The sequence below is a fragment of the Macrobrachium rosenbergii genome, chromosome 2 (genome assembly GCF_040412425.1).
Source record: "Macrobrachium rosenbergii isolate ZJJX-2024 chromosome 2, ASM4041242v1, whole genome shotgun sequence".
In the NCBI taxonomy this organism is placed as follows: Eukaryota; Metazoa; Arthropoda; class Malacostraca; order Decapoda; family Palaemonidae; genus Macrobrachium; species Macrobrachium rosenbergii.
In genome coordinates this window covers 40,422,519-40,494,607 of record NC_089742.1, presented here as the reverse complement: position 1 = coordinate 40,494,607, position 72,089 = coordinate 40,422,519, and the positions used below count along the sequence as shown (strand labels likewise).

At 37.7% G+C, this 72,089-nt stretch overlaps 2 protein-coding genes across 2 annotated transcripts; one reads left to right on the top strand and one right to left on the bottom strand.

Moving 5' to 3' along the window:
• Positions 1-13,807: 13,807 nt before the first annotated feature.
• LOC136842861 (transcription initiation factor TFIID subunit 6-like) lies at positions 13,808-55,299 on the bottom strand. Its single transcript, XM_067110745.1, has 11 exons — positions 55,037-55,299; positions 50,142-50,228; positions 48,650-48,803; positions 45,330-45,526; positions 42,866-43,003; positions 21,162-21,396; positions 20,856-20,998; positions 20,140-20,338; positions 17,826-17,959; positions 15,794-15,851; positions 13,808-15,762 (listed from the first exon to the last, which is right to left on the bottom strand). Exons 1-11 carry the CDS (start codon positions 55,184-55,186, stop codon positions 15,566-15,568), a joined length of 1,692 nt encoding a protein of 563 aa, XP_066966846.1. The 5' UTR covers positions 55,187-55,299; the 3' UTR covers positions 13,808-15,565.
• A 228-nt stretch (positions 55,300-55,527) lies between these two features.
• RpL35A (ribosomal protein L35A) lies at positions 55,528-67,100 on the top strand. Its single transcript, XM_067115963.1, has 5 exons — positions 55,528-55,625; positions 55,847-55,893; positions 60,982-61,126; positions 66,569-66,721; positions 67,040-67,100. The coding sequence occupies exons 2-5, from the start codon at positions 55,850-55,852 to the stop codon at positions 67,061-67,063; spliced, it is 366 nt and encodes a 121-aa protein (XP_066972064.1). The 5' UTR covers positions 55,528-55,625; positions 55,847-55,849; the 3' UTR covers positions 67,064-67,100.
• The last annotated feature ends 4,989 nt before the right edge of the window (positions 67,101-72,089 follow it).

The following is a 72,089-nucleotide window of genomic DNA, read 5'->3' as shown; positions in this document are numbered from 1 at the left end:
CCAAGGGAATTATAAACGATAATTGCATCTGCTCTGGCCAGGGTTCAAATCTATGTCTTTTGGGTTTGATACAGAGGAAATCCCAATTTCCTTTGTTTCAAACAAAAGAACCATATACTTGTGTCTGGTAATACGAATCCGATATTAAGGAGTATGTATGTGTGAGTGTGTGTGTGTGTATAAGCATGAACGCCTGTGTATGTACATGCAGACAACAGAGAGAGAGAGAGAGAGAGAGAGAGAGAGAGAGAGAGAGAGAGAGAGAGAGCACTTCATTAAATAAGATTAGTCAAACTTAAACCATCGTGGTGATTGCTGAAAGTCTGTTTTCCAGACAAGATGGTGAATGTTGGCGAGCTTCCTCGTAGGTGACCTCATAAGGACATGCTCGTAGAATAGTAAAAAAAAAAATCCATACTTTTTACAGCATCATTATAACTCAAATATCGGAAAATAATCCATGAAGCGATTGCATTCCACATTCATGACAGTAGTATAATATGTGTAAGTTTGAAAAAAAAGAAAAACATCGGTGACCTGGCAACCTATGTTATTGAGTTTGCAATATGTGTCAGTTTCGTCACTCTCTGTATTTTGCTAATATGTATATGACTGATTGTTGTATTCATCATACATGCTAAAATATTATTCGGCTTATTGTAATAAATTATGCTTGCTAAGATAGGCTTCTTATTATGCTTGCCCTATGAGAATGAAATTAATATAATAAAGAATATACATTATTTTCATGTTTCTTATCTAGCCCAGGCCCGATATAAAATATTAAAAATGCAAGTAAAAAAAAGGGGGGGTTTAATCCCAAAGGAAGCAACAGACCGCCTTTTGAAGGATGGTAGGTTATGAGACACCGGGAAAACAAAATTGATGAAAAGTTCCAAAGCGTCCTGGGAGTAAGGGAAAGGAATTACTTATGACATCACCAGACGTCCTGACATACTCTAAGTTACACTATTTACTTCTATAATATAGTTATTGCTATAATTAGGGTGACCAGACGTCCCCCTTTGGGGGGGACAGTCCCCCAGTTCGAATCTCTGTCCCCCTAAAAATCCCTACCTTCGGGGGACGTACTAATATCCCCCTTTACGGAATGTGCCCGCCTTCTGTCGCCCATTGCATACACAAATAGTAATAAACTGCTAATTGTTCAAAGACAAGAGTTAAGATATTTTTTTTGAAATCTCTAAGACTCTTGCTGCAGCATAGCTACAGTAGGTCTTAAAATTTATGAATTGTGCTCCATACCTCTCTTGCACTCGTCCATGTACGGCTAAGTCCAACTGCTACGTGTTGGTAGTCGATTAATAATCAAGTAGCACTCCAAAGAGGACGGCATCGTGGCATCCAGAAGGTATCTTTCAAAAAAGTGAAGTGTAAAAACTTTCAAAAGTGATGATATCCTTTCTTTAACGTGCTTTTATTAAAAACAAAAACTTTTTGATTTGGCTTTAGGGTAGAGTGATGACATCAAGCGTTTAAACGCCCTTTCTTCGTAAGTTATTCGGATGACAAATGTTTGTTATGTTTTGGAAGGTGTTGTAAAATTTAGTCTGATCCATTTGCTTTTTAAGCAAAACGTGATTTAATCCGGGGAGACGGATATTAGTAGGCTTTGCAAGGCTGCGGGTTTGATGCCTCCTCCGGGAAGCTGCTTACTGAGCAAGCCACTTTCTGATGACAAACGGTGGAAAATATGATATTGAAACGTCATTTAAAGACTAGAAGCGAGAGGATGTCTCCTCCTCTTTGGCCAATGAAAAGAAAGGAATTTGGCAGCAGCAGAAGGAACTTGGGCTTATCATGCAATGCGACAGAGTTTTCATTCCGTTCTGTAGATTGCACCTCCAGACTTATTAAAAAGTGTTTTGACAATTCTTGCATGCGCTCGCACCAAAACGGAGGCAATTTTGAACAATGTTTTTTCTGCCTGACGCCTTAGAATCCTTAAAAGAGGATTTGTCTCAGAAAAAATTGTGTGACTTTATATTGTAACTGCTCTAATCACGCTAATATTAAATTGTGTCCCTTATTGGTTGGATACTTTTGCCCTGCCATAGTGTCAAGGTCGAAATTTTGGAAGTTAAAAATCTAGTGGAGAAACGAGTGAAATAATTTCAGACTATGTACAAGAAACTCTCAGCTATAATGAATTGTCTTCTAAATTGTTGGCATTGTGTGCTGACAACACAAATTGCAACTTTGTGGATCATCAAGGGGAACCAAAAAATAATGTTTTACCGGGTGCAATAATAAATTTAGGAAGAATCTTAATTGGTGTTAAGTGCACCGCTCATATATATACTGAATAACTGTATGAAAGCTGCATCGGAGCATATATTTTACTATTGAAAGTAACACTTGCTCTGAATAAATGCTGTCTGAATCATACTCTTTCGTTTATTCAAATGTTTGCATGTTATCTAAATATATAATTTTTTGAAGAATAAATCTTATATGCCAGAATGAAAAGACCAAGCAGCTGCAATTCTCTCTCTCTCTCTCTCTCTCTCTCTCTCTCTCTCTCTCTCTCTCTCTCTCTCTCTCTCTCTCTATATATATATATATATATATATATATATATATATATATATATATATATATATATATATATTAGGGCTATACTTACGCATGGCATATACATACTTGTTACTTTATAAGGGTGTCCCCCTTTCACACCTCAGATAAATGGTCACCCTAGCTATAATCCACTGACTACCGACCAACCTGCAATGATGGATAATGTATAGAGGAGAGACTGAGTCAACAGAATACGCAAAATATAAACAAACTTTGTTCTTAATGCTTGTTGTATCCCGCTTGCCTTATGGAAAAGAGGAGGGTGGTAGGAGTGGGGATGGCGCAACTATGCACAACACACACACACACACACACACACACACACCAGTTCAGAGATGTATTGGATTTAATTGCCGTTGACTGTGAGAGATTCTAGGGATACACAAGCATCACAGTGACGAAAGTGCAGACTCTGAGCAGGGCAAATTATTACTCCATCTATACCCGTTTAAGCTGAAAATGATTCCGTTGGACAGACTATCTCAACGAGATGAAAGACGAATTGCAAAGAAAATACTGTGGAAAAACACAAACGGGAGAAGCGAAAATCTAGCAGTGTTATTTTCTGTGACTCCGACACTGTGGCGTGCAATCTGCATTGATGCAAGATAAATAATTTGGAAGAAAATGCCCGGGGACGAAGTCTAGAGACTGAGGATAAGAGAGGGCTGTGGTGTGGTGAGGAGACGTGGGGAGGGGGTACAAGGATGATGAGTGTTAGGCAGATCTGATAAAACATATATATATATATATATATATATATATATATATATATATATATATATATATATATATATATATATATATATATTATATTATATTTATATATAATACATATATATATATATATATGTACGTATGTATATATACTGTATACACACACACACACACACATGTACACATACACACACACATATATATATATATATATATATATATATATATATATATATATATATATATATATACATATACATAAGTGTAAGTGTGTATGCGTGTTTCCCTGAGTAAAATATAACAAGTTACGGCAGTACAGCTAGCGTGTCCCGGCAAAGACCTGGAAACAAACAAACGCGAAAACCAGGTAGTTGTCTCTCCTTTTTCTTCTGTATGGAGTGTGGAGATCTATAGATGGTCATGGCTGCCCAAAACAAGGCCGGTCTACCAAGAGCAGCTTGTATGAAGTTCCTGCTGCTGTTATGACCGACATTCCAGCTACGCTAATCTTACAACACGTCCAGTCAGCAACAATTAAATCAAATAAAATAAAAAATAAATAAGGAGTTATATCGATTAATAATGAAAACCATGAGATTATTTCTGTTACAAAATAACTATAAAACAAACGCACGATATACTGTAGATGTGAACAGTCTTTCTAGACCGACCGACCACCCTGACCAGTCTGATGCAGCTGTTGATAAAATGCGCTTCTTTAAGGCATTCTGTATAAAATAATACCACACCAGATATAATGGGCTAATTGAAATATAAATGTCTTCAACACACTTTCAACCGGAATCACCGTCAGCCTCGGGACTCTCTCTTGATAGACATACTTATTTTGTTTAGCTTGTGAAACCTAATTGTTGACTGATTATGAAATTTAGGTCTTGAAGACCAAGCGCTGGAACCTAATGCGAAGCCCAGATTGAAAACTCAAGTTATAAATACGAAGTACTTTCGCTTACTAATAAATAACAACAATAATGATATACTTTTAATAACTTACATTCAAAGCTTTGAAATGACTTTCATTGGCACATTTTTTACAAATTAAAGTAATAACGAAAATTTGTACCAAGTTTGTATATTTCAGTCGAATTAACCGCCTAATAACCAAGTCCTTTAGTAATAATAGTTAAATACATAAAAGAATAAACAAATAAATTAATAAAAATCGAGAGCACATTAGCGAGCATTATGAATCTTCAAGAAGTAAATTTCTGTTTATGGAAGACGTTTCATTCTCATACATGCCTAAGGATTTCTTTTAATACCGCGGGGGTGGCGGGTGGTGTATATAGTAAAGAAAATCACTCCAGTTACAATACCATGGACACGATAATTGTTCGATTCACGACGTTTCGGTTACCGTTAATTTATAATCTAATTTATAATCTTGAGTACGCATGAAAGAATTATGGTTTATTTTAAGTTGAGTACGCATGAAAGAATTATGGTTTATTTTAAATTGAGTACGCATGAAAGAAATATGGTTTATTCTATGAGAGTAATAGAGTAGTTTTAGTGGTTTTAATCATTGTTGTGATTCGTTAAAGCGTGCACAATCCACTATTCATCATAAAAAATAGTTACGAAATTAAATGCTTTTGATCTAGAAACAAAATCTTGAAACAAAATAAACAAACCATTGTAAATACAACCTCTTAACTGAATAAATTATAACTAATTAAAATAATGATGTAAATAACAAGCATAGCTTTATCGTGGTGTATATGTCACTTTTTTTATACGGAGAGAATTGCTAACATATAAGACGATCATTAATTCGTCTTTCCCCCACACACACACACACACACACAGAGAGAGAGAGAGAGAGAGAGAGAGAGAGAGAGAGAGAGAGAGAGAGAGAGCGAAAGTATAAATTAAATGCTGACTATTGTTAGGCCTATATCACAAAAGAATAAAGGGGAGAGGGGTGGGGAGATTGGTATTCAGTTTCATAATTTTGGTTTGCACATCTTATGCATTTTTATTCGGTATTGCTATGTATTATTTTAAGAACTTTATAATTATGCGTTTATTGCATGATTAATGACGTCAATTTTAAACTGTGAAATGTCTGGTAACAACCCAATTACTTTTACTGGAAACCACGAAACGTTGTGGCTCTCGTCTTCACAGCCCGAAAACACGTTACGACCACTCGTTTCAATTTCAAATTTCGATATGAATAAAACCAGTCTCCCATGCTATTTTCATTGTTTGGCCTGATTATCTGGCAACCTTTAATCTTAACAAGCGCTTCAGTGCCGACATGGTAAACCGAAAAGAATCTCCAAAAGATAGACTCAACGGTGATGTGTTGTTACGTATAACACAACTAGGCTATATGTTGGAATTAGGTACATCTCCATATAGCCTATGTGACGCACCGTAATGATGAAATACCAACGATACTCGTAGTCTACAATGTTACAATGTAACTACGATAGACGTGCTAGGAATGAATCAAGAGTAGTGCGAGGAGAATTTCTTAAGTATTTCGTTACTCTCTGGACCATCCAGTGGCTAAACGATGCGATATGATTACTTCCTCTTGTTTACAATTTCCATTTACTGTAAGTTTCATTTTATTATAATTATTAGCTATTACTTTTTTCATCCATACTACACTAACATCATGGGAGTATATATATATATATATATACTATATATATATATATATATATATATATATATATAATATATATATATATATATATATATATATATATATATATAAATAAAATCAATGTGCCTGAAGCCTTAGGCCAAATATTCTATTATTACCGCACGTATAATGTTCGGGCCAATCTCTTTAGGCCTAGTGTAATTATGGTTACCTATGTTCTTCGAAATAAGGATGCAACTTCAAACAATTGCAAAGTAGCACCGGATATGTCTCACTCACCTCATCTAGGCCTACGTAAGAGTAAGATTGCCTGGTCAGTTCTTGGTCACCTATATAATGCTTCAAATTGTAATACATGTACCAAAGTATGGTTCATTCCACCATGTGTTCATATCCTAGGATGTAGCTCCTGATTTCTTAAAAATGCTCCGAGTTTTTCACGTTCTTTGCAGTATGCTGTTCTGACATTGTCGGTCTTTTCTTCAACGTTATCTCTTGTAGCTGACTGAACGTTACCTTAAACTTTTCAAGTAGTATCGTATGCATCACTTCCCTTTACTTTGTCACTATATTCATTAGACAACTTTCCAAAGGAATGGGTGCTCTTTGTACAATTCTACCATCTCCCCCTAAAATTCATTATCACTCTACAAGTCTTACGTCCTCTACAGGATTTGCTCAACTAACGTAGTGTTGTTATCTAAACCCACACATACGACGGCCTTACAAGTTGAAAGTATCTTGTAAGCCAGAACCTGAAGTTCGCAGGTTCGTCCGATCACTAGACTCCGCCCACTTTTAGCAGGACGATGCCTTTAGACGTACTCGAAATTACTTGCGGTTTCCGACGGTCATTCACTAAAATGGTAACGCGAATAGGGAGCCTTACATATATATAAAAAATGTCTTCCACGAGTACTGTTGTAGATTACGATCACTTTAATATAAACGGCAGTTTATTGCCCCATTGGCCATTATACAGTGCTGATGGTAACAGCAAAACCGAGGCCATCGTTATTATTCCCTCCCGCAGTTCAGAGCTGTTCAAACATTAAAAACGCGAGATGGTATTAATAATAGGTCAAAACAACTGAATATGACTTCAGGAATCAGAAACCTCTTACGAAGTCTTATACATAAACCGATATCAATCCCGCAAGAAATATTGTAAAACTAATTAATAATTGTCACAGGTTACGTCGATGCTCATTAACAACTGAGTATAACTTCAACCAGTCTTGACAAAAACTCTGGCTAGAGTTTTTATTAAAACAAGAAGAGAATTATAGATTTTAAAACGTTTAGATTTTAGGATGTCACAATTCTTACTTCGTGGACTGCAGTTCTTAGAATGTCTGAGTCTGAAATGTGTACACACTACTCGTATTTTCAGACGTCATATTCAATATATATATATATATGTGTGTGTGTGTGTGTGTGTATGTGGGGCATTGCATGTGTATATATATATATATATATATATATATATATATATATGTATATATATATATATATATATATATATATATATATATATATATATATATATATATATATATATATATATATATATATATATATATATATATATATATATATATATATATATATATATATATATATATATATATATAGAAGTACTAAAGGCTCTTTGCATGATCACTTTGGGTGTACCTGCATGACTCTTTTGCCTTTCATTACGATCCATTCTTTTCAGTCTCTTCGTGCGTAGCTGTCCAACTTAAAATTTTAGCTTGCTCTGATTTTTACCTTGTAAGAACTAATCCTTCAGGAGAGCCTTATGAAGAATTGGAAATTTGATTTGATGGCCTGAAAACTAATTTATTTTAATAATAATATTGCCTTAGATATCCTGTTTCTTTTGCCACTTTCTAACTCTTCATCCCCTTCCCAGTGTAGCCTACTCCAGCTAAGAGTCTAAAAATATATATATATATATATATATATATATATATATATATATATATATATATATATATATATATACAGTGATGCCACAAACCCCCTTCGGGTTTGAACAAGAGAGAGTAAGACAAAGTTGTATGATTTGAACAGGAAGGTGAGTGAAGAGATCAATGAGAACTGATGAAAAATTAATTGATGAAAGGAATGAGGCTTGGGCCCAAAGGAGCCCTACAAAGAACCATCAGTGCCACCTACTATATACCGGGCAAGACACATTATAGACAGTATCCTCCCACATGGATCTGGGTTGAATGATGGAATTATTTTTGAAATTCAGGTTATGAAGCAAGCACCAGAGAACTCTCGCCCAATTAGTACTTAAGTTAGTCAAAAGAATAGGCTAGCTGGAGTTGTTGGACACCAAGATAATGAAATCCGGAAAATAAATGATGAAGCACAAGGATCCAAAGAGGAAACTAAGAACTGCACTAAGAAGCAATAGGTGTTCCCTTTGGGCGAACTATGCCCGAGAGACCATGAGACATACCACTTGGTCACAATGACATTCTGAGACGCCTCACTAACACCCCTCGCTATCACTCCTTCACGCAGATGTTCATAGAAAATCGCCTGGATAATTTGAAAACCATTGTTAGGCGAACACTGTCCAGTCTGTTCACCCGACTGAGAAAGAGCAGCAATTCGCTCATACAAAGCATCCGGAGCAGTGAAGCATGATCTAAATTGTGGTAAAGATGGGGGTAATGGGCAACTGTTCCTTAAATGGCTTATTCTCTATTATATATATATTCTATTTTTGCCATAATGAAGTGTCTTCAGAATCTGTCATTATTATTATCATTATGATGTTTCTACGTTTCTTGTTATTATTGGTATTTCCCTTTTTTATTATTACTGATTAATGTCATTGTAGTTTTGCTATTTTCAGTTTTAGAATTTAGCCTTCTGTGCCCGACTTCTGTAACCACCTAAGGTCTCTAGCTGGAAAATTAATCGTCTGGAATCTGTATTTTTAATTGTTATAATTTTTAATAATTTTTCTACTATTCTTCTCCATATAATTACTGTCATTACCATTATTATGAATTCTATTTTTTCTGCCTCTTCAGCAACTGTGTGGATACTGCCGATTATTATTTTTATCGTGTTATCTTATGTATCTAGATTGTGTATTGTATTTATGTATTCCATGTATATGGCCATGAGCTGAAATAAAGGATATTATTATTATTATCATTATAGTTTCAGATGCTGGATAATGAGATGGAAGAGAGAAAGCAGGAATGGAGGTAAAGTAAAAGGGTAAAAAGCAGCTGCAGCTGGGAGCCGAAGGTATGTTATAAATGACTTTAATAATGCCCACAGTGTACCATGTGAGGTGCACTGACGGCAATACCTTCTATGAAGACATGGAATTTGGACAAAAGCACTTGACATTTTAGTTTGGTGAGAACTTTTATGTCTAGCTCTGTAAAGAAACAATGATATGATGATATCTAATTTGAAATCTGTTGTACCGTATGTCATTATTACTGAATCACAGGTATCAAGTATAACAGCTTAACAAGAATACCTGTAGAGAGTTGCACTCCAAGACTTGCAGGGCCTGCCAAAACTGTTTGTTCTTACATGAGAAGTAGAAACTGAAGGTGAAGCTAAAAAGTTAGAGAACTACATCGGGAGAACAGATCATCAAGAACAGGTAAAGTATGAACAGTACAGTATATTTAAAGGAAGTGTCATAGATAATGTATTAATTCTTAAGTCCTGGCACTTTCAGCCATTCAGCACTTAAGAAGGCAAAAAGGGAGTTGGAGTGGTTGACAGCATGATAAAGAGATAGAAAATGAATGAGTTGAAGTACAAGGTTTTAAAGTGAAACTAAGAGAAAATGCCACGGTTCCACTTACAATAGTTCGACAGGCTGGACAGCAACATGGAAGAAAGTGCTGAATGGCTGAAAAATACAAGGCTAAGAAGTGGGTGCAGCTCAGGCCAAAGAGACGCTCTAAACTCCCTCTGGTAATCCAAACGTGGAAGAAAGAATTGGGAATGGGGGTAGAATACAAGGCTAAAAAGTGGGTGCAGCTTAGGCTGAAGGAACACTCCAAAATGACAAATTTTTAGAGCAATTTGTATTTTTCCTAACATACAAACCTGAGGTCTTTACACATGGGATTAAATTTCAGCAAGCTGGAAATCCGGCTGTTAAACTTTTGCAAGAAGGTTCTGGTAACAGTTACCGATAGTACGGGTGGAAGCACCGCCCACCAAGTCGGTATTACATTTAGTATTCCCTACAGTAAACCATGTAAAGTGCACTGGTGGTTGTAACCCAATACAGTGGTACCTTGACATACGAGTTTAATTCATTCCGAGACCGCTCAGAATTCAATCTCGCATCGCAGATCAATCTTAAAAACCAATTTTTTGGTTGTGTTTTTAAATAAGAAAAATGTACTTTATAAATAACAAATAACGTATAAAAAAATAATACATAATAAGAGTGAATGTAAAGACATAGACTGGTTTTACAGGCCTCATCGACTCACGCTGGGGGATCCGTTCCAGCGCCGCACCGTAAGTTGATTTCCGCCGTAAGTCAATTTTCTTCCGTTACCGGCACTAACAGCGCCGTAACTTGAGTTATGGTGCCATAACTTGATGTTGCATCAAGTTACAGTGCTGTAAGCGCCGTTAACTTGATGCCTATTCTTGCTGTTAGCGCGTTATGTCGCAGTCAGTTGAGGATGCACTGTATTAAGTGTACTTTACCTTGAAGATCACATGAAGACGCTGGTGGTGAAGAAGCGAGATGAGCAGACTAGCGAGTGTCTCGGTGGGTGTGAAGGGTGGTGGTGGGAGGCAGGAGATTAGCAGACGAAGTTTTTCAACGTCGTGTCATCGCCAATTTAACTTACTCGCCACACACCCTGATGCTACTGCTAAATTTAATCTTAAAAATAATTATGCTGCTACCTTATTAAGCAAACTTCTATTCTCTTCACTGACCCTTTGCTTTTTCATTACTTTTTCTCGCTTTCATGTGCAAGGCATTCCGCTGTCCAAAGAGGTTTGTTGCTTACTGTCTTTCAAAATTTTTTGAAAATGAGCTAGGCCAAGTGTTGTTAAATAGCTCCGATGCACAACTTGTTGCAACTTTTTCAGTGTTTCTTTTCAATAAGTAATACAATTTTCTCCCACATTCCCAACACTTCCTTAATCTTACTTGTAGCAACCTATTCTGACACTTGCCCTCCTCCTCCTCCAAAACCTGCAAAGACTCTGTAAACTGCTGCTGCTATAGCTCCTTTCATTCCTCCATTGTCAGTTCCTCGTTGTGCTCCTTGACGAGGTCGTCAACTTCGTCTCCATCCACTTCCAGGCCCAAGGACTTTCCAAAGGACAATATTCTCCACCACTAGCTCTTCAGGTTCAAATCCTTTGAAGTCCTGTTTGGACACAACCTCAGGGTATAGCTTCTTTCATGCAGGGTTTAAGGTCCTCCTTGTAACACCCTACCCGCCCATGTCAATAATTTTGAGGCAGGTCACGATATTGTAGTGATCCTTCTGGAATCCTCCAAAGAGTGAGGTTTGCGGCCTCTAGAACTCAAACAGTGCTTTAACAGAATGCTTTCAGAAGAGCTTATTGAATTTGAACCACCTGCTGGTCCATGGCTGTGTGCGGATGAGATGTTATTGAAGGAAGAGGACCTTGACAAACTTGAATTCTTCATAGATGAGGGTTGGTGGGTGCGCAGGAACATTGTCAAGGATGAGGTAATTCTTGATGGTAGGACCAACAACCACGTTTACATACTGGACGAAGATATCCCTGGTGACCCATGCCTTTGAGTTTGCCCTCCACATAACCTGCAGATTTTCTTTGATTATCTTATGAGACTTATAGGCTCGGGTTTTCCAAGTGATATAAGAGTAGCAGCTTAACTATGCAGTCACCACTCGCATTCACGCACAGGGCAGAGGGTTAGCCTATCCTTCTTAGGTTTGTGGCCTGGCAAGTTCTTCTCCTCTGCCATTACGTAAGTCCTCATCAGCATCTTTTTCCAGAAGAGCCCTGTCTCGTCACAGTGGAAGACTTGCTGGGCGATGTATCCTTTGGCTTTTACCAGTTCAGCAAACTTTAAACAAACTCCTCAGCTGCCTTCACATTGGAGCTTGCTGCCTCACCATGCCTGACGACGGAGTGAATGCCGGTCCCCTTTTAAAAATTATCAAGCCAGCCCAACTGGCTTTGAATGACTCTTCTGATGCCTCGTCTGTCAAAGTTCCTGGCAGTGTTGCTGAAATGTGGAAATCTAGACTCCGGTGTGGAAATTTTGATGCACAAGATGATCGTGTGCAGAAGTGGGGTCTTCATTTTACAGTCTGCCACACCAAGTGTGGAAAAAATGTTCAAACTCATTTTAGGGGTTTATTGTGGTCAGATATTTTATTTTCTTGTATTTTATGCTTCTCAGTCATCTGCATATTTATATATGTTTATATAATAATGACTGAATAAAGAGCCATCACAGAATGGTTGTTCACATCGAATCATGAAGCAGCAGAAGCTGATCGAGCGATGTCTTGATTGACACGTTAAATGCAGATGGTATCAGAGTGACAGCTGTAGGTTTCCATCTAATTAAGGTAACTTAAATCTATTTAAAATTGTTTTAATAAATGTAAAAAGTGATTGCAATTAACTTGATAAGGGAAGTTTATGGGAAATGATCTTTAGACGCATGTTAGATTTTACCGATGGTTGAATAAATCTAAAATTTAGGTGATCGTGGAAGTCAGTGGTGTGGAAATGTGGCAACACTGGTTCCTGGCATCTTCCGCACCAAATCATGTAGATGTCTTGTGCCTTCTCACAGATGGTGCTCCCTGTCATGGTATCTCCTACGAGCTGCTTCTCATTCAACCATGCCAACAACAACTTCTCCACCTCTTTATGAGCAGAGATCCAGAGCTTTGAAATAATCTTAACGCCCCTGGCTGGCATTATAACCTTTATCAACTCCTTCTGCTTCAAAATGGTATAGATCGTAGTGGTGGTCCATAACACACACACCTTGATCGTGTTTTTCTAAGCTTTCACTCTTCACATCCAAGGTAATCGGCCTTTTCTTCTTCTTAGCACTGGTCTTGACACTCACTTTCTTAAGATCCATGGTGAAAACTAAGAAATGTTCCAAAATTACAGGGAAACAGCGAGAAATGCTATGATATACTGCAGAGATGCTTGCACAGCAAGGTAACCATGTGAAATGGACGGGATCGCGCAGCTTGGGCAGCTCAATGCTGGCAATGGCAGATGCACTGGGAGATGACGTCTCCCATGCTCACTGGCTTGTAGCTCAAACCTCAGTTCGCTTCTTAAAGCAAAAAATACTGAGAGTGCTAGCTCGTATCTCGGAAGTGATCATGTTGGCAGTTCCTTGAAAGAAGGCATAAAATCAAACTTCATTTTATAAATTTGGTTGGAGTCAGAAAAGTAAAATAAATGCAGTCCTTCTAGTTGTCTACCTTATGTTGTTTTGAATACTGGCAACTTCATTACTGATAAGTGGGCCATTACAATTATCCTCAGGTGCACTCGTCCCTTACTGAACTTGGCTTACATAACAGATGTTTAGCTTTTATGACTGCTGGTTAAGGCATCTGACAACTAGAGTATTTTACTGCTACAATGGGCAGTACCTTGTAACCTACTTTTCTCCAAACTTAAATTTACAAACAAGTTTGTACTACAAACACAATCTCAATACCAGGGTAATTCTGAATAAGAGAATAATGAAAATTTTACACATCAAACTTGTTTCCAGTCTGGTTTAAACATGCCTCAAAATAAGGGAAATCAGCTGATAAAGAACAACTGGTTACGAAAAGAAAATTTGTAAAAAAAAATGTATTGTTACAAAATCATATTTACATATACTTCTTACAATAGAATGATGACAAAGTAAATGAGGTGAAAATCTATGAATGAAGAATGAAGACTGTGGACACAAACTGTTCCACTTCAGATTTTCTCTTTCAAACATCTCTCAAAATTACACAGCTAAACTGTAACAATATAGCATTTTAGGTAGAGGTGCCTGGGCAGATACTTGTACTTATCAGTAATTGTTAAAATCTAGCTTTATGGGGTGATATGAATAACTTTCAACCTAAATATACTAAAGTGATAAGACTACACCAAAATGACATTGAGATTATTGAAAAGAAAAAGTAGTACTGTAATAATAAATAAGAACTAGTTGTGCCAGATTTACTCATAAAACTACATACATTAAAGAACTATAATGTAAAATGGTACTAAAGCTGAAAAAAAAACTTTTTAAAAAACATTCATAAAACAATGAACCACAGCAAGGTGTCAATTATAATATGGTATGCAAAATTCTTGAAACTTTGCTCAAAGTGAAAAAAAATACTGGGTACTTTATTACTTGTGCAATACAGGAATTGGTTTTATTGAACTAAAATTTAATTAAGATGAAGTTCATTCTAACGATATGGGTTCTGAAGATGCTGAAACTGATGCTGAAGGATGATACCTTACCACGCTACATGAAATTTAGTTTCTCAAACAAACAATTTCAGTGATGCAAATACACTATTTATTTTAAAAAATTAATCAGCTGTATTTTCAAAATGTATCACACACAAGTTTTGGTAGTTTTAATAGCCTGTATTATTTATGCTAGAAGTTCAAAAGACGAAAAAGAAAAATACCCACTGTGGATAATAAAATACCGAGATGCACAATCTTTGGCCTTTTAACTCAGGATTATCAGCGTGAGTATGTCTTTCATACATTTTCAAAGGAACATGCAAAATAACTGCCCATTAGATTACAAAGAATTTCCTAATCAAAAATAATAAATAGTTTCATATGGTTCAGAAATTTTACATTCTATGAACTTTAAAAATATATTGCGATAAAAGACATCCATCATAACTTACTGGCTCCAGAAACATGAGGCACTCAAAAAGTTGTTCCAGTGTGTAATACACACAAAAAATAAAGTAACCACTGCATCCTATATCTGATTAGGAGATAATACTTAATAACAAGATGAAGAACCAGGAAATTTTGCTCCACAGCATGAACAGGAATAGTACTGAACTACAATACAATAATGGTAACTGGTATGTTAAGACAAAATTAAATATTCTGCCTGCTATTATATGAATGAATGTAAAGGAAACATCACTGTAAACAAAAGCAGTAACCTTGGTTTTAGCCAAACAATCACGGCAAGATACTGCTAATGTGACCGATAAATTCTGGTACTCATTGTCAGAGAACATGTATAAAAATTCCAAAATCCTTTCTGCTAAGTGCATCAACTTCACTGGGGTTATAAGGTAAACTTTGTAATATAAAAAAAATATTTTTCATATATGAAAAGAGATGCATTAGTCTATCTTTAATAATGCCACATCATTTGAACTAGAGTACAGTAATTTTCAGGTTAAAAAAAAAAACAAGACGGTAAAATACTGTATCTGAAAATTATTCAAAAAATGGAAAGTAAACATTCTATCTGCACATAAATAAATATCTACATATCATAACACAATATTAAACCTTTACACAAGTATATACATATCTACAGTAGAAATACCAATATCTTATACACAACTAAGTGAGGTCGGTAGGTTGCTGTGGACTGGGCTCTGCTTCCTCCTTTATTTCTGTTTTGATGGCACCATTTGATCCTGTAACGACCACGTATTTTGTTGGTTTCTGAGCAGCAGCCTGTGAAATGGCAGAGGAAGCTAATGCTGCTTGTGATAAAGAAGTTGCTATGGGCCCTGCAGGAAAGACTAGGAGTTCACAGTATTGGTTATGGGCACAGAGCTTGCCAAGCCCCAGCATTGACGACCGCAGTCTTCACAACTCCTCCCATTGTTTCTGTCGTCACACTCTGAAGAAATGAAAATAGCACATAAACTCAAGCCAATAGAATACAATATCTTATGAATAAAACTTTCAGCTCATACAATAATGCATTTCAACAAGACTCATTATCTATGGCAGTCTCCTACTCACTTACTTCTGTGGCTTATCAAATGATCGAAACATACCCTTCAGGAACACATTCCCTGTGCTATGACTGTAAGACACCCATAATTCTCATAATTTGTAACAAGCAAACCAGGGTATTATAATGTGACTTTTCTTTGAAGCCAGTAATCTACTATACAGTAATCATCTGACAATTTGATTTGTTCTTACAGTTCCTATTGGAATTCACCAATACATCAGGTTTCTAATATATGTACTGTGACTAGAACAACCAACTCTCTAAAGCTTCCATTGTGCTTTCCATAAGCTTGACTTTTACAGGAGATGAAACTACCAAATTCTTCTGATTGGCACCATGCTTTTCCTACAAACTTGCTGCTTTCTAGGAATAGATACAATATGGAAATTCATTTGTCCATTTTATCAATTTTCTATCAGAAAAGGGATAATTTATTGTTGATAATTTATCCAATTGTGCTACACTGGTTACCATGAAGTAGACATCATCCTTGTGGTTTTGGTTTTGTATTCCTGCTTACAACTACGCTGTAGAGGCTTGGCTTTGTTCTGTCAGTGATTATTTTTGAGAGCTGGCCCCGTATTTGAGCTCGGTGCTTTGTCCATTGGAATATGCTCTGTGTATATTGTTGGATTTCTTGATCTTTCTTGTTTTTCTTTTCCTGAATTTGATCTTAATGCACAGATTACTGGGCAGATGAATGCCTTTCAAGCCACTATGACACCTCAATCAACAAAGAATACTACAGTGAGCAACTTGCTTAATCATAACCAAAATATAATATATATACTGTAGTGTATACCAATAACTATTTCCTGAAGTTGTTTTCATATAGTCCAGCAATATGGGACAACTGTAAAAGCACCTGGATTTTTGAAGTTTTGAAGTTATCTTATTTCTGACTTTGTTTATTTATTCTGTCTTTTGCACTGATGAGCATCCTCAGTAAGTCCTTTTGGACAAGAAATATGCAGTTCTTACTTTACCAAAACCAGAGACAGAACATCTCAAGACTCTTGAAAGGCTTACCCAAGAGGCTTTGCCCTAAAATGACTTTAAAATGTCCTTACAATGGAGCATGGTACTGCTAGAGAAATTGGACAGCTAGATGAGAAGTACTTAAATACAGCTGATAATAGATGAAAAATAACAGAGGAAAAGCAATGCAGCTGCGAGTCAAAAGGTCACTGCAAAGAATCTTCAGTACTCCCAGCACACTTCAAGTGGTACTCTGTAGGGCCTCCCTCAGTGAAAAGGTAGAGTGCATATTACTGATTGCAGTTTTATTAGCATGCACTTTCAAGTGCATTTTTTTCAGTTATAATACCTAAATACCTGTATGTATTCTTTTACTCAACTATTATTAATAATGGACTGCCTAACATAATACTTTTAGCTTTCTAAGACTGTTACTGATCTTTTATCAGTTAGTCATATTTTTATTACTTTAAAAACAGAAAAAGATGAAAAACTCACAAGTCCTATTAAAACGCACATCGCCACAAATCATAAAACAAAACAATTACACAATATTTGAAACATGAAAATGTATAAAGAATGAAAAAACTAGCAGCCACAGAGAGCTTCACTGACTGAGGTCAAACTAAAATACATAAGCAATAAAAAAATACATTGTAGGTAAAAACCTAATTTTATAATGATCTCCACGTTTAATTCAAACAATTAAGCTTTGTAGGAAAGCCTCTGAAGGCAATCTCTTAAGATCACAATCATTAAAAATTTCTCCACTTCCCAAATTCACTGATCTAGTTATGCTGCTGTAATATATTAATAATAATAACAATAATTTGACTGCAAATCAAGACAAACAACACTGGTAAGAAAAATACAGACCTGGCTTGGTGTTGGAGGGCGCGAGGTCATGATAATGACTTTTTGACCTGGCTGCTGTGAAGCCAAACTAGAGGTAGGTGGTTTGTTAACAACTACAGTACGTGGTCCTATACCACCCATTCCAGGCATAGTACCTGCACAAGGAAATTGTAATGTATAATGTATTTGAAATGCACATTTTATAAATGGAATAATATCAAAATACCATAAGGATTTGTCATGTCTGAAGACATTTAGAAACCTCACCAAATTTTAAAAGGTTCTTTTCAACTTGCAAGAGTGCCCATGTATTTAATTGCTGAGTTCAATCAGACATCTGAGCTAATTAATCAGCTCTTACATGGCTGACCTGTATGGTTTGCCTTACTAACAAAAAGTTTGATTTTATTTATTAAATAACAGTCCCTAAAAAATTATGGAGAATCTGATAAAAGTTCTTTATTTGTTTCCAAAACTTGACATTCATTGCTGATTATATTTTCAAAATTCACACGCAAATGTTTAACTGTTAGTGTTATTCTAGATTTAATGCACACAGGGATTGGATCTGGTTGGCTACTCATCAAATATCCATGGGTTAAACGAGTATCCATTTCTAAGATGAGTCAAAATTACTTGCTTGTCACTCTCTTCGATATGATGAATTCCATATTCCAACAATGGGTTTGATCTGTTTAATTTTTTATTCTGCCATTTACTCATTATAGTGGGTGTTAAGGGTGTTTTATAATCACTAACATCTGATCATCTATATGTGATCTTATAATAGTTCCAGCTTTGGCTACTTTATCAGCTTTTTCATTTCCTTTAATGACTATCTGGGCAGCAATCCATGTTTCTACATTTTTACCATCTTCGCATAACCTGTGATGAGAAAATTTAATTTGTTGTGCAAGGGTATTTTTTATTAGAATTTTTAAGGGTTTCTTCAGCACTGCTAGTTGCTGAAAATTACATATTTTTGTGGTGGCATATCTTTAGTAATTTTAAGGCTGATCTGAAGGCACAAAATTCTTTTGTGAAAAACAGAAGTATTGTTAGGCAAGGAAAATGGGTGTTTTACTGGGTGATTTGGATTACATCTTTAAAATGTTCTGGGATATATGCATAGTTTTCTAAAGTAAGTATCTTATGTATGTACAAGTTCACAGCTTGTGCATAATCCAAGGAGGAAGGAGTTTTGTTACTGGAAGAAATTGTATACTAATATTTGTAGACTCAAATAGTCTACTTGCTATAATTGGGAAGGTGGTGAGTGATTATTTATAAATATATTTGATCAAAAAGTTTTTTCAGGAGAATTACTTGCCTGTATTTTTACTGTCAAGTGCAATAATGAAGAATTAAAAAGTAGTTCACTACTTTCAACTTAGATAGAAAAGTTTGGGAAAGATTTAAAACCCTGAACTGGATTCAGACTTTTCAAAGTTGTATCTGAAGCGGAACTGTACAAATGACATCCATAGTTTAGAATAAACATAGCAGTTGAATATACTGTAATATCAAGTTTGATTAGCTCCCCAGTTTGTGTGATGAAATTTTTAAAAAATTAAATTTGACACATTTGTACCTTAAGGGCAAGGCCAAGATGTTTACTGGTTAACTTGATACCAAAGTTGGGACGAGAAAGGCTTCTTAGAACATTTGTATCAACAGATCTCAGCAAAGGAGAACATATCAATCACAAGTTCCTTGGATCCAACTGGGAAAAAGACAAGATTTCCACAACAGTTACCAGGATGTATTGGCTTACTGGATTCCTACCATTAATTAACAAAAATCTGTTCTCTTTACTATTTTATCATCAGCAAAACAATGATCAAAAGAATGTGTAAAAAAGGATTTTAACTTGCATATAGACTAATGTACATATAACAGCTACCAACTAACTTGACACTAGTAAAAAGATTAAGAAATAAACACCATTGTTTAACCAAGAAAAAAAAAAACACCAATATGCAAACAAAAAAATGAATGATACCAAATGAAGCATTCAATCAAAACCTACAAATAAGTCAAAACACTGCCAACTGGTTCTCAATGCTGAAATGGATTCCAACCAGTCTCGCAGCAGTCGACTGAAATTTTAAAACTACTAATAACAAAAATCTCGATGGTTTCACAGTCATTCAAGCTTGCAACAAATCTTCCAGAAAAAAGGTTTGTATTTACACTTGACACACCTGGGACTTAACTCTTGAAATGTTCCTGGGACCCATTACTTTGGGTCAATCAGCTAGCCAATGAATGAATAATCTCATATGCTACCTATCCAGAATTAAAACGCTCACAATGTGCAAGAAACTAATCATACCTTGCTGAATAATACGAGTTGTAGTAGGAGTAATAGATCTGATCGGAGTTGTAAGAGCTGTTGTTGGTGGAGGTGGTGCTTGACGGGCTTTTACTACAGCCATTTGTAATTGGGGGCCCAGGTACCCAAATTCCATTTTATAGTCAGCCACTACATCTGGAGGACTTCGTAAAGTCTTCAAAACAGGAGCTACAGTTTTCTAAAAGGAGTAAAACCAAGTAATATTAGTACAAAAATGCAATAAAAGTAGCTATTTGCTACATGTGTGAGGGATTACACCCATTTGTAAGATGATAAAAAACAACACAGTAACATGTAAATAACTGAAAAATCCTACTGAGTTACTCATCAAACAGAATAAAGTAATAATAATGAATCCACAAAGCAAATGCTAAAGCTTTGCTTCTCAAAGGACTAGTACCAAGCTGATGTGGATGCATGATAACATTACAAAAACAAGTACTGTACCTGTACTCTGTGAATAAACTATCTGACCATTTTACAACAAAATTACATAATGTGGTACAGAATATCTCCAAAAATTATTTTTCATTACCATGAGACCCAACTGTAAGATGAGTGTAATACTCAGGGTGAACAACAATAAAAATATACATACATTAATGGCATTTCTATGATAAGAAATAACACATACGATAATGGTACTGTAGGCAGCTACAATTAAAAAATTTGTTTTGCATAGTCACTATTCTTACCAACAGAAGGCCTTTGATGTGAGCAGCAGCATTTTTATCATAAGCATTTGTACCTTCCATACACTGTTCAATTTTGTCACTCAAGGCACGCAACTTTGGTAAAACAAACACTTTGGTTACTTCAGGACCAAGCTCAGAGAGACCTGTAAATAAAAATGATCAAATGACACTCAATATATATCAATGGTGCATCTTCTTGAAAATGAAAAATTTTGAACTCATATCTAATCTTGGAAAAAAAAAAAAAAAAAAAAAAATCCTTAGTATATAGTACAGTCAAATAGGTCCAAATTTAGAACTACTAACCTGCAATTGCACCATAAACTGAGGAAAGTGCTGTTCTGTCAGTTTTCAAGCATCGTGAAAAAACCCTAGTGATACGAGTTTGTAAACCATTTGTGGTTGTATTATAATTCTTGCATATCTGCGATATAAGGCGAGCAGCAAAGTCCCTCAAGGCCCAGTGGTTATCCATGTCAGGTTTCATGCACAATTGTCGACTTACAATGCAAGTCATCACAGATGGAACCAATTCATGCATCTGAAAAAAAAATTTTCTTATTGAATTGTATATCTGCTTACAGTACAGATAGTCATCTACATACAAACAAGTTTCATTCTGAAAGCTTGTCTGTAAGTTCAACTTTTTTATGAGTCAACAAAGATACCCTAGGCATCCAGCTTTGCATTTAGCATACTGCATATAGCACTGTATGGTAATAAAGCTTGCTATGCAGACAATTTGGTCTCTGTACGTTTTTTAAATTTACATTAACAAAAATCTGTAATCTTCCTTGAAAAAATGGCAAAGAAATACATGAAATATTCTATATCCAACATATCGTGTGGACATGGAAATTTGTATCTTTGAAAGTTTGTATGTAGTGAACTACCTCTAGCAGTATTTGCAAACTGCACATAATAATGATTAAAGAAAATATATTGCCTCAACACACAAATTATACCACTGAACAGCCTTTTTGCATTGTTAGGAAGAACAAATTACATTTTCCAAAAACAAACAAACCACTTCATTAGAATACAGAAATGGTATAAGTATTTAGTCATTCATATGACCTTAATTCCATCTACCTACAGGTCAACCTTGAATCTTCCTTCTCGATAGAATTCTATTGTGGGAATTTGGGTGTTCTACAGCCAGCAATTTTATGTCACTCCATCTAATTTTCTGGCATGTATATTTACTTATCATTGCAAAAAGAAATAAAAAACTTCTGTATTGGCTAAACAAATGTGAGATATTTGTTGAGACTTTCATTCTATTAGTTGAAAGGATCCCTGTCCTATATAACTTATAAGGAATGGGATGGGCATGCTAATATCTTTTTTACTAATATCAGTTGAATACTTATGTTTTCTTGCGATACATGTTCTAAAATGAAAAATAGTAAATGTTTAGTGTCAAAATGATGATCTGGATTTTGCCACAAATTTTTTTTAAGGATGTTGTACGACTTTCAAAGGGTTATCTTTGCCTAGCTTCCTTTTCACCCTTCATTCAAACACAAATCCATTATACTAGCACTCTGAGATGCAAAACAAGTGGTCCAGTTCTTAAGCTACTTTGTTTTACCCATAATATACCGAATGGGTAAACCTGACTTGTTTACATGATAATAACATGACAGAATACTGAAGGCTGATACTGTTCATAACAATCTACTCACTGGAATGGTATCCATTACACAACTGCCACCTACTAACCAACAACATTTTTACCATATCCAACAACAACAATTTTACCATATAAAGTAATCTGTGCAAATATGTAGCAATATGCTGGACATAAACTGCAATTATACTGTACAGTACATTGTTTCTCACACAGTAATCACTTCAAGCATGCACAAATAAAATTCTGAAATTTAGTAAAAAACTTTTTCAGGATTGCTCTATTTGATGGAAAAAGTATGACATTTTCATAATAAAATAAAGTTTTATATATACTTACCAAGTAATTACATAGCTATTAGTTCCATTTATTCGCAGCAGCTTGAATTCAAATTTCATGGTAGCGACACTGATGTTTCTGTGTAAGGTGACTAGTCTTGCCCCCTAATGAGAGAGTTAGGAACGGCTTAGCAGATAATCCTCAGTCTGTTTATGCTTATGTCCATCAGAGGGGAGGAGGGAGGGTTCCGATCATGTAATTACTTGGTAAGTACAAATAAAATTTTTTTTTTATTATAAAAACGTCATTTTTATATAAATGTACCAAATAATTACATAGCTGAATCCCATTGACGGAGGTGGGATGCACTGGACACTCAGTCTACCGCAAAACACAAGTCATGCAGTAGTTAGAAACAGAAAGTTGCTAGCAATGAAAACAATGATTATCCTTCCTTGTTAGTTAACAGAGCCTGCAGTATAAACTGCCTCTAGTTGGTGCTCAACTTAACTTGTAGTGGCGCAGCGGTAGAGCCGAGGGTTACCTCTACTAAAGAGGGAGTTTTGTAGTGGAGAAGTACTCCGATCGCTACCAAAGCATCAGTGGAAGTTATGCAGTCAAGGAATTATCTGATGGCTAGCCGAACTTTAAAGGTGCCCTTGGCCTGGGCACAGTACCATAATAAAAAAACCTTATTATGTTGTCACCTACACTGAAGTAAAACCACAATCCATCTACTCCAGTTACATTGTAACCGAAATTCGACATTTCACTACAAGGCGAAGAGGCAGTAGGAGAAAATCCTATGCTTCCTTCCATGATACCATGCCAGTAACTTAAAATTGCAAGGTACTGCCAAAATTTTAAACACTGTTTAAACTCCCTCAAAATTATGGGAAACGAAGAACGATCATACTACCAGTAGGCTGATTGTCGAATGGATGCAAGGGATACGTAGTGTTTGAAAGCTGATGAGGTAGAGGCCATTCTGACATCTTTAGCTCTCACCAGAAGGAGACAAATGCTTCTCCTAAATCTGAGCAAGTCTCTGAAGATAAAGTCCATTAGGATAAAGGACAAGATGTTCTAAATCATAGAACCAGAATGAGCTCTTCAACTCCCAGTTATGGATGGCCTGGGACTTCCCGGCTTTTAGGCAATACCATACCATCAGCTGGGCAGCTCTCTATTTCTCCTCAGAGCAGTGAGGCGCTTCTGTGCTGGCGTGCTGGCATCAGGTTGCAGTTACCACCAGGAGTTCTAATCCCAGAGGAAGAAAGTAGTTTGCCATTACACCATAGGTTCTGGATGGCATTTGAACCTGAACATTCAAGCTGGATAAAAACTTTTGTCTTCCTCCAGAGCTAGTAGGCGCTCTGGGCACTCAAACAAAAAGCTATCATAGCCAAAATCTGGTGCTGGGCTGTTGTTGCGCCAGGAGAGCAGGGTGCCAGACGAGCTATGAGCTCAGGTGTTGTCTGGCGCTCCTGGAAGACACAGATTTCCGTAAATTCCTAAGGGAGAAAGAAAATGGATCAAGGTCTTGGATGGGTCCTTGGATCCTTGTCCTTGACTAAAATCCAAGGAGAAAGGAGCAAACCATGTCTCCTCCTTCCTTGCTTGGGCATGTCAGGAACTGCAAAGGAAATTAAGATAGGGATGCCAACGAACTAGATCTCCATGCTTATACAGGAGTTATGCATAGTTTGATACCCCTTAGCGGGGTGCTTGCAAAAGGAACATCGACATCTCGCAGAGGAGAAGTAGAACCTGAGATACTAGATTTGGAAAGTCAATCCCCAGGTCTGGAAGACGAGAGAAGACTGACTTCCACGTCTTGCAATGGTCTCTGCACTATGTCTAAAAAGATCTTCAATTGATAATCCTCTGGAGAATCTGGAGTCTGTCGGGGAAAGATCTGACTACCTTGGTAAATCTCTTGAAGCAGGGTTGTCTGAGAAGACAGTGGGGGAGGATCCTGTAGAGTCCGCCCACAACCGAGCAGGTTCAGGGACCATGATGCGGGCCAGAATAGGGATTCTGTGGACAAACGTAACTGGAATTAAGCAAGATTGTGCCTCCCTTGACCGTGACGAAGGGCGTGAAGAGAGGTGGTCCAACGGATGTTTATTGCATGGGGTCTGTCGCATATGCTATAGAGATGGTATGGACCACAAAAGGAGGAAAACAAAGATTCCTTGAAGGGGCAAAACAGGTCCAGAACAGGTCTGTTCCCTAGATTCTAGTCCCAGCAGCCAGGATCGTGATCTACTGACATCTCAGTGAGTCTGATGGGGCTTCAGCTCTGTGAACTGATCAAGTGACTAGGAGACCTGATTGATCTGTCCACAGAAACAGGGCTCTTCCTACAGAGGTGGGGAGACATGAGGTAGAGCCTTGCTTACGTAAAACAGAACTGCAGTCTAGCCTGAATGGTTACCACAATCTAGGAGTGCACTATGTAAAAACTGTTGCTGTTGTGTGAAGAAAACTTCAGCTGAGGAAGGAAGTGAAGGATCCGTCTTTCCGGGACCCGGTTCCCTAAGAAGGCTCTCCAACCCATAACCAAAGCGTTGAAAAGAAATCCAGGACCAAGTTCACGAATGAAGGAACTTCCTTTCCATAGGACTAAGTTCGGACAACTACAGTATAAGTATTTAAATACAAGAGGAACAAGCACGCCAGAGGAAACTTGTGCTGTCAGGAGGCAGACATCTGGCAAGGACAAGGAAGGATGCTTCCTGCATCTCCTAAATCCATTCAATAGCCATGAAGACTGAAGGAAGAGGCAGTCTGGTTTGTCCTCTATCCACTGTGGGCATGCCTCACATTTATGATCATGTAGACTCGCAGCTAAAAGAGCAAACTAGGGAGAAGAATGAGCAGAATCACAGACAACCATGCGAACTTGCTGCTAACTCTGCGGACTTTATGACAGCCAAGTGAAAACCTTGAAATTCATGCAGATTCGACAAAAACTGAACTTGATAACGCTTAGCGTGGACTCGACAATACCCTCGTACAGAACAAAGATGTGCAGAACTGTAAGCAGAGAAAAATTCTGAAGTTATAACGGCTTAAAAAATTCCATAACTAGAAGAACCTGGGCCCCATGAAGTTATGCCAGGTGTACAGAGGTGGCCGCTGAGTGCTAGAGATATAACGACAAGTGCTCTAGAGCAAGTGTCAGGTGCTGGAGTGGCTGGGAGCTCAAAAAGGGTCAGGTAAATGGGAATTTATGCACCTTACAGGAAAAGGTCATTTAACAAGAATGAAACTGCAAGAAGACACGTGAAGAAGTAGCTTTAAATGCGACATGAAGTAGAGAACAGTAACTGTTAACATGTAAATCATCAGCAAGTGAAGCCAAGAGGAAACTACGGTGTTCAGTCTTCATTAAAACCTTAGACTGAAGGAAAAGCGAGGATGCGCTATAAAGAGGTCACTGTAGCGACTTGTGAGCACCACAGCTAGAGTGAGCTCACTCCTAATATCTGGAGTTCTTGGCTGGAGGGTTGGATAGAGCTCATCGCCTGGCGCTGTTGGCCCAGCGTTCAACTCTCCTACCAGGCTAATAAAAAGAATTAAGAATTCATTTCTGGTAAATTCACTTCTCGCCATAATGTAGTTAGGATTCCACAATAAGCTGTAGGTCCCATTGCTGAAGTGCAAGTTGGTTCTTATCACGTAAAATAAATCTAATCCTTCAGGCCAGCCCTAGGAGAGCTGTTAATCAGCTCAGTGGTCTGGTTAAACTAAGATATACTTATTTATTTACTAATATCTGGGCACAGAGGGGGGAAAGAGGGCAAAACTCTTGGACTGTCTGAAAGCAGAGATTCTTGGCAGATGGAAAAACTCGAAAATCTGAGAGATGCGACTGAAAGTTGACAGGACTCTGGCCAGTGCTCCTGATGTCAGTCCAGAAAATTAGGACTTCCAACAATGTTGACAAGAAAGTCTAGACCTGATGAGGCACTAGAGTGAGGGAAGACAAAAGACACTTGTCTTGCTCCTTCTAAACGAAAGCCAAGTTTCCAACCTTGACAGATACTTGGATGACTAGGAAATAATGCAAGAGAGGGAGCTTCCTTCAGCACCTCAACAACTCTGACCCAGAAGTCTTGTCCAGAGGTAGGCTAGGTCCCTGTTCAATGGGAACTGGTGAACAAGACAGGACAACAGCGTGTTCTTAAAATTCAGGCGCTGAACCAGAGGAACTGGAGCCAGACACAGCAGGTTGGCACTCGGATCCCTTAGATCCCACTACACGCTTGGATCCCTTGGATCCCACCGTACACTTGGATCCCTCAGATCCCACTAGGTGCTTGGATCCATCGGATCCCAATAGACACTTGGATCCATCAGATCCCACTGGACACCTGGATCCATCAGTTCCCACTGGACACTTGGATCCATCAGATCCCACTGGATACTTGGATCCATCAGATCCCATTGGGCGCTCGGACACCACTGATCTCTCGGATCTCACTGGACGCTTGGATCCCTCGGATCCCCCTGTACACTTGGATCCCTCGGATCCCACTGTATACTTGGATCCTTCAGATCCCACTGGGTGCATGGATCCATCGGGTCCCACCGGACACTTGGATCCATTGTATCCCACCAGACACCTGGATCCATCGGATCCCACTGGACACTTGGATCCATCAGATCCCACTGGATGCTTGGATCCATCAGATCCCTCTGCATGCTTGGATCCCACTGGGTGCTTGGATCCCATGGGCGATCTGCTCCCTATGGATGTCTGGGATCCACTTGGCGTTTAGAGGCCATTGGGAGCTTTGGAGCCAATGGGAGCTTGGTATCCACTGGGAGTTCTCAGTTGTCCCAAAAACTACAAGAGGGCTCTTGGTCCCTATGACTCTTACAAGGGATCGAAGGAGCCTGATCCTCCATCGCGAGCCTTTTCAATGGCCTGGAAGAATCCTGGAAACACCAGCTGCGCCCTTCAGACTCAGAGTCTAATCCACTGGAAGATAAGGTGTACACCTTTCCAGTGATTATCCACTGATACCTGAGAAATAGTAACACGTTCGGCTGAAAGAGCAACTATACGTGGGCAAAAAAACCCTTCAGACTCCCATGGACCGACAGTATGCCTCCTCCCAGGTTTAGGGGTCTGACAGGGACCAGGTTTAGGAGCTCCGATAGGGCTGGATAGTCACATCCTCCACTACACATCCAGTAAAACACCTTTTCAGTGGCTGTCTGTTGATACCTGGGACTGGCAACAGCCTTGACTGAGGGTGCGACTACCCTTGTATAACCACCCAACCTCCCTTGGACTTCCAGTATGCCTCCTCCCAGGTTTAAGAGAGAGTGACAGGGGCTTTCTGTCGAGGAGCATCGGAGGACGAGTAAATGTCTCCTCCACTGCACAACACTTCACCATTACAAGGTTAACTTCTGTTAGCAAGACCTAAGACAGCAATGGCATGGGGAAGAAAGTGAGGGAGCCAGGCGGGAGCAATTAAAATTAGAGGTTATGCGCCCAGGAAAAACTGGGTGCGGGAGGTAGGCCAGATGATCAGGAGCTGGTGAGCGCTCCTGGGCATTCGGAGCTGAGCCTCAGCTGTCAAGAACATCAATTCTTCCAAAAGCCCCGCGCAACCAAAAGAAAAGCACAATTTCTCTCCTTACTACGTTCTGCCCTTACACTTTTTCAGTTCTCTGCAAAGGCAAGTGTAATAAAAAGATGTTTAATTAATTCTTTGAAGTAAACAGAGTACAGGAAACCCATGTATTGTATTTGTGGGGGATGCGTACCACAACCCCCTGCGAATAGCTAAAATCCATGAATACTTAAACCCCTTCTAAAAACACTTAGAACTGCCTATTTTGATAGTTCAAACACGAAAAAAAAACTCTAAAAATTCTTATACAGGTATTATCCTACTTACGATGGGGTTAGGTTCCAAAAAACTCATCATTTGTTGGAAAAAACGTATCTCAAATACAGCCTAGCCTACATTAGGACATTCAGTACCATGTATACATATATGGTAGCCTAGACTACACCATAAAGTATACTCTACACATACACGGTATAGTAATTATTAATATCAGCTAATTCTGGAGGTTCATGCAGAGTGACTTATGGTAATCCACTGCAAAAATAAATTGAATAACAAACAAGAATTAACTTAGCCTACACTATGGTATATTGTATACATATACAGTAGCCTAGCCTACATTATATTGTATACTCACACAATAATATTGTATTATACAAACATCAACATAATGTATATGCATCTTTTCCACAGATCTTTTAAAATGTTATGCTTTACTTCACTGTATCCAATAATATTGTATACAGGCAGTCCTCGGTTATCGGAGGGGTTCCATTTCTGAGGGTGTGATGATAACCGAAAATCGCCGCTAACCGAAAATCGGCAATTTCAGCACTTTTCCGGCGATTTTCGGGGGTTATCGGCGCCGAAAAGCGCTGATTTTCGGTTATCGGCGCCTCTGTTAGGTATGTATCGGCGCCACTACCCAATTATCAGACCGATAAGTGGAAATCTGTGATTTTCGCGCCGAAATTGCCGATTTTGTCGCTAGACAAGCCCCATAAACCGAATCGCAGCACCGAAAGCCCCCCTTGGCTAACCGAGGGCTGCCTGTACTGTATATTCTTATATTGCTTTTGTGATTATAAATTGCAATCATGCCGTGACCAAATGTTTTGGTTTTGGAAATGTATTATGCAGTAAGTTTATTCACTGTATTTAACTCAGTTCAAGAGGACTTTCATGCTTCTAGTTAGCGACATGAATCTCTAGGTACTTTATTTTATATGGACAAGGTTATTTTTCATTTTGCAAGTGTTTTTAAGTTGAAATATACTGAAATAAATCTTGTTGTGAAATTAATTTAGCTATTTTTTCTTAACCCCTTAAGGGACAGCATAATTTATCAATGTTTCAGCACCCCAGACCAAGGAAACTTTGAGTCGGCAAATAAAAAAAAATCACATCAATGGAAAGAGAATGACACGACATTTACACTGTATAAATAAAAATTCTAAAAATTTTCCATACCTTCTACGAAATTGAAAATGATTCATTTACAATCCCTTTGTGGGGCCTCATTTACAAGACAATCGTAAACTTACCAACTTATATATGTTTTTTCTAATAAATAAACTTATTGTACTTGGTAAAATTATTACTGCTCATACAAATATCAAAACAGATAAAAATAAAAGCAGTACATATTTTTTCCATATTCGTTGAAAAATATTCACATAAATTTTATGACGGAAGATTCAGTAACTTTTTTTACTTTTACATGCTTTTTCTAATATTTCTTTTGCAATTTTCTTTTGTAAAATTACATTTACAACCAACATACTATCGTAAAAGACAAAAACAAAACAATATAAATTTACAAAAGACTCATGTGAGAGAGAGATGCAGTACTTTCCCTTTGAGTCACAAGCATTACTGATGGCTGAAAGACGTGATCTGGCAAGCTGGTATGACTTTCAGGTCAGTATAAAAGTTGCCATTAGTGAACCCCATAACATAAAGAAGTATTGGCACCTCCTTCGATTCATTATTACCATAACAGTGTTGCGTAATATTGTTTCACACTGAAGCTCAATCCGTCCACCTCCCAAATCCTGTTTTACGTCACACTCAAGCGGCTATTACATCGGGCAATTTTCACGCAGCACGGTTCACTCGTTTCCAGCATTTGCTGAACAAACGCTCAGCACGTCCAGCAAAACCCGACCACAGATACCCATCACTGCTGGGTAGAAATCGCCAGCATTTGTTTACATTCGTTCGGCGGCGACGTTCACGCAGTTGCAGCTACAGAGCATCGTCAAGAACATCACCATGCCTGTGCAATGAAATTTGAGATTGAGGAGAGCCTTATTGCAAAAGTGAGATCGCCACCAACTCTGTGGAATCCAATGATCCTTCCTACAACAAGAAAACCCTTAAAAAGTACTTGTATGGCGAGATAGTGAGGAACTTCAAGAAGCGTTTCCACATGTAGAAGGAATTAATGATGCAGGTATGTATATTGTTTTATGTAGTCACTATTTAGTTTTACAGTAGTAGTAGAACACTTTTTAGGCCATATTTGGTTGTGTGAAGTAAGGTAATCAGCAAAATCATGGCCTAGCTAGGCCATGCAGCCATGACCTAGCTGGGCTAGGGCAGTTAATGGCCCTGGGCCATGCAAAACCATGGCCTAGCTGGGCTAGCAAAGCAATGGCCTTGCTAAGTTGTGGGCAAAGCAAATGGCCTAGCTAGGCTATTCCTTTCTAGTTCTGTGGCCAGCCAATGCTAGAGAACTCAATAGAGGCAAGCTAACCATAAACACCAACCTAACCTTTGTCAGCCAGTGTGATATGATACCATTAGCATGTGACAATATGTAATTATGGGTTACGTGATAAATACTCTATTAACACTCAACTAGTGGCAAGCCACTCATATTGCTTAATATAATTGTAACAGATATAAGCTAGAATTCAGAGGACATAATGGCACACTCTGGGTAGGATAGCATAATTTGAGGTCAAACAGCACCATTATCATTTTTTGCGTTTAATTTAGGAAAAGTTATAGTAGAAAAGTTGTTTATATTGTCCTAAAATGTGTAAGTATGTGAAGGTGGAACTCTGAGGGGGCCTGGGGCGTAGCCCCACCAGCTAGAATTAACTGTTGGGACAGGTTAGGTGTTTTGGGTTAGGCTGAGTGCCTATAATGTCCTAAAACACCTACCCAACCTCCCCTGACCTGTCACTGAATTCATTGCATGGTTACTATAGAAATTCTGAATATTGACTATTCATCTGGGACTCTGCTGAAAAAGGTAAATCATAAAAAAGGAATATACAAAATTAACTTATAATAAATCTGAAAAAATAAACAAAATAAACAGTCGCCATTTCTTAATACTTACAGACAAACTCAGGTTTGTGTACTCTTCCCTAGGTGACAACATCAGTCAAGAACACAAAATCAAAAACTTCCATTTTGGAACATAGTCTCCTCTGAGCCACTTTTACCGTTTGATTTTTAGCTTCCTCCGAAATTATGTTTTTAGCTTCACTAAACTTCATCATTACAGCATCTGCAAGAGAAAATTCAAGTTTGATTAACTACCTTAATCATAGAAATAATGAAATGAAGCAGAGTTTGATTAACATAATAATCATAGAAATAATGAAAATGAAAGGTGTTTATGTTGGCATAGGTACTGGATCAGGGTGAAAGCCTCCTGGCCGAAAGGTATGTTAGAAATTTCAGCTTTTTAAGCTGGTATCCAAAATAAAATGTCAAAGTCTAAAATACTCAATACGGGGTCAAGGGCCTTTGGCCAGCGTATGTTCATGCTTGTTTAATGAAGAGCATTGGAGATAATTTCTTTTGTACATGCAACATTTGCATTGTGCAAAGAGGGAAATTGGTTCAATGTTTCATTAAAAAGTATGAATATACGCTGGCAAAGGCCCTGATCTAATGGTATTTTAGACTTTGTTTTTTTGTTTTTGACCCAGCCTTAAAGCTGAAATTCTAACCTAACATTGAGCCTGGCCAGAGGCTTTCCACCCTGATCCCCAGCAGCTAAACTTATAAAACACCCTTCTTATTTCATGAGCTGATTATTATAAGTTAATCAAAATACCCCTTTTCATTTCATTATTTCTATGATTATTGTAAGTTAATCAAACTTGAATTTTTCTTGCAGATGCTGTAATGATGTAATTTAGTAGCTAAAAACATAATTTCGGAGGAGCTGGCTAAAATCAAACGAGTAAAAAAGTGGCTCAGGAGGAGACTATGTTCCCAAAATGAGGCTCTTTGATTTAATGTTGTTCCTGACTGATGTTGTCACCCCAGGGAAAAAGTACATCAAACCTTTGAGACTACTGTGTCTCTGTAAGGTATTAAGAATGTATGACTGTTTCCAAGTATTGTATGTTTTATTTTTGCATTCAGATTTATTATGAAGTTGCCTTAATTTGTATATTCCTTTTTTATGATTTTACCTTTTTTTTCAGTCAGTCCTCCCACCAGAGTCCCAGTCCTCCCCACCAGCAGGAGTCTCAGACCTTCAATCAGCAGGATTCTAGTTATCCCAACCTCTTTTTGGTACAAGTTGACTCCTATCAATCAGCAGGATTCCCAGTTATCCCAATCTCTTTTGGTACAAGTTGACTCCTATCAGTCTGATGATGAAGTCATCCATCAGCCATTGCAGACATTCAATTATGATAGTAGTGTAGATGACACTGATCTGCCTACCCCATCATCTTCACACTCTGTGCAAGGAACAAGTCGATCATCATCATCATCATCATCACGGAATAACAAACGTGTGTCGAACTCCCTACTCAAAAACGTAAAGGAATATGACACCAGAACATGCACCCAGTGCAACTGAGGTAGCATTATCTTTTTAAAAACCACTGCACAAGCACAAGGAAAAGACATCCCATACGAGCAGGGTTTTGTAAAAGAAGTAATCTCTGAATTTGCTCGCCATAAACATCCAAAACTTGTGCTTAAACTTGCTGCATTCTAAACAAGTTGAAAGAGGAGGAGAGGCGGTTAATCCATTAATATAAACTGTTGTAAGGTGGTATTTTTTTCCTGTATGATTTCTTTCCATGGGGTATAGATATAACTCACAAAGAAAAGAATCTGTACCAGGGCCATAATTTTTATTTTTACACATTGCATTATGATGTTAAATAAAAAAACATTGGCACAGAAACTTTATTTATCCTATAAAATTTATGCAGAACACTTTGTCATTGCACTTTTTATTTCTATATTAAATATGTTTGTAGCTCTTAATTATTATCATCAAAAAAAAAAAAAAGAAACTAGTGTCTGAAGACCATAGCATCCTGAAATGCTACCTTGCCTTTATTCACAAAATGTGTGACATTTATAGCCCTCCTGAGGCCATTGGCCTCAAGCATTTAAGTTTTCCCAGCCAACACTCAGTGTCATTACGCCATTTGCCACTGCAATTACTCTGCACTATTTACATCGTCTCTGTCGATTAACTCTGGTGCTATTTCATTGTGTCTAGATTCTTAATGAATAATTGTGTAACCAAGGGCTGCTAGTGTAATTAGCCTATGCGTTCTTCTTCAGCCACGCGATTACTACCCGGCCATTGCTGCATGGCCGATGACTACTGGTCATTGGTGTGAAGATGAGACATTCACTGGTTATAATGCGTCTTGATAACATGACTTTCTAGGGTTTGTTTTTGTTTCCCAGCAGCTGCGTATGGGGAACTGAACAGCTGGTCACATGGTGCCGGAATTGTCTTGGCAGCGGCGTTGCTGGTTACTTGCTGAGAAACAGCTGCGTGCTTTCGCGACCGTGTAATAGTTTTGTTCAGCAAATGCTGGCGGCGAGCGTTGCTGCGTAATTAAAGCCCGATGTAGCCAGCGCTTCAGGCCAATCCATCCCTTGAGGTTAATAGCCGAATTGGCCGATTTAGATTTGTTTTAACGTGTAAAAAAAATCAGGTTATGTTCTTTATTTTCATGATTACATCGATGTCTGAGTTTTACATTATTTGCCATTTATCATTAAACAACAGATATCGTGTTCTTTCATGCCCAGTAGTTTTAATTTAAATACTTTCTCTGAATTTTAATTACAGTCGAGTTTCATCCATATTTGCTGATGAGCGATAATTTATAGTCGTGTAACCGAACGTTTCTCAGCTTCAGCTACAACTTTCAGCTTAAATTTGATCAGTATATTTCCTGCCAATCTTTATCCATACTGATAAAGGTATAATGTAAAAATACATCAGTCTATTCTACTTAACATCATTTGTAACATAACTATAGTATGTTTTTACTGCACAATGCGATGGTTGAAATGTCTAAAAGCACTGTTATCAATTCGGTCTTAAAGCAAAACAACAGTTTCTTGTTCAGTTGTTTAAGGCTGTACATTTAAATGAGTATGCTTGTACTAATAATACTTTTATCATTCTCTTTTACTTTTTAACAGAAGGATTAGATAATTAAGCTGCTGCCTGTTGCCCATTGAAATTTAAAAGTATTTTATAAATATTGTTGTACTGGTGCTAACTTTACCCCATTGCAAAATTGAATTACCGTGGGTGGTATAAGTAACATGGCACTATCTGGGTACAGAGTAGTTTTTGTATTTTATCACAAAAAGTGCATTTTAGTCAAGCGTGTGATGTAGAAATACAGTGGTGAGAATATTTCTCAGTGAAAATTACACGAATGGGCGAATTTTCCAGCTGAATAATGTATATATGTTCCCATACAGAAATCATGAATAAGTTGAGTCTGCAATTCATAGAGCATTGAATACAGGGTTTACTGCATCATACAGACAAATCTCAAATCTAACAAACATTATTTGAGGCTTGAGGAGATATGAAAAACATTACCAAAAATATCGGCCCTGTAAACACAATGTTTACATTTCATTCACGCTACCAGAGATAAAGATGGTAGTGATGCAAGTTTACTTTATCAAGGTTACTTGCCAGCAGCACTACATTATTACATTACTCCGTTGTAAAGGTGGTTAAAACAAAGAGATTTGTAAATTCACTGCTGTACAGGTAAGCCTATTTCATTGCGAAAAGAAACCAGTTCCGGTAGTGAACTTAAATATCAGTTGACAAGGGACCAGCATTTCACGTTATAGTGTACCCTGGCAAGGAAGTTAAACAGTAACTGCAACTTTTGCTGTAAAAGCAAACAACTGATATACTACATACCATTTCATAACAACAAAACAAGCAAGAAAATCATCCTGAAAGCTTTCGGCTGAAGCTACTAGACTTTCGGCTTGAACATTAAAGTCTGGTTAAATAACCGGCAAAAAAAAAAAAAAAAAAAAATAAAAAAAAAAAAGCTTGTTGCCAACATCGATTACCACCCAGATGTTTTTAGATACAGGCCTGGCTGATTTATCTGCTAAATCGTTCCCCAAACTCTCGTCAAATGTGGGCTCTCGCTGGGCGTCGGTGAAGTTATTGAGACCTTTTCCTTTGAGGCGAGTTGATCTCCGGCGGCTAATAATGAAGAGTTAGAAATTTATTTCTGGTGATTAGAAATTCATTAGCACTACAATGTTGTTCGTTTACACAATAGCTGTGGGTCCATTTGCTAAGTAACCAATTGGTTTTAGCCTTAAAATAAGTCTAATCCTTAGAGCCATCCTAGAGCTGTAAATCAAGCTCAGTGGTCTCAAAACTAGATATCAGCAACTTTTACACAGAACATTGGTGTTGCCACCGTGAAATTTGAATATAAGCTGCACTGCGAATAAATGACCCTATGCTATGTAATTTAGCAGTAAGTTACTTATATAAAAAAATGAAGTTTTTTTGATAACAACAAAGTTTTATGAATACTTACCTGGCAGTTATATATGTTAATCCCTGTCGAACTGTTCTAATGTAACTATGAAAAAACAACCCATATCGGGTGGTAGCTGGAATCATTCCACACGTTTGGTTCCTCAGATCATCTCTTTTTGCCACGACCTGTCTCCTGAGGAGGAGGGTGGGATTAAAATATATATATAACTGCCAGGTAAGTATTCATAAACTTTGTGTTTTTTTATCTATAAGCTTCATTTTACGAATAGAACTTACCTGGCAGTTATATCTTCTCTCTGTGATTCCATTTGGAGGAGGGTGAAAGACAATAACATTGTTGGGGAAGTAATAAGTTGTAGAGCTTAAACACCTTGATTCCTTACACCTGCTGAGTAGCTGACTTCAAGGTTCCTGCCTCGTGAGCGCTTTTCCCTTGCGGAAGCGCCAGTCCGGTGAAGGCCTGTTATACCGAAACTTTCATCCGAGTCTGTCAGCGGGAAATTGGAGACCAACAAACGTGACTAGACTTCTGTACTTCCTATTCCCCTTCTATTACCTGTAACCTTACTCAATCTAACCACCTAACCTTGCAGACTAGATATACACCTATCTAGTTAGACTGGGGTTGCTTTTCCCACAAGGAAGCTTCCTCAGACAACCATAAAAAACACCAACCCAATTACAGGTATCCCAAACAAAAGTTAAGGTTGAGGGGAGGCAGTCACTCCTTTACCCAATACCGAAGCTGTAGCTACATATGGGCCCAAGGCATAACATTTCTCATAATCCACTCTTACCTCTCTGAGGTAATGAGAAGCGAAAACAGAGTCACTTCTCCAAAAAGTGGCCTCCATAATTTGTTTGTTTAACTGACATATTCTTTCTATAAGCCAGAGAAGTTGCAATGGCTCTTATTTCGTGAGCCTTCACCTTCAACAAACCAAAGTTCTCCTCTTCACATAAAAGGTAGCTTCTTCTTATTGTCTCCCTCAAAAAGAATGATAACGCATTCTTCGAGAGGGGCTTTTGAGGAGATCCTTCCAACTGGAGCATACAAGGAACTGGAAGAGACACTCTTCGTGCATTTGTCCTGGAAATACTCCAAGCCTTGAGGGGCTCTAGCTGGACAAGGTAGTCTCCTCCTCTCTTCCCCGGCCCACTAAATCAGTGATTTGGGAACCTCAAACGTCCCGGTAGGGTTTGGAAGAGTTCTCATTTTGCCCCCTTGAGGAAGTCAAGCCTTAATGCATGTTAACAAATTACGATTGAAGCCTACTTGTTTCTGAATAACAGAATCACTACTTCTTACTTTTTCGCTGTAGCAAGAGCGAAGGAAAAGAGTTTCTTTGTTACGTCTCTCCAGGGTTGTTGAGAGATGGGTTCGAACTTCCTGCTGCAATGAACTTCAAACCACATCCAAATTCAGGGACGGGGTCTCAAAGTCTGCTTCGTTATTTCGAAGACTTTAAAAGGTCTCTCAAGTCTCTATCTTGAGACAAATCAATGCCTCTGTGCCTAAAGATTTGTAGACAACAAGCTTCTGTATCCTTTTATGGTGGATACGGCCAGCTTAGAATCTTCACCTGAGGGACAAGAGAAAATCAGCTATTTGCTCACAGAGGTAGTGGTTGAGGAAACCTTATGCTGCTTTTACACCAAGATCCTAAAAGGTTTCCACTTTGATTGGTAAACTCTCAATGAAGAGACCCTCCTCGGCTCTGGCGATAGCTCTTGCAGCTTGAGCTATCCTCTCGCCTGACAAGCTTCTCGATAGTCTGAATGCAGTCAGTTGAAGAGCGAGGGTTTTTGATACCTCTCGAAGTGGGAGCTGTCACAGAAGCCTTGGACTTGGGAAGACTTCTCGGAAAGTCCACTAACATCTCCTGCCTCTGCTTGAGACACTCTTGCTGGCCAAAGGGGCTACCGGGGTCATTCTTCTGAATCTGGGAGGCGGGTGCTTGACTACTAGATTGATTGTGTTTACCGAGCGGAGGGCAGCATAAGTGTCCATCCCGTCCCAGTCCATCAGTCCATCAAGAAGCGTCCTACTGCTATTGCTTCTCTGTCCGGGACTAGAGAGCAGTAGTTCAGGGATCCTCTTGTTCTGGCTGGAGGCTAAGAGGTCTATTGAAGGCCTCCCCATAAACTCCACAGTTTCTGGCAAACTTGAAGATTGAGAGTCCATTCCGTGGGCAGAACTTGCCCTCTTCTGCTGAGCATGTCTGCTCTTACATTCTTCTGCCCTGCACGAATCTCGTCAAAAGCTCCACCCTGTGGTCTTTTGTCCACAGAAGGAGCTCTCTTGCAGTTTCAGTAAAGAGGTAAAGAAACGAGTCCCTCCTTGTTTGCTGATATACTGCAAGAGCCGTGTGTTGCGGAATTCACTTCTACTACTTTCCCGTGACAGATTCTTTGAAGGCTTTTAAACCCTAACCAGATGGCCATCAACTCTTTCCTGTTGATGTGCCATCCATTTGTCCCTCTTCCCAAGAGCCTGAAACTTCCTTGTTCCCCAGTGTTGCTCCCCCATCCCGACTCGAAGCATCTGAGAACAACACTAGGTCTGGGTTCTTTCTGCGTAGGGAGATTCCTTCCCCTAAGATCGACGGGTTCAGCCACCAACTCAGATGTTTCTTGATCTCTGCTGGAATGTCGAAGGAAAATGAGTCCTCCCTGATTCTTCCTGTCCCAGATTCTTGAAAGGAAGTGTTGAAGAGGCCTGAGGTGCAACCTTCCCAGAGAGACAAATTTCGAGGAGGAGAGGGTGCCCAACAAACTCATCCACTCCCTACTTGAGCACTTCTGCCTCCCCAGGAAATACTGAACCTTCTCGAGGCACTTGATTTGTCTTTCTTGTGAGGAGAAGCAAAACGAAGCTGAGTCCAGAACTATCCCCAAATAAAGAATCGTCTGACTCGGTTCCCGATCTGAGACTTCTCTTTGTTGATAATGAGACCCAGATCCTGAGCAATCATAAACGTCTTGTGTAAGTCACTCCAGACACCTGTTCTTGACTGGGACCTTATCAGCCAGTCGTCTAGGTACAGGATCTCTTATCCCTTCTTGATGAAGCCATCCTGCCACATTTGACATTACTCTTGTGAACACTTGAGGAGCTGTGCTGAGGCCGAAACAAAGAGCTTTGAACTGGAAGCATTTGTCCTGGATCACAAACCTCAAAAACTTCCTTGAAGTCGGGTGGATGGGAATATGAAAGTAAGCGTCCCTGCAGGTCCAGGATACCATCCAGTCCCCTGGACGGACTGCTGCCAGCACAGACTGAGTCGTCTCCATGGTAAACTTGGTCTTCTCCACAAAACCGCTTCAATGCGCTGACATCCAGGACCGGTCTCCATCTCCCCCGAACTCTTGGGCACTCAAAAACAGACGATTGTAGAACCCTGGGGATCCTAGTTCCAAAACTGGTTCTATCGCTCCTTTCTCCAACATCTGGTCTACTAGATTCAGGAGTGCCCTTCGTTTCAATGCGTTTGAGTATTGAGCCACTAGGGGCTAGTGGCTTTGTTGAAAGTGGCGGTTTCCTCGAGAAGGGATCTTGTATCCTTCCTTGATGACTGAGAGAGACCAGTTGTCCGCCCCTCTTGCTTCCCAAGCCTGCCAAAAAAGAGACAGCCTTGCTCCTACTGTTGTCTGGAGGACTTGTGTTTCAATTTCTACAGCGTGTTCTAAACGTCCTTCTGCTAGTTCTACCCCCTGTTTCTTGTCTTTTTCCTCTGAAATCAGATCTAGAAGGAACTCTGCCCCGAAAGGGCTGTTGAACTCTCTTTTCCTCCTTTTTTGGCAGCTGGAGGAATTACCGAAGAAACCTCCTAGCCGGCGAGAAAGTAAATCTTGCGTAGCTTTATGTCCAGAGTCAGAGAAATATCCCTGACCAAGGACTCCGGAAACAAATGCTCCGAGAGGGGGGCGAAAGGAGCTCCGCCTTCTGTGCGACTGTAGTAGATTTTGCGTGAAGGAACATAACAAAGCCCTCTTCTTCAAAATCCCTGCAGTGAAAAGAGAAAAGTCATCTCATTTGCTCCATCCCTCAGAGCCTTATCCATACAGGCCATAATACTGGAAAGGTCTTCAATTCCTGTAGCCTGCATGGTTTCCATCTTCTTGGATAGGATTCCAACAGACCAGTCTAAAAACTGAACACTTCAAAAGACCTAAAAATTCCTTTAATGAGATGGTCTAGTTCCGTCATAGACCACATCACCTTAGCTGAGTTAAGGGCATGTCTTCTGGAAGAGTCTACTAAACCAGAGAAGTCCCCTGGGAGGAGGCAGGTACTCCCAGGCCCAGAGCTTCTCCAGTGTCATACCACATGCCCGCTTCAAGCAAGCCTAGTTGGAGAAAAGAGAAGGAGGACTTAACTGCTTGCCTCCCACGCCCTAAGCCAGTTATCAATCCTGGTCAGAGCCTTCTTTAGCAGAAATGGAAAGCTTCATTTTAATAAAGGCTGACTGCTTCCTCGATTTCTTCCTGTTAAACTGGGACTGAGGAGAACGAGGAGCAGCAGGCTTAAACTCCTCACCATACAGCTCCAAAAAGAGAGCGAGAAAGAACCTTATAGTCATCAGTCCGCATACAAGGTTTATCTTCGTCCTCTGAAACGTCTTCCAAATCATGCATTCCTTCCAACTCTGTCCTTCTCTTCCCGCTGCAGTGTACCCGGGAGGACGATTTACGATCGCCGGCGCCCTGGCGCGTAGAGTTGGTTACGCCCTGGCGGCGAGCTGGTTGCGCCCTGACAAACAGCCCTAGAAGAATCCGATGTCGAGAGCTGGATGCGTCCCTGGTATCGCGAGCTGGAAGGGCGTCCCCTGGCGCGAGCATTGGATACGCCCTGGCGGCCGAGAGTTGGAGCGCCCTGGCGTCGAGAGGCGAATACGCCTGGCGTCGAGAAGTCCGCTACGTTCTTTCCTCCCTGGAGAACCGAGGTCGTAATCTTGCTGAACAAAGGAAGGAGTGTTCCCGCGAGAGGAAGAAAATTCCTGTCGTTTAAGGCGTGGGAGGAGGAGAAGAGTCGAGCCTCAGGAGAAGAACCCTGAGGTTTTTGCTTGGGAGAAACGAAAAGATTCTTATGTTCCAGGCCAGAAGATGCCCCTTGTTGACTCGAACGGAGAGGGATCCAGTTCTCTCTTATCCCTAGGAGAAACTTCAGCAGGGGACTCCCTTCTAGATCTCTTCACTGGTAACTTGGAGTCCTTACGTCCTGACCGACCTGCGGGGAGGACGACTAAAGGCCTGAACGAGCAAGCCAATTGGCCTTGCATGACGGTCATAAATGATTTAGCCGCAGCAGCTGCATCTTGAGGATCCGAGGGAGAAGGTTGTCGAGACAAGCTGGGAGCAGGAGAAGGATTCCTCGAGAATTCTCCGGAAGCAGAAAGAAGAGAACTCTCCCTCCTCCGAACAGCGAGAGGAGAGCATTCCGAAAAAGGTCTTGACCTTTTGCTGGAGAGCGTTTGTCGTACCGGAAGCAAAAGATTCAGGGAGCTCCACGCACCCGAAAGGGAGAGCGAGTCCGGGTTGATCCTCTTGCTGCAACCATCTTCTTTTGGTCGGTCTCGAATCCTCAAACTGCCATCTCGCCTAGGAGAGGGGCTAGGAGAAGACGCAAGCTCTTCCGACACGCCTTTCCTGTGGCGGTCATAAGCAGCCTGGGAAAAGCAACAGGACTGCTTGAGGCGACGGCTGACCGAGGATCGTCCCTCCCCTCACCCCTTACGATCGTCCGACATACCTTCTCCCTTGGTCCTGGGAGCTTGGTAGAGGTCTAGATCTAGGGGCATGACAGGGTCGATCAGTCGCCACCTCCACTGCACTAGCACAAACATTATCACAAATTTCACTTGCACTCTTACCTTTCTTCAAGGCTTCAAGTTGATCCTTTAATTCTTTTCATCTCAGCCGCCATCCTGGCGAACTGAGGGTCCATAACAACAGATACAGTTCCTGTAGAAGGAGCGGGGCTACCTCGGGAGAAGGATCTACTTCTAAGGGTGATTTAGGAATAGAAGGGTTAAAGAAATGTCACAGACTAACATCACTCTGAACCTAGATTTAGTTTACAAGCCCTCCATGCTTATCATCATAATTCTGCACATAGCGTTTTCATTTCCATCCATTTTCTTCATCAAATCTCGCATTCTTTACATCTTTTATCAAGGCACCTCAAAACCCTGCACTAAACAAACAGTGTGAGGTCACGAAGCTTCGGTAACCTAACCTTACATTCTTCATTCACATACTCGAAAAAACTTCAGGATCGAACATCTTATCCAGAACAGTCAAGAATAAATCCAAACAAACCACAAGCGATTGCCCAATCCAAAGGTCAAAAATCGTCACCAATAAAGGGTCAACACAGCGACCTAGGAGGCGGCGAAAAATCGGCCGGGGAGAACAGCAGCAATGTTGTCGGTCAACCGCAGAGATGATCTGAGGAACTGAAAACGGAATGATTCCAGCTACCAATGGGGTTGTTAACCACCTATCGGGACACCTACCATTCTCCGGTTACCGCGAGTTTTGAAAAATCTGCCGTTCGACAGGGATTAAGCAGCTATATATATAACTGCCAGGTAAGTTCTATTCATAAAACTTTGTTTTTCATAAAAAACTGCATTTATCTAGAAATCACTGTTCTAATGTAACTAAAAAAGAGGTCAGCACTTTTGCCATACAGGCAGATATTGACTTTCGTATGGATCAAGTACAGTGTCTGATTATCCAGGAGAGCCTTGGCCATACGCATTAAATAGATGAGGAGAGCAAGGTTCTTCTGAACAGTGTCATATGTATTCAAGTAATGAATGGAAAGAATCTTGGCAACCATCTGTTAGAGGTGAGTCACAATGCTAAGCTGTGTAAATCAACTTCATTTTGAAGTGGTTGATAACGTTAGAATAACCAAACAAATATAACCTGAGCTAACATTCATGCTTCTGGGGTCTGGCTATATTGATGAGGGAAATATAATTTTCAAAGGGGTTATTTTACCTTCCTGTCAGCACTATAACAAACTGCAGCATTCCTTCCATGGCTCACTAATGCTGCAATGATATTTCTTGACTGTTTTACAGTGTGAATGCAAGGCTTATGCACCTTGAAAGCTATGACTTTAACCAGGATCCCTTTCAAAATCTGGTCTCACTGTCACTGACTCTGGTCAATGATGCTTCATTTTACCTTCCATTCCATTTAAAAGTAGTAAAGAATTTACATCTTCATCCTGCAAAATGTATTCTAGTAGCAGAAAAAACCACTGTACAATACAAAGGTGTAATTTCACAACAAAACAATATGCAAAATCAAAAGGCATTACTGTGTGTTGATATGTCCAGCACCTGGCATAGCTTTGCCTATGCAAAAAAAATAATAATGCTGATACATTCACTCCCCCAGAAACAGACACAAAAATCTGCCCTTTCACTATGTGACCTACCAGCGTGTCAGTCCAAACTGCAACCTGGAAAGTCATTCATGATCACTTTCTGGCAGACCCGAAATTTTGCATAAACAGATTTCTTCAGTAAATTCAGTACCTCCTGACAGGTCCTTCTATCTATTGACCTCCACTACTGTCCACTACCATGAAACTCTAGGTACTGCAGCTAACTTTGTACAGTAGTTATTCCACTAACTGAATAGCTGCAGTTTACTGGTGGCATTATTTAAGGTTCTTGCAGCATCCATATCTTTCCTTATTTGTTGCAATATCATTTCATTCATTTTTTGTAAGTTTCAAATTCTCATTTTCAATTTCTTTGGACCTTATCTGCATTTGATGGTGATTTTATCTGTGAGGTCTTCTTGTTCCGCATCAAACCTCAGCTGTATTTCAACTCACCATGCAGCGCTGGATGGTGGAGAGGCTCCAGCACTTTGCCTGTGGCCTAAATTCAGTGATAAAATCTGTCTGTCTGTCTGTCTAACTATCTAAAGTAAAGCCAGTATATGTAATTTGCACAATGAATGACTTTGTGCTGCAAAAGCTGGTTGATTGCATCATGAAAAACCAGTTCTGGATTCAGAATAGAAAATATAACATAGCCATAGAGGCGTTTTTAACTAACAAGGTTTTCAAAAGGGTTCAGAGATCCCTAACATGCAAATAACCCCAATGGATTATTCTCAATTTTATTAATTAAAATAATCCAAGAATCTCTTACCCCTGAGAAAAGGTTCATCTGTAGCAACTTGGCCTTGTTATCAACTGTCTGTATAGTTTTTATCAGGTTGTAGAGGCTTGCAAAATTACTAAGTGCCTTTATTCTCAATTATTGAATCAAAATAATCCAGAAATCTCTTACCCCTCATTTAGGTTCATCTTTTCCCACAACCTTCTGTTATCTCCTTACTCAATGAACTGTTGTTCTTGGGAAGCTTGAATTGCAAGTTTAACTTTAACCGTTTCTATGCTTGTTCCATTTGTAAGCTAGAAAAAGTACTTCACATTAATCTAAACACTGATCAGCAACTGGTATATCTAGGTACAGAATGCGTTTACAATTACAGTTTATCCCTTGTAAAATGGTCTTGGAAAATGGAATGAGTATGTGTGTTGAGAAAGAAAAATGTTGTCTGTGATGTTGTAAAACAACTATAAAAGACCAGTTTGCTTTTTGAAATTAAAAATTGAATAGTACACTTGGCAAATCAAAATATTTCTGTTGAACTAGAGTAATACATGAATATTTGACATCAATACTCATCTTAATGAACTTTGCAAATAAATTAAACAGCTAGAGTTTATACATGGATTTGTTATACTAGTTGCAGATGACATCATTGAAAACTGCAGTACATATTCAGTATTTGAAATTGTAAATGCCAATCTTGCATATTAATAACATTTCTTACATCAAATGTCATAAATACATAGGAGTTATGGAACCATTTACAGATTAGACTACAGATGACTAAAACCACAAGGTAAATACAGTAGTTCTAAAAAGGAAAATTTTTGCTTTTTTTCAATGACGAGAGTTGCTTTTGATTTTGAAACATTTGTAACTTGGTAAGAAAATGAGTTAATAAGGAGAAGAAAGATTAGCTGAGGAACATTTGTTTATAAGGAGAACAGTCTTTCACTTGACTAAGGTTTGGTAAGGAAATAATGACAGTCAAGTTTCTGCTGGTGTTTACAAAAACCATGTTTATAGAAATGAACTGTAATAAGAAATAATCATAAAGAAAATTTGAGCCACATACCCATGAATATGCTTCTGATCCTTTGTATCTTGTGTTGATAGTTTTGATGCTGGATCAACAGCATCTTTCTTCTGGATGTCCTTTGTTATAGGCGGTGGATTTTCAGGAATTGTGGGTTGAATGCCATCAATGGCCAACCAATGTGCTGCATAATAAACGAAAAAACCTCAAGTGTCATCATCTAAATCAAACCAAGTTCCCATAGGAATGAATGGTTGACATTTTATTCTAAAAATAATGTTTAAATACATACAACTACCTGTTAGTTACATATAGCTTTAGTCTTTGACGTCACGGCAAAATTTTCAAAACGCGGCAGCGCCAGTCCGAATATCGGGTGATCGCCCTTACCTGCCCTCTGTCGGGGTACTAGAACTATTCCAACATGCTTCAGGAATAATTTTGCCGTCACGCGGCGACATTGTTGTTTCGGTACTGAAAGCGAAATTTCATTGTATCTGCCTACATCGAGCTGTTTCACTTGGTGAAGTACTCTCTTGTTGGTTTGCGGCTTTGCCAGTTATTTGTCACCTATTTAGTCAGGTTTTTCTGATAATTATGTCAGATTCTGGGTCTTATACCTTTAGGGTATGCAGCAAAGGCTGTAAGACGAGGTTGGTCAAGGCTAGTCTTGATCCTCATTCAATTTGTGTGGCTTGTAGAGGTCGGAATGTTCATATGAGAGGAAGTGTATGAAATGTGTCCAGTATGACTGAAAAAGATTGGAAGGCTCTATCTAAGTATGTAAAGAAGCTTGAGAAAGATAGAGCCAGGAGCTTTAGCTAGAAGTTCTTCTTCTCTCTCTCAGAAACCGAATCTCCTTGGCTATGCAGGAAACTTCTATTAATATCCCCGTGGCTGCTAATATTCCTATTCCTGACTCTGATATCCTGAACCCATTACGTGTCTGAGTATCAAGTCCAGATGGACGCCAGATTTAACCTATTGTGGGCCATGGAGGATATTACGTTAATGTGAAATCCCTTCATGAGCGTATGGATTCTTTCCAAGATATTGTGAATAATTTAAATGCAGTGCAAAGTGTTAGTGTGGTGGAGGAGGTTGCTTTCACGGCCTCACTGGTTTCTCCTAGACCTAAGCCTCTGTCAAGCTCCCTGCTCCTGGGAGAAGACATGCTGAAAGTCAAGGGAGGCGAGTGGGGTCTGCTCCTGAGCAGCCGCCCCCCCAACAGTCCTGTTGTTTCCCAGGCTGTTTCAGATGCACTGCGTTGGAAAAGCGCACTCAAAGTGTCTTCTTCAAGCTCCAGTGATTAAACTGCAGAGGCCGGAGATTTCCCGGCGAGTCTAGACCATTGAAGGGTCCAGGAATCTCTTTCGCCTTCAGCTGGGTTCAGAAGAAGAAGCCATTTCGCTATCACAGCCTCTTCCCTGTAGTTTTGGAGAGTCCGAGAGATTTTCGTCGTCAGAAGAGTCTTCTCCCAGGCGCAAGCTCATGTGCGCAAGAGGTATAAGACTCCCATTGGTATTGCCCAGCGTTCGGTGTTTCTCCTTTGGTTTCACGTAAGCCTGGCTGTGGCTTCTGCGCCTCTTCCTCATCACGATCCTGGCTCTACTGATCACTGCCTCAGTTGGATATCGCCTGCTCATGACTTTCTTGAGCCGTGCACAAGAAAAATTGGAAGCATTCTGGCGGCCCGGAAGGCCTGGTTCTTCTCCAGCAGAAGCCTCTGAAGTGTATTTGATGCCTCCTCCTCGTCTCGAGCTCTCCGGCGCCCCAGTCGAAAGCTCCTCCTCGATCTGTGTCTCTTGATCCCTCCTTTGGTTCAGGCTCAGGATCAGGCTCGTGCGCCTAGTCAGGCTCAGCGCTCCCTCAAGATTTAGCCTCTCAGGCTCAGCGCCTCAGGTAGCGCCAGGTGAGGCGCCATCCCAGGCTCCTTTTGTGGCGCCAGTTCAGGCTCTCTTGTGAGGCGCCAGTTCAGGCTCTCTTGTGGCGCCTACTCAGGCTCCAGCTCCTCCTCAGAAGCCTTATTCAGGCTCCTACCTCCTTCACAAGATGTGTATGTGCAAGCGGAAGGTTTTCTCCTATTTGCGTCTGAGGAAGAAGTTGTGGAAGAGTTTCCTGTAGACGAACCAGACTCCTCTCGCTGGATTATGCAAGAAGCTTCTTAACTAACTTATTGATAATTTCCTGAGGATTTGCACCTGCGTGTCAGCTTCCCTCTCTCAGTGGCACGCAAGAGACCTGCCTCCTATCTTCCTTTATGAAGTTGAGTGCTTTCTATTTCAGCAAGAAGGCATTAAAGAAAATGAACTCCTGCTTGGAAGACAAACGTGATCAGGGAAACCACTTTCTGCTTCCACCTCCTTCCAAGCTTTCTACTAAGACCAGAAGGCTTGCTGGCTGGACACTGGGAAGTTTTCTCTGGAGCTTCTGCCTCCTCAGGGAGACTTCTTCAGTCTCGTTGATTCTGCTCAAATGTTCTAGATGAACTCGGCTCGGATTTTCTTCTCTCTTCAGAGTTGGACCACCTTGAAGAACGTTTTCAGTTTTTGAAGTCATCAGTTTTATGGACTGGACTATTGGCGCTGGGTAGGAAGGTAAAGTCTTTGGTCTTTCGAAGCGCATTCGATGATTTCTCTTCTGTTATGTCCTGCTTAGAGAAGGGATTCGTGGATGGTGCGTCTGAGTTAGCCCATCTTCACGTTAGTTCTTAGGCGACAACACAACCTTGGTGCTCTTTGTCGCTAGGAGTTTAGGACTCAAGATCTGCTCTTCTTTTCACTCTGGATAAGAAGTACCTTTCCCTCAAGAACTTGTGGCCAAGTGTCAAATCCCTTTACTCAAAGTCCACACAGGACCTTTGAAACAATCCACTTGTAAACCAAAATACTCAACCTTCTCTGCCAGAGAGGCGCAAACTCGCCCCTAGTTAATCAAGAGATAGGCCCTTTCGTGGCAGGCCCTCACCAGAGCAGGATCTCAAGCTTTCCAGGGCTTAAAGCAAGATTTGTCTCAAGGCTATCAAACCCTCAATTAAACAGAAGAAGCATTTGCAAACTTGGCACCAGACAACAAAATAAATTTAACATATGAAAATTTTCTCTGTGAAATATTCGTATTACGGATATTTCAAACCACAACAAAATATTGTAAATGTAATGCACTGAAAGATTACAGTAAGCTTGCCCTAAAAGTACAATGAATTAGTGATGAATATGGACAGTGGATAAAACAGTTAAAATAGGAAAACTAAAAATTATTTTGAAGGAAAATGTGAAAATTTTAAAGCTCAATTCACGTATCTTACGTTTTATTGTTATTTGCAATGGAAGTCTTGGAGTTGGACCTGATACCATCTCACTAATTTCTAATTCCTTGTCCTCCACAAAATGTAACTCTCGTCCTCCACCAGAAGCAAACCGAAATGGAATATGTTCTACGGACTGTAGACCATACAATGGCTGAAAATAAAGTACCCTGTATAAATACTAATTCTTTTTTTAATAAAGTAATATTGTATAGAGGATGTAATTTTCAAAAGTGAAGATGTAATAAAAAACCTCATATATGAGTCCCATGAATCATCTGATAAGTGCAAGAACAGATGACCAAACCTCCAAATAAAGTTAAAAGCTTATCTTACTATTATCACTCAAAATTATGCTAGATTTTCCTTTTATGGGTCACACCTCTAACTGACTTCTTTCCATTCTCTTCTACTGAGCATACTTCCTGCATGAATTTTTGCATATAGGCTATGTGTAGTGTTACTCTATGCAATCATTTATGAATACAAGTATGCTACATTAATTCATTCTCATCTTGTATGTTATCTGGCAAATCGTCTATCTACGACATTTCAACAAAGTTTGAATGATGCAATTATAAAACTTTCAGGAGCTTTGTTGCAATATAATTTTGTTAAATATTTTCTTGAACACTGGATTCTGGAGGTCTAGAAGATTGGACTTCTAACATTAGCTCAGATGAATTTCTGTCTTCAGTTTATGTTGAGCAAACCAACGTAAGATTTTATTACAGTAACCTAACCACCATGCCACAAGTGTTACTATGATTTTGGCAGTAATCTTTCATTAAAACTTTTGGACATCATTATACTACTGGATATCTTGATTGTCTTATAATTATTAGTGAATCCACAGATCAAAGACTGTATCGTGATGTAGCCAGATTCATCTAGGGTCACATGTACTTGTGGATTTTATATGATAGTACTGTACTAATGAATTTAGAATTGGGCTTCATTTACTGATTCTATTTGTTAATTGCAGAACAGTCAGAAGGATTTCTGTACGCCGAAGAAAATTGTAAAATAATTTAAATAAATAGTTGTACATAATGGTTATTGGAATGGTCCACTTTAGTAATAAAAATACTAGTTAACACAGTATTATATATATAGTAATTATTATTTGGCAACAACTTTACTGAAAACAGCATTCAGCTGCAAATAAAAAGAAATGAGGCTAAGTCATAACTATTTTTGGTAACCAGGCCACTGGCTAAGCAAAATGTCTCCCAGTGATGGCCAGTGTCATAACTGTAATACATGTACTGTACTGTAATGAGGAAACATATGTGAACAACATTTATTTAGGAGTTAAAGATCCTACAAGTTCAAATGAAGAATAAACCTCTTTGAACAGAAAATTATTTTGAATCATATTAAACAACAAAACCTGAGACAGAGAATTCCTAGACTGCAGAAATTAAAAACTTATCTAAACTTGAACTCCAAAAAAACCTTGTACTAAAATAAAAAGCATCAGATACCATACCTCAACATTTTTTAATTTTAAAACATGGTCAAAATCACATGTTGCAAATCGTTTTCTCTTGCCATGATGCATGAATTTCATCCCATCCTGTCAAGAAAAAAAAAATGATGTAACCAATTATTCCACACTTGTCCTATACAGCCTACACAGTGCTACAAAGCTTATGAATATTATAAGACTCATCTACAAAATTAATTTGGGAAGTTGGAAGAGGCTGTTAAACCAAGTTTACATGGACAGGAAGGGTGAGAATTTAATAATTGAAAAAAGTAATAATGGTACTTTATATTAATGAAAAATTTTCATCAATATAAAGTAACATTATTACATTTTTCAATTATCAAATTCTCACTCTTCCTGTCGAGCTGTAAAATTTCAAAATAAGCAATTCTGAAAATTACAATAGACTCTTAGACCAATCTCTCTACATGAATAAGGTCAGAATTGAAAATGCATAAAAAAAGTAAAAAGTGGCATAGCTGTTTATGTGCAGGGGATCATAGTTCCACTGAAAGCATTTTGTAGGTACTATTGCGCACAGAAGTCCATTCCCTCCGCTGATCCAGATAGTGAACATGAATCCGTCGACTATGAAACACCGAAGCAATTGAACAAGTAACTAACGGCAAGACGCAACAGGTGTCACACTGTAAGGGCATTTGGGAACAGGAAGGAGGAGTGGGAAGTAGGTATTTTTCTTGGACATAGAGAAAAATCTCCATATTCTAATATCGTTAAGAAAGTGATCGTAAAGTTTTTGTTGTTGAAGATACTGGGTTTGAGTGCAAAATGTGCAGTTAAGGAAATATGTGTAATAAGTATATAAGAATAAAAGTGCTTAGGAAGTCAGTATTCGTGGATTAGTATTTCCTATAGATTACTGTATCTTATCAACAGACATGACTGTCCACAAGATCAATACAAAAAATTTCAGCAAGAGTTTACGGTGGTGTTCTATATAAATTGCAAGCCACCTCTTATTAAAAAACTAACATTTATAGAGGCAAATTAGCAAAATTTTCAGTTCACTTACATTATTGAGGTAGCAACCACAAACTGCTGCTGGTGCATCCTCTATATGTAAACATTCATAGATCTGTTGTATTTAGTTATATTGCATGAATAGGCCAACATCCATAGTGAAGGTGGGCGATATGAGTGATGACAACTAAATGCCAGTTTTTAGACACTTACAAATTATGGCTCTATGTAATTTTTTTTTAAATACTAACACAAAATGAAAGATTCAGATACTTTCACCAATGTAACAAATTCACATTCAGTAAAAAGATAGAAAGAAAGAAGCAGAGAAAAATAATAATAGATTCAGATACTTTCACCAATGTAACAAATTCATATTCAGTAAAAAGATAGAAAGAAAGAAGGAGAAAAAAATTAATAATAGCACTGAGATAAAGACAGAGAAAAATTAACGAGAGAGAGAGAGAGAGAGAGAGAGAGAGAGAGAGAGAGAGAGAGAGAGAGAGAGAGAGAGAGAGAGAGAGAGAGAGAGAGAGAGCGAGCATATCTGGGTAAGTGGTAGTCTAATAGATGTAACTAGTGAATGATCTTTTCATTATGTATTGTTTGGTGGTTTTGTTGGTGGTGTGAGGTTACAGCAATGAAAATGCGCTGTGAATTATCCTTTACCTGTCCAACTGTGACTACTGTTAATGTAAAATGCCATTGTCATGTAAACTATTAATCCACAAACAATATTATGATGTTGACACACTTTAAATTAACATAACAGTCTATACCAAAGGCTTAAGGATGACGCTACCCATACTTGTGGTAAGAGGTATACCTTTGGTAGGAGGTAACCAGGGACACGCACAAATGCCAGTGCAGATTATAGAACAATACTGTAAACACTGTTGGTGAGATGTTTTGAGTCGATCTTATGGACAGTCATGTCTGTTGATAAGATAAAATAATCTATAGGCAATACTAATTCATGAATACTGACTTCCTAAGCACTTTTAATCTCTTATTTATTTTGCATATTTCCTTAACTGCACATTTTAAACTTAAACCTAGTATTGTCAACAACAACAACTTTGCGATCACCTTCTTAACGATATAAGAATATGGAGACTTTACTCTTTGCTAAAAAAAATACCTGCTTCCCACTCCTCCTTCCTGTTCCCATATGCCCTTACAGTGCAACATCTGTTGGGTCTTCCATTAGTTACAGCCCTTGTTCAATTGCTTCGGTGTTTCATAGTCAGTGGATTCATGTTCACTCACTGGATCAGCAGAGGGAATGGACTTCTGTGCACAATAGTACTTGTTTAAAAGAATTCTTTTTAATGCATTTGTATAAAAGTATTTGTGGTACTCTAAATTTCTCTTTTTCCCTTTAATACTAAAAATTAACACTTAAAGAATAAAATCATTAGAATTCCTTAAAAAAAGTCAATTCTGAAGAAGTGAGACTTATTGTCAGACTACATAGTTCTTGACAATAAATATAAAGGAAACATTCAAGAAGGTGCCTTCAGAGGGCACTAAAATGACCAGCATAATAACAAACTGACCCGTCAAGACTTTATATCTAATGTGTCATCAACAGCACACGGGACAGCTGCCAACAAAGTATCCTAGAGGTGCTTCATATCTTAAAAGAAAAAGACCATTTTTCACTTAACACAGGAAGCATTCCATCTCACAATAAAGACATAGCTGACCAAAGCTCCCCAACAAGATGCCCTGACGAACCATACTTGATTTCCGTAGGCAAACCCCATTGGGCAGCCATCAAGGCTACCGCAAAGGACCATTGCCCTTTTCTCTTCTAGTTCCCTTTTCAGTTATTTTCTCTTTTACTCTATATATACTGTATTTACAATACTGTAAATCGCACTTTTTGTCCAGCACTGTCCACACAGGACTCTTAGTTAAATCATCTACTACTTCTCTTATACTCTACCCTGTAAGCCTAAGTTAATATTTTGCTAAAAATTCCCAATACTGTACATTGTGTACCTTGGTCATTCATACATTCCTCACAGGATCCTATACTGTATTTCTCTAGTTTTCTGATGTCTTTTTTAGCAATTTTGGTCAAAGTTTCCATGTTAGTAAATAATGTTGTGATCGCCACTATCTAGTACCGGTACTATCTTTTACTTTCAATATATCCCTGTACTTCCTGGTTTCTCTTTTTAGCAGTCATCTATTTTGAGCCATTATCTGTTTATATTATAATTCTCCTGATTATTAATTTTCTTTATTCCATTATGATTACTGCTGATTTATCAGGCTTGGTGTTCAAATGTAAATTTCTTGAATTGCTCTAGGCTACAGAAATTGCCAACTGTAGTTTCTACTCCTATTCTACAGGTGGGGACTATTATGTCATCCACACAATTTTGGGACTATATCTAAAGTACACCTCTTTTTAGTTCTATATTCTTCCTGAATACTTTTTCACTTTGTTACTATACCACATAGTTTTGGCCCATATAGTGTTCCCTGTCTTACATTCCCCCCCTCCTTTTTTTTTTTAATGGTTTCTGTTTTGGTGGCTGAACATCTTATCACTGCCTTTGCCATTTTCATTCCTCTTTACCATAGGCCATGCATCTTCCCAACATTTCATTTCCCCAAGAATTTATGATTTTCTTCTATGGAGTAATTTTTAAACGTAAGTAATAATAGACATGAGTTGGGTTTTGTTTCAAGTTTATTCTTGCTTTGATTATACATAAGCCATATTCAAGTGCTTCTCTTCTTCATGTCTGTGCTGTGTTCCAAAATATTCTTGAATTATGAACATAACATTTATTCTTTTGCATGATGTCAGACCTACTGAGCAAGTATGATAAGTCATTACTCTAGAGTTAATGAAATATAGTCTTTTTTATTGTTTTTTAATGTGATTCAGATAAATTTAAAATTCATTTCATTAATCCTATAAAACACACTAACATCAAGCAAAAACATGCACAGGCCTCCTATGAAGTTGGTATAAGCTTATCCCTAGTTTCATTCCTTTTTGCCATATTCCCAACCCAAATCTCAGTTTCACATTGGGGACACCCTATATTCATTTACAGCCTATGGGGGGGGGGAGAGAGGACTGAGCTAACCAAGCATTCCCAATAAAAACAAATATAAAATTTGTCATGAATCACATTATGCTATCAGAAATACAGCATTTCACCCGATTTAAGGATTTACAGTATTTTACTTGAACCATTATTGCATTTTAAACTTAAAAAAATATAATCTTTTGTTTAATGTGAACTTTGAATGTTTCTGGCATTTGTTTCATTAGCAAACAAGTGCTTTTAAAGATAGTGAATGGCCCCCCTTATTTCCTACAGTTTGCAAACGACAATGGGAAAGTGGGTTTTTTTTTTTGGGGGGACACAAAAGTGAAATACAAGAACCTTAGCCCCAGTGATAGTTCTCATTCAGGTTAAAACAAGTTTATGGAATATTTTCAAACTAATATCATGCACTACTGTAAGGCTGGGGTTAGGTTAGGTCATTTGCTAACTAGCCTAAATGACAGGAACAAAGTATACACTAAACCATAAGAAAATACTTTCAAGTCCTTAGTACAACATTGGTTACAAGTTAAATTTGGTCATATTTAGAATGAAAGTTAAATTGCATGGTTTGCCTAATATTTACTATGGAGCAAGCCTAGCTTATGATCATTTGTGTCACCCAAGAAAAAATAACAGCCAAACCTACGCCTACTCTGAGACAAAGTTTCGGAAGTAACAATGAACATGAATCATAATCCAATATTCTATCAAGAAAACGCAATGTGAGCAAATTTCTTCAAATCATTATGGGTTAAATAAAAATATGACAGGCTCGTAGCCTACCAAGACTAATCCTAGAGTAAGGGTAACCTCTACAAAATCGTCCATTTTTACCTGAATAAGAAGTTTTAGTCTAAACGTAGCTTCTTCCGCTAATTCCTTGGCAACATCATCTCCCACTGGTGAAATCCCAATGCTCTCTGCTATGACTTTGATGGACTCTGTTGGAAAAGTTGGTGCAGCAGATTGACATTCGTCCGACATCTTCTTCCCTTTTGTTTACGCTAACTGAAGCAAAGTAGCGAAGACAGTAAATCCTTCTCGATAAGCCTTAGCATAAATAGCACTTTTACTGCAATACTCCGAAAAACAATAAAACTTGGTAAACTGAATTAAAATATGATATTTAAATTCTAATTATTTGTTTTAATAAGTTTCCAAGCCTATTACCATACGATAAAAATATATTAGAATCGGCAAAGAATAGACAGTACATCTTTTAAAAATATATTTAAAGCTTTCTCTCTTCACCTTTTGTATGCAGATAATTAGATATTATTATATATTTTTAATTTCTTACTTTATATATGTGAAACTACGAACAGAACTTATATGTAGCATTAATCTAAGCATTTTATACCGTAAAGGTGTACTTTCGGAAGTCGAGCGTTCTCCTTTCTTTTCGTAAACAAGGTACCCGCTGGTACGTTCGAGACACGACCTCACTTTATTTTAAACATAATATTCCTAACGTGTAAAGCAATTCTTAGTAAATTCATGTTGAAATAGGTCTCTTAATATGTTTGTTTATATATTTTAATCAATGAAAGTTATTTTCGTGTGCTCAAATTTAGGATGGTTTTGGATTAAATAACATCTCACCACTGACTGGATACTCACAAAGTTTCATTCCGACTATTTCAGAACATGGCCAAGAAAGAAGTGGATCACGGGAGGAGAAAACACGGCAGGTAAGAGTTTTATTTGTCACCATTTAACTTGAAATTAATAATTGATGTTAAGGTACGTGGTGATGAATCTTGAAGCCAACCGTGTAGTGACATGGCTCAGGCAAGGCAGCAGTGTGGAAAGAAACCAAAGCATGTAACTGGTTGTGACTGATACTTTGCCTTGATAGGGAGTTCATGTATGTTCATTCTCTAAGTATCGTATCTTTAAGTAGGTTTAACTGTTGGTATAAGTTTTTTCAAAGGCCCAAAAATATCCTCCATGATCTTGCACATTATCGAACATTTTAACTAGCCTTCTGCATAATACATCAGACAGCTCGACTATGCACGCTAGGCCTAGCCTACCTTTATTAATTTAAAGTGTTCCATTCCATTAATTTAGCTTAATATCCGGATAATGTTAGTTTCCGGGCCGAACATCCCTACCCGATTTTTTTCATATCACAATCTGTCTAAAAAATGAAGAATATTCTATATACATAATTCGGTATAACTATATAGTAGTTCCGCAGCGGCAGTTGCCTTCTAACTTAACTTTTTCTGCGTTTATTTGGTTGCTAATTATAAATTTACCATTAATTGTTGGCGCTCGAGAGTGTAGTTAACCTCTGAAGTCCATCCAACAAGGGGTTTCCATACGCGGTCTTCACAAGACAGAGCACGGGTACGTCTGTTTCGAACGGTTCATATCCCGTCCGGCAAGTAATAACTTGTTACGAGGTCCTCTGGCCAGTACTAAAACACTTGCAGAACCTATAGGGTAGGTTCAAGGCCGCTGACGGCACTATAACTTGACTTTTTCTACAGTTTTTGGTTGCTAATTATGAATTTACCTTTCAATTTTGGTGCCCAAGTCTAATTAACCCCCGAAGTCCATCCAACAAGGGGTTTCCATATGCAATCTTCACAAGACAGCACGGGTACATCTGTTTCGAACGGTTCATATTCCGTCTGGCAAGTGCAATAACTTGTTAATGTATGGATATCAAACCCCCCATACCAGTGCTAAACATGGCGAAGGGACATTCCATTTGGCCGACAACAAACATGCACCGCCAGAATCAGAACCCCTAAAAGTGGAGAGAAAAACAGTTGAAAAGGTAAAAACAGGCACAGAGCTAATATATAGAATTACCCATAATTCTTGCATACTAATATATATCACGATAAGAAATAAAATATATGTAAATAGGCTAATTGAAGATTTTTTTGTAAGTGTTAATGCACTTAATGACAATTGAAGGGACTTTTGAATCCCCAGGGTCTACTACTAAACACGGCAAAATACATTTGACTCCCAGGGACTAGTACTAAACATGGCGAAACAGTGTAGATGAATCACTGGGGTAGTGTGGATAGCTGAAGGATGCGTCTATAACTTATTAACAATGACTAAATGAAAAATTGCATAGAATAAATGTTGCTCAGCAGGCCAGATTCTACCCAAAAAGTAACTTACTTGACCAGTTTGCTTGATTTTCCCGAATGACAATTTTTTCAGTGGAGCATAAATTTTTCCAAGTACCAAGTTGACGTGAACGGTGTCACGGATCACTGCTCTCCTGGACTCGAGTTAGGATGTGTTGCAGCACATTTACCTTGTAGGATGTCATCCTTGTCCTTTAGCAGGGCATTTCAGTTCTAGGGTACATGACCATATCATTGTTATATAGAAATGCAAGGTGATGTGATTATATCCTAACATTATAGGCTATGCCCCCTCTGTAACATTGTCATGATTCGTATGAACTCCTTTTGTTCCATATATTCTAAATAAAGATCAGCCTAGCTTATACACCGATTGTATTGTTAGCATGCCTTTACACTTGTATAGATGTTTGCTGCGAATTATCATAGCTCTGGGTACATTTTCTCAACTGAAACTGGTGCAGTAGGCTAGCCTAATCAAGACTTTACCGTGGAACTGTGGCTACTTCAAGCGGTCCTGGTCTTTTCGGCCATAAGTCACTTAGGCCGTAACATCCAAAACAATGTAAGATGTTATGTTTATGGTATTTACCATTATTATTTCTGTGTTTTACGTGATCCCAAAGAGGGCTGGTACTAAACACGGCGCCCATTTTGTGTGTAAACGTGCTTACGGCCTAAATTACTTACGGCCGAAACGACCCGAATGCACTTCAAGTAGCTATGGAACCAGCATTGGTCTCTTGAATGAAAGTAGCATAGAGTTGCTGTAAAGTTAAGTGTACAATTGTAAACTGGTGGGACAAGTATTGTTAGCATACTGTAGACTAGGACTATCTTGTCAATTTTGTTAACCCACTTAGGCTGGGCATGGTAAAAATCAAAGAACAGTTGTATTTATTGTTTTTTTTTTACATTTTCTTAGAATAGTATAGCCTAGTTAGCCTAGTACATGTTAAGCTAGTTGCCAGGTCTACTGACTGAAGATAAGTCGGTCATTTGTTTGCCCAGCTGCAGGCTAAAGCAGGATGTCATGGGAAATTGTGTCTACCCAACAAGCTAATTAGGCTAATGATTTTGGGGACTCGAGTGGTTGGAAGAGAGCTTTATAACTGCTGACCGTTGTAGTTTTCAGTAACCTTTGGTGAATCCAGTCAGAAAATTGAGTAAAGTTCAGCTTGTTCTAAAGTATCCCATCTGACTATGTACTTACTTGGTCAGTTTTTACAAATTCGTGGAATGCTAACTTTACTTTGGTTAGGTTAGCCAGGGCACCCATTTTGCATGTAAACTGGTAGTTACTAATCAGTTTTACTATAAATTTTCCTCAAGTCCCAATTTCATGTGAAAGGTGCCAGTGCAGCACCTCTCTCCAGTGTATACTCTATTTTGATTCCTGTTTGGTGGTGGGTCGTTCACCCCATTGGTTAGCCAGGTGAGGGCATGGTGTCTAGTTTAAAGCTAGGATTTTAGGTACATTTTATCTGTGCTTGATTTAGACATTACCAATGTGGGGTAGCCTAGGTCAGTCCAGAATGTGAATAAGAAATACCCACTAACCGTTATACTTTATATTTCCAATGTTAGCTTGTGGGTTGTCTCGGAGCTACATGATCAGGTCTATATACATATGGTATGTTATGGTCAGGTTTGTAGAACGATGGAAGTGTGTAAATTATCAATTATTGTTATTAAGGTAAGGGTAGGAGTATTTTGGTCAAAAGGAATGACCTACATACATGTGCCATGGCCCCAGCGACCTACATATATATTTAAGACAATACATATAGAACGCCAAAAAATAACTAAGTAGTAATGGAAACCAGCAAAAATTGCAGACTGGACATAAACAAGGAAAACTAGTAACAGTTTTCAGCATATGAGACCATCCACTAGAAATGGAATGAAATTGACAAAACAAAATATCAGGGTATTCTCATAAAAAATTTAAAATTGCTTAAGACCAAATAGATAAAATTGATAGTGAAAGACTTGCCAACACCATGCAGTCACAGCTAAATTATGTAATAAGTTGATGATTGGGAGAATGTATGGTAAGAGAGTAGCCATTTTGTCAAAAGCAAGTGTCAAGAGAATATTAAATTTCATAAAATAATGCCGTGATGATAAAAAACTTACTGAATAAATTACATTAGTACTTATCAAAGCAAAAAACAAAGAAAAAAAACACAAAACAGTGGGGCAGTGGAACATGGAGCCAAGAAGTGTAAACCAGATACCTAGAAATGTACAGAAACAGGAAAAAATGATTGAGAAGGACAAGGGTTGATGACAATAATCTAAATTTCATTATATTATGTGTAGTGCAAGACAAATTGCCTGGCTTATGTCGAACTACATACGGGCAACCCCCAAAACTTACCTCATTTTTGCAATATTTAATATTGAGAGAAAATACATTCACAGCAATGTCGCATAGACAAGTGAGGTGAAATAGTGGCTTAATTATTTTGAAAGTTAACAGAACGGAAGGAATAGCTAAAGCACATGTGGCCTATATAGGGGGAAATGGGAAAGAAGCAGAGGAGTAGCCACATATTACTCTGTACCCAACATGAGAAGGCACTGATGAAAGAGTGAAGCTTACAACACATCTGAAATATACTATAAACCCAAAATCTCACGTCTTGCATTTTTGGCAAAAAGGGAGCAGTATGCACTGTTGATTTAAATACTCTACTGATATTTCAAGTGTACAGTAAATAGAGAAATAACTATACTGCGCATTCTGCACAGTAAGCAGTAAAAATGAACATGGGCTACAGTGTCGGTTTATGTCACCAAGCAAATTGAAGTGCACTGACTTGTTTAATATACAGTACTACATCTTTTATGATTACCTTCGTAGGCTGTAGCCTAAGTACATTACATATTAAGCTATGATTTGCTTAGCAAAATAGATTTCTTTATTGATAATTAAAATTATCAATAAACACAAAGAAATCGGAGTTTTCAGTTTCAGCAACCTTTCAGTTGTCAGTAACCGGTCAGCACAACCTTTCAAGTCATGAGTGAAAAGAAAAATGGTATTTTTTTTTTTTTTTTTTTTTTTAAATAGCGTGCATAATATTTGGTATTTGAACTATTTTCATTAGGTGGTTTGTTATATGATGCTAGCATTAAAATAATTGGTGACAGGTGATGGAGGAAGCCTAGGCTTATTGATTTTTTGTCATCTGAATGGTTAACAAAATTAACAGTGGTTTCTTGCCACTCTAAGTAACATCTAACCACCATATGATTTAATTGCGTTCATCTTATGTCAAGAATGGTATGTAGAATGACAAGAAAATGTATGATGTAGGTAGAAGCAGTTGAGAATACAGTATGAGCATTTGTAGTTTGATAAACAAAGGTAGTTAATGTATGTACTGTATGTATATGAGAAAGGGAAGGCAAGTAATTCTTTTGATATTTGTGCAGCATGGAAATTAATCTTTAATTATATGTGGAATTGATAGATTAGTGTCATGCTATGCTTCATAGTTATGTTTCATTCTGTAATCTGTATTAGAAAAGGAATATGAACAGTACATAATTTGAATGTAGATATACTGTGATGAAGTAATTCTGCATAAGATTAGTAAGAGTGACAGGTTTTCTCCATTTCGGTTTTCACTGAATGTGATATATTTTCAGATTATATGCCAGGGGTGTCTTCCATGGCTACAAACGTGGTCTGCGTAACCAGCATGAGCGTACATCCCTGTTAAAGATTGAAGCCTGCAAAAACATTGGTGATGCCCAATTTTATGTAGGCAAGCGTGTTGCATATGTTTACAGGGTAAGGCAATATTGTGATGTTCACTAGTAATTTTCCCTCTGACATTATCAGTATGCTGGTATTTTGTAGTTCAGCCTTTTTTTTTTTTTCCATTACCTTTGTGGTGAGTTTCTTCTAGGTAATGTTGATTTCATTCCTTTATATCACATACTGTCCTTATTTTCTCGTCAGAGGCGAACAAGCCCACGTTGGTTATATTCCTACAGAGACTAACCCAGCATGTTTCTGATGTACTTTACTGTTATTTATAGTGCTTCTAATGAAGTCACTCAAAAGCCCCCATCGCTTTACAGTGTTGACATATTTTCGCTTCTGATAGGTAACTCGTGGATTGTGGATACCCTCTCCTTCCTAAGACCTTGACCTGTTATAATCCTCTTTGGTATTTCATGGTTTTGTTTCTCTTGTAAACAACAGAGTTTAGAGCTAACTCTTCTTTTAGAAACTGTCGTTTTCATAACTGAAGATACAGGTATTATCCTACTTACGATGGGGTTAGGTTCCAAAAAACCCATCGTTTGTTGGAAAAAACATATCACTAATATAGAGCCTAGCCTACACTAGGGTATTCAGTACCTTGTATACATATATGGTAGCCCAGCCTGCAATATAAAGTATACTTATACATACATGGTACAGTAATTATTAGTATCAGCTAATTCTGGAGGTTCATGCAGTGACTTATGATAATTCAGTACAAAGAGGAATTGGATAACAATATATGTATACGATACTGTGTATCGTATACATATACGGTAGCATAGCCTACATTAAACTTTACTATATTCACATATTAATATCGTATTATACAAGCATCAACAACGAATACACATCTTTTCCATGGATCTTTTAAAATGTTATGCTTTACTTCACTGTATCCAATAATATTATGTATATATTCTTATATTGCTTTTGTATTATAAATTATGATTGGTGTTTAGGTGTGGAAATCAGTTATATAAAAGTTTATTTCATTATTTAACTCATTTCAGAGCCCTTTTCCTTCTAGTTAGAAGGAAATGAATCTCTAGATACTATATTTATAGGCAAGGTCATTTTTTGTTGTATGAAGTGTTTTTAAGTCAAAATATAAACTACATCATCTCAGAAATTAATTTAGCTATATTTTTTTAATAGATGACGTTAATGGTTAGCCATGTTTGTTTTGTGTAAAAAAAATCAAGATTCCTTTCGCTATTTTCACTTGATTTCTTCATAATATGAGCTTTACATATTTATCGTTTATCGGAATGAAAACGATCAGTGTGTTCTTTCATGCCCAGTAGTTTTGATTAAAATAATTTCTCTCCAATTTTAATTACAATCGAGTTTCATCCATGTTGCCGATGAACGATAATTTATAGTCATTAGCAGCTTGAACTTTGTTTTCTCAGCATCAGCTGCAACTTGCAGCTTAAGTTTAGCAGTATATTTCCTTGCTGATCTTTTATCAATACCGAATAAGGGTATTATGTAAAAATATATCAGTCCTATCCTACTTAACGTCATTTGTAACGTAACTTTGGTAATTTTTTAATACAGTGTTGATGGTTGAAATACAAGCAAAATGGCTGTTGTTATCCGATTTGGTTATAAGCAAAACAAGTTTCTCGTTCGGTTGTTTATGGCTGTATGCCTTTGGGCAAGAGTATAATGTTACTAACGATACTTTTATCATTATCGTTCTCTTTTACTTTTTTAACTAGAAGATGGGGATAAAAGATAGAGGAAAGAAGTTGTCATTGTGTTTAGTATTTTTTCACTGCCGACAGGGCTGCCGTTGCTCGCGCCCATGAAATTTCAAAAATATTTAATACAATATTAAACGACAGTATATTCAGTTATTTGTCGTTCCAATTATGTCGTAAAGGCATAATTATTCGGACCGAGCACTATTTGCATGCAGTAATAGATTTGTTCTAGGAGTAACTATCACCAAGTGACTCTCCCTCCTTTAAATGTAAATTCATAATTTTGACCTGGTTTTTTTCACATTGCATTCACTAATTATTAGGCTCATTTGTCTTCTTTTAATAAGTCTAGGTTTTTGTTTATCTTGCTTTTTCTTACGTTTACGTAATGTTGAGGTGGTTTAGTGATTGCACAAATGTAATTTGAAGAATAATCTCTGTGCATTGGAAACACACACTTTTCCTCGCATATTTCTTTTATTTTTAAATATAAGTATAGTATTTATTTTCATTATTTTATGCAATAGTTTTCCTTGGAGATATAACCACCTTTGTTTGAGGGATGATGCTTCTTTTTGAGGAGATATCCATTGTTCCTTGTGTTGAGCCAGGATTAATCCTTTAATGGAATTGGTTAATCCAAGGCTACTGACCCAAAACTATAATTGTTTCTCTTCACCATTGCCTTAAGGTAAATGCAGATGTGGCAGAATTTATGAAAGCTTTCATAGTTGTCTATTATTTTCATATTTCATTTCTAACAATATTATTATCAAAACTACCATCAATTATAATGAGAGTTATATATATATATATATATATATATATATATATATATATATATATATATATATATATATATATATATATATATATATATACATATATATATATATATATATATACATATATATATATATTATATATATTATATATATTTTTTTTAATTTGAGTGGTTTTATTTTACAATGAGAAAAGTACATTTTACATACCTTAGCTCCCCTTAACAAAGTGTGCTGGGAGACATATAGTATACTGTGGTTACTGTACAACAGATTTTTGTAATTTTGTCTAATATGAAAAGGCTTTCAATACAAATGTCTGAGAACAACTCTTCAGTACAGTGCTCAGACAGTTTTATTGAAAGCCTGTTCATATTTAGACAAAATTTTAAAAATTTGTTGTATACAGTATACTATATAGTCTCCCAAGCACACTTGGTCAAAGGAGGGTGAAAGACTGCCAAATGTACTTTCCTCATTGTAAATGAGGCTGTTAAAGACTCCTTTCGATTCTTTAAAAAAAAAAAAAAAAAAAAAAAAAAAAATATATATATATATATATATATATATATATATATATATATATATATATATATATATATATATATATATATATATTAAAGAAACATTATAATTGATGGTAGTTTTATGATAATAATATTGTTAGAAATAGAATATGAAAATATTAATTAAGACAGTATGACAGAAATTTCCTCACATTCTGCCACATCTGCATTTACCTAAGGTGATGGTGAAGAGAAACAATTATAGGTTTGGGTCAGTAGCCTTGGATTAACCAATTCCATTAAAGGATTAATCCTGGCTCAACACAAGGAACAATGGATATCTCCTCAAAAAGAAGTATCATCCCTCAAACAAAGGTGGTTATATCTCCAAGGAAAACTATTGCATAAAATAATGAAAAATAAATACTATACTTATATTTAAATATAAAAGAAAATGAGGAAAAGTGTGTGTTTCAATGCACAGAGATTATTCTTCAAATTACATTTGTGCAATCACTAAACAACCTCAACATTACGTAAACGTAAGAAAAAGCAAGATAAACAAAAACCTAGACTTATTAAAAGAAGACAAATGAGCCTAATAATTAGTGAATGCAATGTGAAAAAAACCAGGTCAAAATTATGATTTTACATTTAAAGGAGGGAGAGTCACTTGGTGATAGTTACTACTAAATTTCATCTAATTTATGCTCGCATACAGATAGTGCTCGAGTTATGATAATTTGCCTTACGATAATTCGATTTTGCATTGGGGTAAGCAATTAATATTGATACGACAATATTTATCAAATATTTTTAAATTTCACGCGGACGCAGGCAGCAGCGTACAATCGGGCAGTGAGAGAGACTAAACTACAATAGACCAACTTCTTTTTCTCTATCTCTATCCCAAATGATTGCCATAATTCGCTAATTTCCCAATCCAATATATCACTGGGTTGCAGTGGAGATAAAGATGGCATGCAGGAATTCAACAGTCACCTCATGAGTTTAAATTTGTGCACTCTAGACATGGAATTGCTAAGGCTAACTGATTTCAAATCATAAATTCAATAAATCACGTTTTAAGTTCATCAGGTAATTGGCCTAATTTGCTAATCCTCACCAGACACCAAGATTTGCTACTAGCAACAGCTGTGTAAGCTTGCCTACTCTTGACAAAAGTAATTTTATATAAAAAGTGCAGCAGTATATGTACATAGGTATGTTAACTGATTTAAATGTAAATGCGTCAAGTTGCAAATATCACTTAGTACAGTATAAAGTATTTTGAAATAGTACAGTATAAAGTGTTTTGAAATAGTCCTTTTCTGACTGCCTGACTTAATATTAGACCTGCATAGGTTAACCTACTTTTTCCCTCAGAAAATACACATTAGTTTTCCTGTCTTATATATTAAAGTAACCTTGTTCACTATCTTCAACTATCTTGTCTTTAGCATATGTATGAAACCTTAGTTACCATAATACAAACTTTCCGGTGACATTTGCTAATAGGTAAATGAAATACACAGTTATAGTGGGAGTGCTTTTTATGGTTTAATTTTTTGAGCTGTTAGAGTATTCTCATACAAAGCTTTTATATATTAAGCTAGCAACAAATACTCCACTACAGTAGCACCTCAACACCCTTGGGGATCTGGCTTTCTGTTCAGCAGCACAGGCCCTTGAATATTTTCTAGGTATGTTAAAGATAACAGCAATTCCACTAGTTCCTAACCTAAATTCCCTTTTGAGGGTTAGTGCCATCAGTGGACCTCTTGTATTACTCAGTAGGCATTACTAAAGTGTTAGTAGCAACCCTAGGTGTACCCATTTTTTGGCCTTTTACTGTAGCTCCATTCCCACTGAATTTCTTCAGTTTTTTGGTCCAGTCTCTCTAAATATTACTTTGCACCTAAGGAATTTTCTCCAGGTTTTACCTTTAGACCTTTGTACTTCATCTCAATTATTTCCTAGGTTTCTGGCTTGCTGTCCAACCACCCTAACTTTTCATTTTTTTAGCTCTGAATGACTGGAGTTGCCCTGGTGCATAGCATTTCATGAATGCAATCCATCCTAATTGAAACTAACCTGCACACTATGCTTAATATTCAATTTAGATTTATTTACAAAAGTACACATCAAACACGATAGTTTGAAATAACTTGATAATGTAGCAGATAAGTACATCAGTCATGTTAAGTTTAGGTCCAATTAATTGAGGTGTTACTACCTGCAATTTGCCACTACCCATGACTCCTTGGGAACTATTTGTATGGTAGGTTACTGTGCTAAAAGCCACTCTGTCTCCCTTCTGGGCCGTTTAGGTCCCTAGTAGTGACTATGAAGCTCACCTGTGCTAGTTAATTTTTTTACAAAATTGAACCTACTTGAATGATTATGAAGTTCAGTGTACGTTTTCTTTGTTATGTTTTGACTATTTTTCTTATTCCATTGCAGTGTAAGAAGAAGACCCCAACTCCTTATGCTGGAAAGTCTAAGATTCGTATCATCTGGGGCAAAGTTATTCGTACTCATGGTAATTCTGGAATGGTTAGGGCAAAGTTCAAGAAGAATATGCCCTCAGTTGCAATGGGAAAACGTGTCAGAGTGGTAAGTCGTATTCTATAGTGGGCTTTTAATTTTTTTATTTTTGAAAGCTGGGCTGATTTGTCAATTATAAATGCTAGGGCTGATTTGTCAATTATAAATGCTATTGTTGCCAAATACAACCATTTTTTTTTATGGGCATTAAAGGTGCAGTTATACATGGATTTTCATGAAAATTACAATTGTAATTGTCAATACAAAATTTTGTAATATTGGGTTTGGTTTTTTTTTTTTCTAGTATTTTGTCGGTGACCATATTTTTGTGATTTATATATATATGAGACAAGGCAGTTGGAGAGTAATTACATTTTTTTCTTCCAGATGCTGTACCCATCCAGGATTTAAGAGAATAAAGAAAAAAAGTAAATATGTTTTCATTTAAGCATCTCTTTAAATTTCCCTGCAATTGGTTATATCAAAGAGTTTATGTACAAGAATTACGTGGGTAGAGGTCGCACAGTGATATGTTCATAGAAAAGGCAATCTGTTAATTAAATCTTAATCATACCTTGAGTAAAAAGATTCGCTCAAGTATTGACATTGCAACCTATTGTTGTTTGCCTGAACATGGCTATAGATCCAGAAGTGAATGGTAAAGAGGAGAAAGGCCTTAACCTAGTCAGGTATTACATCTTAATTAAAACTGCAGAACTTAAAGAATGCTCAACTAACGATATTTATTTGGCATACACTTAAAATGGTGGGGTGTTCTATGTTCTTGCCAAAATGGTTCGGATTCCACAATAAGCTGTAGGTCCCGTTGCTAAGTAACCAATTGGTTCTCAGCCGGGTAAAAAATAAGTCAAATCCTTTGAACCAGCCCTAGTTGAGCTGTTAATCAGCTCAGTGGTCTGGTAAAACTAAGGTGTACTTAACTTTAACTTGTATGTCGCGAGTCCAGCAAGATTCAAACCAATCGACCTCTTCTACGACATACTAATATTTGTGTGTAGTGTATGGTTTATTAACCGGTTTATGGTACGTACCATCTTCAATTGGTATCTGGTACCATGTTGAGAATTCAGAAACAAAGGTGAAGTTAACTGTAACACGGATATAAATTGAATGGATTCGTTATTCCTAGGGTATTAAATACTTGACTGTTATGGTGAAGAATTCCTAGGGGTGCATTGATCTACTAAACCACAGGGTCCTATTTCAGTGCAATCCAAAATTCGGTCTGCACCATTTAGATGGAATGTACTTTCAAAAGTAGTGAATCTTAAAATTTAATGTTTATAGAATCGCTTTAAAACTTCAATGATATTGCATATGTTTTTTACTACAGTGAAAGTGTTCCATAAAGGAGGCTTGAGAACTGAAAACTGTGGCACTGGTTTGAAGATAACCACGAATTTAAAATGAGTACTTGTGCATTAACTCTGTGTATGCTATCCTAAGTACAACTGTTTCTGGCCGAATTCTAGAGAGAATTATTCTGAAAATTACAAAGTGATATAAATGATACCAATGCAGTTTCAATTTCACACGGGAAAATCTGGTCCTCATTTCCTTCATATGACTTACCATCATATAAATCTGAAGAGCGAATGACTACCGCGCCATGGTTAGTACAAGCCCCTTGAGGATGAAAGTAAAAACAAGCTAAAGAAGGCAAACACCTTAAAGATAAAGAATAATGAAATTTAGTAAATATTCCGGTCGGCGACTCGTGGGAACTATCCCACGGCAGTAATCCACACTTTTACTGAGAATCTGTAAAAACCTTACGACCATCCTGCTATTTTGTGTAAAAATGCAGCTCTATTTGTACTTTTCTACCAACCATTAGATCTCGTTTTCTTTGGCAACTTTAACGTTTTCTATGGTAATCAAGACCCAACAGAAAATTGTACGAGATTCGTTGCAAATAAAGAGTATACATTACGAATATAATTTAATCGAGTCAGACAAGAAGCACTGTCGAACTTAAGACGTGGGTGGCGTCCCCATGGGCAGTTAACCTTATTACCAAGCGTTTGAAATGAACTAAGGTGGAGTACAGATAGGTAGGTTAGATAGCGCGGACCTTTGCTTGTAGGTACTCCGTAAGAGGGGCAAAATGTGTTTAATACGCCTATACTCAGAAAATAAAAAAAATTGATTGATAGCCTAAGATTGCACAGAGTCAAAACGGCCTCGGCTGAAGTCGACCACACGATAATGTTCCCGATGGTCAGTATGGTAGGCCTACTGCTTGTCCCTCTCACCAACCCAATAGAGGAAAATTTAAGGATTGAATAGGATGTGAATTGAAGGGATGGCATGTTAAAAACTTTCTCCTGGATGGCATCGATGCTGAACACGTCTGAAACTGAAGTGGTTCTGCCAAATTATTCTGTAGAGCCCATTTAATAGCGAACGAATAGTAAAGTGCAAAATCAACTACTTGTGTTGAAGGGGACGGAATGGAAACATTGCTGAACTTTTCATGGGATGAAATGGAAAAACGAATTTTCTTCAGGTCGTTTACTCGATGATTAAAAGATGGAACTGATGGAAACTGAAGTGAAAATTGCTGCAGATAAAGTGAAGGAAAATAATTCAGTTGGGAATTGTCATGTTATTACGATTATCAAAAAAGGCAAAGAAAAACTGTTTAACTGATTAGATGCCAATACCCGAATTTGTTGGAGTGGAAAGTGTTCTGTGCCTTAATGCTACAATGGTAAAAGTTTTAAATGCCAGCATTCTTGAGTGCAATGTTCCCTATATCTGAGAAAGTGGCTATTATTAACCCAGTTTTGAAAGATGTACTTGGTTTTCAAAATTTGAGTTCATAAACACCTTTTTCAAATTTATTTATGTCCAATACGCGTTTTTTGAACAATTAATTATTCACCTGGAAAGGGGTAAATGCCTCGCCGGATAGTCAGCTTACAGACAATAATTCTCTTCTACAGACTACTTTATGACTTGTTTTAAATAATCTGGAAATGATGGATGGAAGCAAATATGGTGTCCTGGTCTTACTTTACCTTAGTGTGGCTTTTGATACACTCGAGCATGAATTTCTTCTAAATTATATGAATCCAGTGGAACTGGTCATGAAACAGTATTTGAAAGACTACTTGTATGACAAAAAACAATGTGTACAGAGGGGAAACTCATATTTATCTCCTGAAACACCGAGAAGAGGAGTACCGCAAAGAAGTGTGTTGGGTCCAATCTTTTGTATAAATATACAACTGGACTTTCAAATTTACTAGAGACATGGGATAAAGTTCGAGCTATTTGTGGATGACAGTCAATTTTATTTCTCCGTAAACGACATCGGTGATACAAATGAGAAACTAAAGGATGTTCTCACCAGCGTTAATGAATAGATAGCATTTAAAAATAAAACCCGAATTTATACTGGTGGGAAAGAAAAAATACCTCAAGTGCGCTGCTGGACTGTAATTTGTCTCAGTACTATAATCAATAATGTTGTAAGGGTTACTGGCCATCATCTTAGAAATACTTTTTACTAAAAAAAAAATTCGTTATGCGTCTTCTGTAAAAAAAAAACTTGGAATTAATTGTTTTATCTACAGAGCGGACTTGCGATTTATTTCTTTTGTTTTTGTATGAGTTTTTAAGTCTTGTACATATAAAACAAGCTAGTAAAGAATCTATATTGTAAAATTACGATGAATATCTAATTCACAGTCTTCTTGTATCTTGGAAAATCGTCATAACTTTTAAGCACGTTAAACATTATCGCTTTGTTTACTCTAAACTTGGGTTCTTCGTCGTGCAAAATCTAACATATTGTATTTTGAACGGTTGATATTTCTACTGACTTTTGAAATACTGCACTAGATAAAAAAAAAACACTATATATTCGGTCTCCTAAATAAATGCTGTGAGGACTTTTGTTACGTTGGCGTCCGGCTGCCGATACTCATGTAAAAAAAGAAGAAGAAAAAAACAGATCTAGAGGATAAAAAGGACATTTAGCGATGTTGATGAGAGGCATTACGGATGCAAAGGGAACATTTAAATACACAAGTAGGCGTTAACCTGCGCTAACTCGCGCGTTAATTGCTAATGCTTGGGCGGTGAGATCTCGCACTTCGGTCTTGGTGCATTGCTCCCTTAGCTGCCATTCCATAGGAATGGTTCAGAAATAAATTCGCTATGTAAATATCTTTATGCACGCATATATATATATATATATATATATATATATATATATATATATATATATATATATATACATTACTAGTATTAGGCTTTAATAATTTAATATGATATCTGTTGGTTTAGATTCCAGATTCTTTAATTTACCATGCAAACTATGTCTTCGAAAGCTTGTACTTGGTAAATTACAGAATCTGGAATATAAACCATCCCGTCTTACTGAAGCATAATATGATTAATATGAATATATATACAGTTACGTTTATTGTTATTTTTTAGGATATATATATATATATATATATATATATATATATATATATATATATATATGTGTGTGTGTGTGTGTGTGTGTGTGTGTGTGTGTGTGTATATATATATATATGTGTGTGTGTGTATTATATGTAATATAATTATCATACTATTTTCCATCAGCAGAAAACTTTCATTATATTAGCCATTTCATATATCTACACAGAAGGCTCATCCGCATTGCACTTAATACCCCAACACTCACTGCATCCTTCACTGCTATCTTGCAAAACCTTTCATAGTTCTTTAATATCGAGGCTCTTCCTTTTCGACGCTCCTTTCATCAATCTCATTATCTCCTTTCTCCTGACAATTTTAAATAATAATATACTTCTGTTTCACCAATCTATTTTCCTACATTCTTTCTAGATGACCAAACAACCTCAAAACATTATGATTCATCGTTTCACGGAAAAAAATGTTTTTGTTACCTTTACATACCTCTACAGCTTTCACCCTTCCAATTCATTTACACTATATATAATTTTTTCTTGCATTCACACTCAGCATTCTAACTTCTTTTCCATATAGGAAAGTTAACTCACCAATGCCGTCACACATTCGACCCTCGGCTTCCAGAGGCACTTCAGTTATCTCTACATCGTAAGCACACACCCTGCTACCTCCCCTGCTTCACTTATCTTACGAAACACCTCTTTTCTCATCCTACCATTATCCATCACCTCTCTTCCGGAATACCTCGCCTTTTGTCTTCACGTGGTCTACAGGACGAAATGCACCTTGGATAACATTCTATTGTCTACATCTGATTAGTAATTTTATGAAGAATATATTCATATAAAATGAGTGAATGTTTAATTCCAAAACAGCTATAAAACAAGGTAAATTAAGCCCGATTACGTAATTATAACAAATTTGTATTAAGCAAACCATTATAAATTTTCAGAGGAGCCATAATATAGCTTGAACAAAATAG

Excerpts from the sequence above, each read along its gene's own strand:
- LOC136842861 (XM_067110745.1), bottom strand. The coding sequence starts at position 55,186 with ATGTCGGACGAATGTCAATCTGCTGCACCAACTTTTCCAACAGAGTCC. Across the intron at positions 17,960-20,139 it reads AACTCGTATTATTCAGCAAG|GTACTATGCCTGGAATGGGT; the intron begins GTATGATTAGTT and ends TTCCTTGTGCAG. Across the intron at positions 15,763-15,793 it reads TGCGGTCGTCAATGCTGGGG|GTGAACTCCTAGTCTTTCCT; the intron begins CTTGGCAAGCTC and ends ATAACCAATACT.
- RpL35A (XM_067115963.1), top strand. The coding sequence starts at position 55,850 with ATGGCCAAGAAAGAAGTGGATCACGGGAGGAGAAAACACGGCAG. Across the intron at positions 55,894-60,981 it reads GGGAGGAGAAAACACGGCAG|ATTATATGCCAGGGGTGTCT; the intron begins GTAAGAGTTTTA and ends ATATATTTTCAG. Across the intron at positions 66,722-67,039 it reads TGGGAAAACGTGTCAGAGTG|ATGCTGTACCCATCCAGGAT; the intron begins GTAAGTCGTATT and ends TTTTTCTTCCAG.